General features: G+C 46.3%; 1 protein-coding gene across 1 annotated transcript; it reads right to left on the bottom strand.

Annotated features, from left to right (window-relative positions):
• Positions 1–24044: 24044 nt before the first annotated feature.
• LGI2 (leucine rich repeat LGI family member 2) lies at positions 24045–51416 on the bottom strand. Its single transcript, XM_027102809.1, has 8 exons — positions 51131–51416; positions 49138–49209; positions 48074–48145; positions 46026–46097; positions 40863–40934; positions 40013–40182; positions 33666–33830; positions 24045–25834 (listed from the first exon to the last, which is right to left on the bottom strand). Exons 1-8 carry the CDS (start codon positions 51325–51327, stop codon positions 25017–25019), a joined length of 1638 nt encoding a protein of 545 aa, XP_026958610.1. The 5' UTR covers positions 51328–51416; the 3' UTR covers positions 24045–25016.
• Between the last annotated feature and the right edge of the window lie 20673 nt (positions 51417–72089).

Here is a 72089-nt window from a genome sequence, read left to right as displayed (position 1 = left end):
CATGTCCCAGTCACCTCTCCACCTCCACACCAATGCCCGCACACAGTAGGTGCTCAGTAAACGTCTGCTGAACAAGCGTAGGACTGAATCGCGTCTTCCCGTATGCACTGCCTGGCCTCAGCTGGGGCAGTTCTGTGGGGCTCCAGGCACCCTGATTCTGAGGGTCTCTATTTCAACCGTCCACTCAAAGTCGGCGTGAAGCATCTCTGAATCTCCATTTGTGTTTGCTTCACTGAGGCCTGCATGGAGTCGAGGTTGAGGCCTCAGAACAGACACATCAAGAACCTCAGTCTGCAGGGCCTATGGATGTGACTCTGATCATACCACTTCCCTGTTTGGAACCTTCTGGTCGCTTTCACTGGCATTCAGAAAAAGCCCAAACTCCTCACATGATCACCAGAGCCATCGTGAACTTGCCTCATCTTGCAAACAGTGTGGTCCCCGTGCTCCAGCAGCGTTGTTCCTCAAACACACACAGAGTTTGCTCTGCTCTCGCCATTTCCTCAGTCTGGAATATTCCCTCCCTGGCTTTGTGTGAGGCTGGCTCCTTCCCTCATTCAGGGCTCAGCTCAGCTGCTGTCAGAGACGCCCCCTCATCCTCCCTGCCCAAGGGGACCCTCCTTCCATCTCTGTCTCACCTGCCTCAACAGCGCAACCTCTGAAATGATCTTGTTCCCTTGTGTGTGCTCCTTGTTTGTCTCTCTTTCCCAAATGCAAACGTTTGTCCATTTTGTTCAAATCTTAGGCCCAGTGCTTAGAATAGTGCTGGCATCCAATCAAGCTTAGTCATAGCTGCTGAATGAATGAATGAACCAATAGGAAGGTGACTGGAGGAAGCCCTTCAGACTTGGCACTGGTGTGGGCAGCCTGCTGGAAGGGCCCTGGCTTCCAGGGCTGGGGTGGGGACAGCGGGACCCAGCAGCAGGGGTCGGGTCTGACAGGGATCCTGACGGATGACTGCACACAGCTTCGGAGCGGAGCCTCCACAGCTGGGGAGAGAAGAGTCTGCGACGTAGGCATAGGAAGGACGTGGCTGGTTTTGCCTGCCCAGCCTCCATCCTCTCACTTTCCAGCAAATGATTCCTTGAGGAGCCAGCTCTCCTTCACTCCCAATCTATGTGGCCTCGAGAACCTTCCTCCTCCCCTCCCCCGCTCCATCCGGGTGACCATCGGACCCAGGACTGGCCATTCGGCTCATTCCACTCCCTGGCCACAGCGACTGGTTCAAGGATGGCCAAGCAAAGAGCACTCTGGGGCTTTTTTCTGCAGCAACTGAATAAGAGGCAAGCAGAGGAGAGCAGAACCAGGAGAGGCCAAGTGGGGAGGGAAGGGATGTGGCAGCAGTCACTTGAGTCCTCTCTGTTTAGCTGTGTCTACCTTGGATTTTTCAGTTGCATGAGTCAATAAATTACCTTTTTCCTTAAGTCAGTTTAGTTCTTTTGAAGAGTACCTTGTACTCAAAGGGATCCTGCTCATATATCTGGGCCCCGCAGAGTCAACCCAGGGCCCACTTGGCAAGAAAAGCAATGCGGGAGCAATGCAGTCCTGGCTGAGGCAGCCTGCAGTTGCCCCCCGTGCTTGGGCACGGTTTAGCCCTGGAAGCGCATCTGTGTGGGTAGAGGTGACTGGCTGGAGGGTAGAAGTGTAATCTAATAGGCGGCAGGGGAAGGTGGACATGAGAGGAGAGGTATCACCAGGACAGTTACCCACACGGAGCCATCCTCTAGCCCATGCTGGTTCCATGCCCTGGTCCGAAGGACGTCACCAGAAGCATCGTCAAGCGCTCTGTGCAGTTCATGCCGGCTGGGAGCCAAGGGGGGATCTGGAAGTGATGCTTGACTGAGGGGGACATCTGGCAGTGTCCATGGAGCACCCCAGAGCACAGTCACTGTACTTCCCAGTTTCTCCTTTCCAGGCTTGAGTTAACCCAGAGCACTGGTTAGAAAAGGCTCATCCCTAATGAGGCAAACCCTAGGCCAGACACTCAAGATCTGTGGGGGAAACATCAGTGGTTCCTGCTTGCCCGGTACCCATTATTCCCTTCTCCCTTAGGGACCCGCCCCCGACTCTGTCTTGCTTTCATGGCGCCAGAGGTGGACACTTGACTTAATCCTGGGATATAGTTATTGGGTCAGGGATGGGAACGGGCCCATGCCAGACCAATGAGATCCCTCTGCAGGCCTTTGCTGAAACTATTGGGAAAGAGGCTTCTTTTTTTTTTTTTTTTTTTTGCCATTGAGGATACCAAGCTGGCAGGATGGTGATCTTTGCTATCTTGCGGGGAGAGCCTTCCTGAGAATGAGAATGATACTAAGCATAGACAAAAGCAGAGTTTTCCTTTATAGGCAACATATTGATTCCTAACTTGTTTCTTTCTTAACTTTGTTCCCACAACTGAGAAGACTCCCTGTGGTTTCAAAATCAGGGTTGACGGGTAAGTCACGCCATTATTTCCTTCCTGAAACCAGAGTGCAATGGTAAGTGAATGAGGAGCTGCGGGAGGTGGGGGCCGAGTTCTTCTTGTGACCCAGCAGCCCTTCCAGTGAAGAGGACCTCACTGGGGAACCCACCCAGCTCTTTCTAAACACAGTCAGCTCCATGTTCCAAACTGAATCCCATGTCCAATGCATTAGTGTTTCTTCCAGAAAACTGAATTCACATCAAAAATCTTGCTTCTAAGCACAAAGGCTTAAAAGGTTTCTTTGATGCTTCAGGGATTCTTACAGAACAATAAATGGAAAATAACTAAGGAGTTATTTGTATACAATATAAAATACTTATTTCTGCAAATAATTTATGAAAAACAACTAAGGAAGAAGTTAGAAAAAGAAATTTCTCTTGAAATTCACATCATTTCACAAAGATTCAGGAGGACATCTGGGCTCTAGGAAGATTTAACATAACATCTGAGACTCCCTGAAAGCCTGCCTCTCCAGTATCCAATCCTGGATCCACCAACTTGGGGCAATTCCTCTTCTCAGTTTTGCTTTTGGGGGATGAGTGGGGAGGTGGGAAAAGAGATACAGTTCCATTCCTGATATGACCACAAGAGGGAGCTCCCAATGATTGGCTGTACCTGAAAGGAAATTATAGTCCAGTCCATGGAAACTGACAAAGAAAACTTGATTTAAAAGGTGTCTTCTGATAAACCTCAGCGTCTTCTTGCTAACATGCCAAGAACAATCGTTGAACACTTTTAGTCTGTTCAATGCATCCTCCTGGGATCTGAGAAGCATTGTCCTATTAAATCTAGGTCATTTGATTTTGGGCATCAGTTTATCTTGGGAGCTGCCCCTACATTTTACAAGGTGAATTCTGGAGCAACAAGATTAAATATTCAGGAAGGGTAAAGTTACCACTGAGCCCTTGGCCTGGTAAATTGACAATCGTGCCGGAATAACTATTTACCATTCTAAACCTCTGATCCTCATTTCGCAATTGTTTATGAAGAATGCCACCATCACCTCCCTTCCCCACACTTGCCTGGGTCTTGTCAACTCATATTCGAATTGATTTTCTCTCTCTCTCTCTCTTTATTATTATTATCATTTTGCCAGGGACTTTGGATCATTATAAGATTGCTGGTAATGACAGACTATAATTAAGCTTAAGACAGATTTTTCTTTTAGGAAAGAGGAGAATCAGCTCTAGCTGAGACTCCAGACGGCTGGGGCTATAATTTGCGGTGCTGTCACAAAGGGGTCCTTCTCGGCAACGGTGCACACAATGATGAGCAAGGAGCTGCGGTTGGGGGGTGCGTGCCTCTCCCCCCACTCTCTCTGGAGCGAGCAGAATGGACGCCTAAATAGCTGAGTATCGTTTGAGACTGATTACAGGCCAGAGCCTGCTATTGTGCCTCATCAGTTGTCATTGTCGGGGCTGCAATTGCGCTGGGATATTTCTCTGTTGCCTGCTCCAAGCTCGTTTCTAGGACAGTAGAGAAACTGTGTGGTGAGCCTGAGGCCAGGGTGAGGAGGACTGTTCTGGCTGTCGCCCAAGGAAGGGCTTGGCAGATCATTGGAAATGAAAGATGGACTGACTTCAGCCATGACGCCTGTAGCCTTGGTCTTGGTATGGCTCCCAGGTGTACGATTATGTCTCACAAAGACAGTTGAAGTCGTGGCTTTGCCCTCATCAGCTTAAGAAAGCAACTTGACTTCCCTGGCCTTAGTTTTCTCATCTGTACAATGGGATAAACAATACTTACTCTCCTATTCCCAAAGCAGATTTGAGGACCAATGGAAAGAAATTTGAAGAACCTACAGATAGCTAGATGTAGACAGATAGAGATGGAGATAGATAGATACACACACGTATAATTTGTACAGTAAATATAGCAACTACCCATATATATTATTATGAGTATTGTGTGTGCATGTGTGTGCATGTGTGTGTAGTTTCTAGGTAATAGGGATCAGATTATAGAGGGTTTTATATGCCGGGCGATGAAGTCCAGACTTGACTACCTAATAATAATAATGATAATGATAAACTTGCATTGAGTGCTTACTATGAGTCAGGCACTGCTCTGAGCACTTTTCATGCATTAATTAATTAATCCATCCATGCAGTGGGTCTCAGTAGAAGAACTCTCAGCACTTGGGCAGGACACTTCTTCATCCTCTTTGGGACCGTCCTGGGCATTGTGTGAATGTCAAGATTCTTGCAGGACCCTCAGTTTCTCTGCCCACCCAGCGCAGCGAGTGCATTTTCAGTCATATGACATTCCAACCCCCTGCACTTCTTAAAATATCCAGCTGAGTACCTGTCTGCTACAGTGTAGGCATGTACTGTCCAGTATGGAAGCTCCCAGCCACATGTGACTATGGGGCTGTTGAAATGAAGCTAGTTTGAATTGAGATGTGCCGTGAGTATAAAATAATACACACTGGATTTTGAAGACTTGGCATGGAAAAAACCCTGAAGCATCTCATGAATGTTTTGTAATATTGATTACATGATAAAATAATAATACCTTGGAAATATTGTATTAAATAAGATACATGAATTCAATTTCACCTGATTCTTTTTTACTTTTAAAAATGTGGCTATGAGATAATGTTAAAGTAGCCCATAACTTGCATTTGCGGTTCGTGTTATATTTTTACTGGGCATTGCCAATATGGACTGGGATGCTGTAGAGGGTTTTGGAGCCATAATGGTGCCCAGAGCTGCTGAGGCACACTGCTGGGCCAGCCCAGCAAATATCTGTATTCTGTTTCCTCTGTGCTAACAATATCCTAATTGAGTTTGGAATGGCCTTGTGTTAAAAATATTCTTTTCCTTAGCTTCCCATGTAACCTAGTTCTTGCCTAAAAGGTACAAATGGAAGTCTACTGGATGGGGCATCTGGGAAAGCTATCATTAACCTGAGCAAAGGGGGATTTGGCTGACACGTGACTTTTGACCGTTGCTCTTCACCCCTTTTCCAGCCTGGAATGCAGACACAATGTCTAGAGGTAAGGCAGCCTTCTTGGAACCATGAGGTTCACAGTCACACTCTAAGAATGGTGGGAGGAGGAAAGAGACTGGTTCCCTGTGCAGCATCACCAGCCCAGCACTCACCACCCCTGGACTCTTCGTGATGTAAGCAGAACAGACACCTCTTTTGGTTAGGCCCCTGAAGCTGGGTTTCTGTTCCATGAGCTGAATGTGAGACTCACCAATTATCATCTTTACCTTTTGGAGTCAATACAGTGGATATTTATCCCACTTTCAGTTTTTCCCAAACATTGGAGCATCCTCGGTATGTCTGGGGAAATTCTGACATTAAGACTTGGGCTTCCCCACAGCAGAACTCAGAAAACAAAAATGCTCAGGCCCCTCCCAGCATGAGACTCTGGCAATATGTGAGGGAGACTTCAATTCAGAGAAACTGGAGAAGGGGATCTATGGGTTATGCCCCAGTAGCCTTTTAGTAAGCTCCTTTTTGGCTTAGTCATCCCAAGTCAGCACCTACGACCTGCGACCTAGAGGCCCAATAAACGCAGCTGTGACTTGGTGAAAGCCCTGCTCCTCCAAAGTCTCTATTAAACTCCAATTCCTCAAGAAAGGACGCAAGAGCCCTGGGCTCCTCAGCAGGAATGGCCGATCTGAGATCAGGCACTTCCTTTGGACTTCTGTGACACAGACAAAATGCAAGACAGTTCTTAGTGTCTCCACCCATCTCATTCCCAGAGGCTACCACGATGCTGGGCTTTTTGAGTTGAAGTTACTGATGTGGAAACTAAGGCAAAAACCAGACCTTTGTAGGGAAACCTAACAAGTGAGGAGTTGCTCAAACCTCAGCCTTCTGACTCCAAATGAAGTGTACTTTTCAGCTCAGCCCTCTGCCTTCAACCTAAGGAAATGTATATAGAGTTAGACAGCATGGATTCAAATTGTTGCAGCAACACTTAAACCGCTGTGTGACTGTAGGCAGGACACGTAACCTCTCTGAGCTTTGGTTTCCTCTTCTACAGAACCATCTTCTGGGTCGTGCAAGCTGTGGTCACACAGGGCCCACTCTGCTTAGAAGGGTCCCCACTTTGTTTCCTGCTCTGTTATCACCATCTTGAAATTCTTAATTTTTGAACAAGGAGCCCAACCTTTTCATTTTGCACTGGGCCTTGCAAATGTTGTAGGTAGTCCTGCTACTTTATAAAATGTGAATGATATGTACCTCAAAAGTTTGCCATGAGAATTAAATGAGAAAACAGCTCTTATGTGCTTAGCCTGGTGCCTGGAAATAGCATCATCTCAGCAAATGATAACTGCCCCATGTTGGCGCAGGTTAATTTTCATGTGGCATCTTCCCTGGCAGGATAAGTCCCCACTCGCTTGCTAACCTCCGTATAGTCAGGGCCCATCTGGGGACAACTATGACACCCACTGCAGCATCAAGGAAGTGGGAAACCTTAGGCAACTCAAAATTCCCAGAGGTGAGATTTTATTTCAGTCCTTTCCCAATGTAAGGGCACATTGAACTTCTATGAGTTTGAGGCTACAGATGGAATTTCCTAGAGAACTCCACGATGAGAAACCCAGGCCATGTAATTAGCCGGAAACGCCACAGGTTCATAGTCACCTTCCTCTTCTGAACGCCGACATCCATCTGCGTGGGAAAGAACTGAGGTTTAGGGATCAGACCCCTCCTGAATGCTCCTTAAAACTCTCTGGGGGCTTCCCTGGTGGCACAGTGGTTGAGAGTCCGCCTGCCGATGCAGGGGACATGGGTTCGTGCCCCGGTCCGGGAAGATCCCACATGCCGCAGAGCGGCTGGGCCCGTGAGCCATGGCCGCTGAGCCTGCGCGTCGGAGCCTGTGCTCTGCAATGGGAGAGGCCACAACATTGAGAGGCCTGCATACCACAAAAAACGAAACAAAACAAAACAAAACAAAAGCTCTCTGGACCTTGCCTCTTGTTTCAGCTGCTTCTGCAGTGACCAGTTCCAGGCAGACCCTGACCAGCTTTGCCCAGGGGGCAACAGGAAACATCGTGTGGAATCCTCCTTGGGAGGACATATGCATCTTGATGCCATCGTACGGGGCACCCCCAGAGGCTGCCCAACCCAGAAGTGGGCAACAGTGAATGCCTGCAAGGCAACGCTTGGCCAATGGGGAGTGACAGCTGATGGATAAGTACTTCCATCCCCTCAGCAGGCAGCTCTGAAATTCAGGTCACACGGCCACTTAGATGTCCCTGGTAGGATCGGTTAGCAGCCCCGAGAGCACCGGCCAACCTGTCTCTTCCTCCTCCCGAGGGTCACAAAGCCCTTGCAACCAAAGCTTTTGTCTCTGGTCCTGCTTTCTGGGGACCTAGGCTGAGACGATCCCCATGGCTCTCCTGAAATGAAATTCATTCATCATAACCTACCTCCACACGTATTTTTTTTTTTTAAATCAATATGGAGTTCTAACTGGATTTCAATGGAGAAATAAAAGGAAGTAATAAAACAAATGTCTTTCAATTCGTACATGTTCAGACCAAACTCTACTAGAAGATCAGATGAGCAGGCTGAATACCAGCACCTTCTTGTGGAGTCACCTTGAACGTGACCTGGTGGGAAGAACCTGGAAGGAGGATCGGAGACCTGGCTTTAGGAGTCAGCTCTGCCGTTAACCTCCTGTGTCATTCGAGTCCTTTTCTCCGGGCATCCGTCTCCTCGAGGATAAAGTGTGGCATTGAACTGTGTGCTCATTAAGGACCAGTTCTGCTCTATTTCTATATGGTTTTCTGATCTTCTGACCTTTTCTGAACACTTGTTTACTTGCCTGGCCTTCCTCCAGCTGTTAGATCAGCCACTGAGAGTTGAAATAATAAAGTTTGCACTGAGCATACATACCTGCCAGGCTTTAACAGATGAGACAAAGTTTGCCATTATGAAATTTACATTTTGGGAGGAGCTAGGGGTGGGGGTGGGTGAATAGACAGCAAGAAAACAACTAAACATCGAGTGTGCCAGATAGTAAAGGGTTAAAGAATGTGGAGGTTAGGAGGCAAGGGAGGTTTGCCAAATAAATAAATTCCTTGTAATACTCATCCCAGAATCGTCTATGAGGGGCAGGTTCTCATTTGGAATGCCTGCTGTCCTAGTCACTAGTGCTACATAGAGAAAGGCCCCTAATTGTAGTGGCTTAAAACAATAATTATTTCATCATCTCGCATTGTTTCTGTTGTCTAGGAATTTGGGAAGTGCACAGCCAGGTGGTTTGGGCTCGGAGTCTCTCCTGCAGTGCAGTCAGATGGGGGCTGGAGCAGCTGGGAGCCTCCTGGACACCTGTCTCTCTTCATGGAAGCTTCGAGTTTCTCCAGAAGGTCTGTCTACGTGAGGTAGTTTGAGCTTCCTCACATCATGGAGGCCGCAGTGCAATCAGACCCCTCATATGATGCACAGAGTTCCAGGTGAGCATCCCAGCAAACCAGACGGACATTGTAACACCTTTTAGGGTGCACATGGTGGACATCCCCTACAGAGGCCCCCATGATTGTTGTGCCCTAATGTCTACACCCTGTGTAATCCCCATGCCTTGAAGTAGCAGGAATTGTGCCCTGATTCTAAGAATGTGGCCAAGGCAACAGACTGTCGCCCCCATGATTAGGTTATGTTATATGAAAAAAGTGTAAGGATTCTTCAGATGCAATTAAGGTTACTAATCAGTTGACTTTGAGTTAATAAAAAAGGAGAGGATCCTGAATGGGCCTGACCTAATCACATGTACCCTCTAAAAGAAGGCCTAGATCTTTCCAGAAGTGAGGGACTCCAAGAAGCAGAGACTGTCTCTGTCCATTGCTTGCTGTTATGGGCTGAACTGTGTTCTCTCTAAATTCATATGTTGAAGTCCTAACCCACCCCACCATATCTCTGAATGTGACTGTTTGTTTGGAGATAGGGCCTTTAAAGAGGTGATTAAGTTAAAATGAGACCATGAGAGCGGTCCCTCATCCAACCCAACTGGTGTCTTTATAAGAAAAGGAAGTTAGGACACACAAAGAGACACCCAGGATGCACACACACAGAGAAAGGACCATGTGAGGACCCAGCGAGAAGGCAACTACCCGCAAGCCAAAGAGAGGGAAACCTCAGAAGAATCCAAACTTGCCAACACCTTGATCTCAGACTTCCGGCCTCCAGAACTGGGAGGAAATAAATTTGCTTTCTTTAAGCCACCTGATGCTGTGGTGTTTCGTTATGGCAGCCCCAGCAAGCTAGGACCTTGCCTTGAACAAGTCAGCTGCCACGAATGGGACAGTCCCAAGGAAATAAATTCGGCCAGAATGCCAAGGGAGCTGGAAAGGGGCTCCTTCCCTAGTTGAGCTTCCAGACAAGAACACAGTCCAGCCAAATGCCTTGATTTCATCCTTGGGAGACCCTGAGCAGAGAATCCAGCTAAGCTGTGCCTGGACTTTTGACCCACAGGGAGTGTGCAATCATAATGAGCGTTGCGGTTAGCTGCTGTATTTGTGGTAATTGACTACACAGCATAGACACTGAACCCATCTTTTCTGATCCAGCCTTGGAAGTCACAGCATCATTTCTGCTGCACCTCACTGGGGACAAGTGAGCCATAAGGCCACCCAGATTCAAACACTGAAATGGGAGTTATTGCTGGGACCGAATTTGGAAACTACAGCCTGTAGCACCTGTATAATTAAACTTTAATTGGTGGCTCATGGTTGAAACGGTAGCCTGTTCTTTATCTACATCATCTTAGTTTACACTGCATGCTTTCTCCAAGCGGTCTTCACATGGGCCTCTACTGAGGCCTGTTTGAGCCCCTCTGGAGGATGTTTGTCTGTTCCTTTGAGGACACCCCCCCAACTTACATAATACCAGCATGGCTTGTAAAACAGGCTTTTCCAAACATACCACCCACATTTTATGACTCTTCAGTCAGACATTTTCTCATGGTGCCTTGATAGAAACATTGATTTATTTTCATAGATTTTTCTTCATCCCACCTTTGCTGTTTCCAGTGGCTGATTCCATCTGTCAAGGCTAGGAAAGCATGAGTGTGGTGAGTGATGGGAAGCGTGTGTCTCAACACCCTGTCAAGTGGCCCCTGACATAGGTTCTCGGGGGGTGGGAGGCGGTATCTGCTGTGAGAAGCCCCCAGTCTGGGCTTGCACGGTACCTGAGAGCGTAACGAAAAGCCTGGCTCAGGTGTCCCCAGCTAGGAAGGCCCCTGGAGACCTCTAGGCCAACCAGACATCTGGGCTCTGTTCCCTTCTACAACATCCCCATCTAGTGGGTCTGCTGGAGTGCTTCTCCAGTGGGGATAATAATAAACCCCAGTTGTCCCAGGGAAGGAAAAGAACAGGTTCTATCTGGAAGAAAGAGGCCATTCATCAGCTTGAGTCTCTAAGCTCCCTTCCTTGACCTCCTTGGCAAGTCAACAGTCTTCACGGCCAGGCACTGTCAAAAGGCACTGTCTAAATTCCTCTAGTTTGATTACATGTTAGAGCTTGGCTGACTAGAACAGAGAGTTTTACCTTAAGACAGAGGAGAAAGAAGCCATGGTATGAGACAGAGAAGATGGGCAGTCCATTTCTTCTACTTTGGGAGATTATGGAAAAGGGGAAAGATGCAGGGGAAGCCAAGGACCAGTCAAGGTCCTGGCTGTGCAGGATGTGTTGCAAAGGTCAAGGTGAGGGCCAACAACTCAGCAGAGCCAGTGACCCACTTCTCTACACGTCCCAGTGGTGGCTGCAGGGTCTAAGAGAAGCTCACCTAGTGGCTTCTTCCAATATGGCGCGAGGGGAGGGATGGTGACCCTGACGGAGAAGCTTCTGGCCCCGTGGGCTCTCAACGTCTATGCACCTTGGGGAGCAGAGTTGCAGAGGCTGAGAGGGCTGGCAGGGAGGCCTGCGAGGGGGACAAAGAAGCCACTGATCTTTTATTATGATCACAATTTTGTAGATGAGGGAATCTGTGCAAGGTCACTCAGAGAGAAGAGATGGGATCAGTCAGACCTTAGTGGTCCCAGGGCCAGGGACCAGACCAGGGCAGGGTAGAGGCCAGAAAATTCTACATGTACGTGAGGACCACTCCCTACCCCAATCCCACTGCCACGAGGACCTTGAAAGCTCTCCTGAAGGAGAAACCGAGAGGGTTGAAATCTGTAAAACTGTGTGTTTGACTCACCACAGCCTGAATGATCTAATGAGACTATTTAAATTGTTGGATGAGACTGAGTTTACTAGATTGGCCTGCACTTAGTTTACTCATTACCCCTGGGGTGGAATCCATTAAAAATATATTAAGTCAATTAGAGGAAAAATACAGAAGCTTAATTTTTTGCATGTTTAACTGGAGTGCAAGTCAACTTACGACTTAACATCAATGCTAGCCTGGCTTATCAAAGGCACTATTTGGTCTAAACTTGAGATTCAGACAGTTCTGGATTGGAATTGCAGCTGAGCTACTACTCACTAGCTTTTTGACTTTGAACAACTTATTTAACCCTCGAGGGCTTCAGTTTCTTCACATGTAAAATGATGATCACGAGTGTATGTTCTTTAGATCAGAGGCCAGCAAACATTTTCTATAAAGGTCCAGAGAGTAAATATTTTAGGCTTTGCTGGTCATGGAATCTCTGTCGCAACTATTCAGCTCTGTGGTTAAAGCACAAAAGCAGCCACAGGTGATACATAAATGGTGAGCCTGGCTGTGTTCTAATAAAACTTTATTTACAAAATCAGACAGAGCTGATCAGGGGAGTCCTTGCCGTGGTGAGGACTGGGGACAAGGATGACGTCTCCAGCTTTTCATGTTCCCCACGCAGCACTCTTTGTGTTCCTCCATCCAATACTACACACACAGGCTTTCCTTAGAATGGAGTCAAACACATGTGGACCAGCAGTCGGCACTTACAAAGCTACAGCCTTTTTTTGTATTTGTGAATTAAAGCGTGAATGTAGCACAGTGGATGAGAGTATGCTCTTTGATGCCAGATTTTCCTGGGTTCAAAGCCAGGCTCTTCCACCTGCTGGCTGTGTGACTCCAGACAAGTTCCTTAACCTCTCTGTGATGCTATTGCTCCATCTATGAAAAGGGTATAATGATTGGAACTGTCTTGCAGGACTTGTGAGGACTAAGTGAGAAAATAGGTATAAAGCTCTTAAAAGAGCACCAGCACTGGGCAAGTGCCATGTAAGGGACAGATGTAATTAGCATTTTCTGTGTGATTTTAAGGCAAAAGACATGAGCTCTTTGGGCCTCAGATTCCTCTTAGTATTGACCCTGCACATTGGTTATGAAGATGAGATGCAAAAATTTACATATGACATAAACTATCCAGACATACAAACTAAAATGACAGGGGGGATCCTTCTCCCCAGCTGCAGTGAAGCTGAGCATCTTGAAGACAGTGCAGTGCAGTGGTTAAAAGTGTGGGTTCTGGATTAGGGTTGCCAGATTTAGCAAATAAAAGTACAGGACAGGGCTTCCCTGGTGGCGTAGTGGTTGAGAGTCCGCCTGCCGATGCAGGGGACACGGGTTCGTGCCCCGGTCCAGGAAGATCCCACATGCCGCGGAGCGGCTGGGCCCGTGAGCCATGTCTGCTGAGCCTGCGCGTCCGGAGCCTGTGCTCCGCAACGGGAGAGGCCACAACAGTGAGAGGCCCGCATAGCGCAAAAAAAAAAAAAAAAAAACAGTACAGGACGCTGTACCTGTGAAATTTGAATTTCAGAAAACCAAAGAATAATTTTTAGCATAAGTATATCCCATGCAATATTTGGGATATCCTTATGCTTAAAAACACTGTTGCTATCTGAAAGTCAAATCTAACTGGGCATCCTGAATTTTTAACCCTAGTCTGGAGGTGAACTATGTAATTGTGTTCTCAACCCAGGTCTTAATCGCTGAACAAATGTGAACAAGTCACCTGACTTTGCCACTCTCTAACAGTGTGACCCAGAGAAGCCCTCAAACTCCTTGTGACTCCATTCTCTTGTCTGTGAAGTGGGGATACGAGAGTGTCTGCTTCACAGGCTCGTGACATACTGGGTGCTGGGGAAACAATGGTGACCCACAGACACAGCCCGTGGAATGAGAGCTTCCTCCTGCCATGGCCTCCTTCTCCACCCACGACTTTAATGGTTATAGAAGTTCCATGCCTTTCATTTCCTAACAGCCATTGAGCTTTTGTTTGAATTCACTTATTTTTCCTTTACAAATGTCCACTTATCCCTTCCTCTGGGCCATCACGACTATAAATCATTGTCTGTGATTCCATGCTTAGAAAGAGCCAGGACTAGAACCTACTCATTGGAGGGTTTTACTGGGTTATTTATTGTGACAGAAAATGCAAATGCATTGGCAGTAAACATCAGGGCAAAAAGCTACCTCAGCAGTACGCACAGAACGTAAATGCAGATGGAAACAGTGGGGAGAGATTGTCATTTTTAGTAAGTAGAGCAGATACTCCACTTTGCTGAAAATATGGAATGCCAGAAAATTCTCCTGAATTTCTATGTTACTGAAAGACAATTAAAGTTGACCTGCTTCTTCTTTCAGGACCCTGGAATGACATTATATTTCACTATATTTGGTGCTATGCAATGTGAAAAGCTGATAAAATAGCAAATAAAAATGAGAAAGGGATTATGGGGAGAACAGAGCTTTACTGAGTCATATCTACTCCCATCACCTGCAGGGAGGATCCTCCCTCAGTGCTGGCAAATTTCCCTTTTCTTCTGGTCTATCTTATACCAAAAGATCTTTTCCAAATGGTTAAGAATATGTTCCCCTGGTCTCTGTGGACGACTTGCAAACAGAGTTAAGGAACAGGGAGCTGAGCTCCCCAGATCCACTCAAGGATCAAGAAACATTGCCTTATCCTGAGCAGTTGATGGTGGCAGAGAAAAGGCTGCTTTCCTTCTCCTGAGGTTGCCCTCCACGTGGAGGAAGCCCAGGAGCATTTATTCCTGGCACCAGCGTGTTGGCTTTCTCTCTCCACCCTGGAAAGGGGGGTGAGATGTCTGAATGCAATTGGTGACTTAGGATGAGAAATTGGACGTGCTAAACCCAGTCATACCCTCTCCCTCCTGGTCTGCCTGCAGAGAGCAAGCGTGTCCCTTGCTCCTCCAAACTGTAAGTCTGTGACCAGGTATGGCAGTCTGTTTTGGGGGTCAGTGTTAAGAAGCCCACTTGCCCGCAGATAAGTCACAGTCTCTGAAGTGACCCTTATCAGTTATAGAGGTGCTATTCTGGCATTTTCCTATTTCTCAATGGGAACAGCTTTCAGACAGAGAACAGGGGCTTGTGTCTTAGTCTGTTCAGGCTGCTAGGACAGAATACCATAGACTGGGTGGCTTAAACCACATCTATTTCTTGCAGTTCTGGAGGCGGGAAGTCTATGATCAAGGTGCTGACAGATTTGTGTCTGGTGAGGACCCGCTTCCTGGCTTGCAGACGGCTGTCTTCTTGTTATATCCTCATGTGGCAGAGGGAGAGATCCCGTGTCTCCTCCTCTTTTATAAGGGCACTAATGCCATTTTTGTTGTTGTTGTTGTTTTGTTGGTTTTCTTTTTGCGGTACATGGGCCTTTCACTATTGTGGCCTATCCCATTGTGGAGCACAGGCTCCGGACGCACAGGCCCAGTGGCCATGGCTCACGGGCCCAGCCGCTCCGCGGCACGTGGGATCTTCCCGGAACGGGGCACGAACCCATGTCCCCTGCATTGGCAGGCGGACTCTCAGCCACTGCGCCACCAGGGAAGCCCACTAATGCCATTCTTAAGGGCTCCGCCCTCATGAGCTAATTACCCCCCAAAAGCCCCACCTCCAAATATCATCCCATTGGGGATTAGGCTTCAACATATGAATTTTAGGGGGAAACATTCAGTCCATAGCAGCTAGTGACAGGCTTACCTCAAAGCCCAAGAGTTGACAAAGATGTCTCTGAGGTATCCTGGATGGTCTTCAGAGCATCACTATCTTTCTCTAGGTCAACCACAACCCACAAGCCTCACTGTCACTAAGAATTCTTCTCGGGAGTGGTTAAGGATGTTAAGGCAATTGCATTCCTCTTCCACACTCAATTCACAGTCAAGATTCTGATCATATGTCTTCAGGTAACCTCTCTGATTTTTTTAGGTAAACTGAATATTTTCTCCTTTTAATTTTAATAAAGCTGTTTACTCAGGAGGCATATACCAACCTAGGAATGAACAATTTGTGGAAATGGCACCTGTCCCTTAAACAATGTGTGTGTGTGTGTGTGTGTGTCTGATGTGGCATGTTGTGTGGTGGAGTGTGGTATAGTGTGGTGTGTGTGCATGCAGTGTGTGTGTGATGTGGTATGCATGTGTGGGGCTGTGTGGCATGTGTATATGTTGGCTATTAAATTTCCTCAAATTAATGGACTCACTTGGCAACAATCTCATTCCTATAAGCCAATAAAAACATTATATAGTTATTCATTACTGCACAACAAATTACTCTCAAACTCAGCAGCTTAAAATAATAACACTTATTATCTCAGTTCTGTGAGTCAGAAATGCAGGAGTGGCTCAGTGGCACAGGAGTCAAGATGTTGGCCAGGTCTGCAGTCATCTGAAGTCTTGACTGAGGTCGACAGATCCACCTCCAAGGTGGTTCACTCACATGGTGCTGGTGTTGGCAGGAAGCCGCAGTTCCTCCCCCATGGGCCTCTCAACAGGCTCCTTAAGTGTCCTCACAACATGGCAGCTGGCTTCCCAGAGTGAGCAGTCCAAGAGAGAACAAGAAGGAAGCCACAGTGCCTTTTAAGACCTATTCTCAGAAGTTACACACTGACACTTCCACTACATTCTGTTCCTTAGAAGCGAGTCACTAACTACAACTTGCACTTAGAGAGTGAAATCAGGCTCCAGCTCCTGGGAGGGGGGAGGGAAATCTAAGAATTTGTACACATATTTTAAAACCACCGTAAATAACATGGTGCAGAAAGAGAGAAGCAAAGTAAGAAGAATCTTAAAATTTTCTGAATTTACTACAGCAGCAATAAAATATATTAATGTTTGAGCGTTAGTGATTCTTTCCCTCTACTGTTGTCCCAGAAGAACTGAGGTGAAGAAATGGGAAAGAGGACCAGGCAGCGGATGACAAGGTGATGGAGGGGAGGTTTTTGGAACAGTGGAGACTCAGGACTGGGGCTGCTGCTGGGGGTAAGCTGTTGGAGAGTGAAGGGCTTGAGGGAGACTGGATTTAGGAAGCAGTGTGTAGAAGGTTATGAACAGGCTTTCCACTCCTTTCAGGGACACAGTAGAGATCAGAGTCACTGGTGTTAACTCTTTGGTTTGGGGCTGTTTCATTAAGTGCTGCACTGTGGTGAGACTGGATCACATGGGCCTCATTATTTACTCGGGTTACATTCACACTTCCTGAGAATTTTCACCATGAACGTAAAATGGCAAGGAAATACTATTTTTAAAGCTTCTTAAATGCTTCTGCCTCTTACTAAAGACTTGTATTCTTGGTATCTAGCACAGCACTGTTCACATACTGGGTACTCAATATGATCGGAAAAGAATCAAGAGAAAAAGTTCATTTGGATTTTCACATAATTTATGAACCAAGATGCTATAATCCAAAGGAACAGAGGAACAAGGTAAACTTGAAATGAACATATTTTGGAGTTGCAACGTGTCCAGAATTCTTAGGTGGGTCAGCAAAAACAAAGGCAGGAGATCAGGAGCGAATCACCCCAGGGGTGAGCAGAGTTGCGCTTGGGGCCAGGCAAAATGTCAAGACTGCTATTTTTTCCCGAGGCCACCACCTTACTTTCAGATGCTCTTCAGGCCTACTGCCCTTGAGAGCAAATAGGGAGATGACAGAGCTAACTGGGCTGCCGACACAACCTGGAATCTCCCAGCCCTACTGCTGGAGATGCTGACTGGGGCTCTGGGTCATTTCTGGGGATGCTGGATGTGGGGAGGTGGGGTCTGGAGGGTGTGGCCGGTTTCTAGTAGACTTTCTGGAGCAGAACCTGGAGATGTATGTAGGAGAATGTTCTCCAGGGCTCACATATAATTTCAGAAAGGCCTGGGGATTCTGGCGTGGTTCCTCCATTACTGTGGACCTCTCTGCCTGTGTTGCTTTGGTTTGTTGTCTGGGTGAAGGAGAATCTCAGGTTTACCAACAGGCTGCCTGGAGCATAGACCAAGAGGTGGGGTTCGCCAAAGGCCTTCAGTCTCAACTCTGCTACCAATTTGTTGGAAGAAGTCATTTGTGCCAATTAGACACGGTTAGTAAAGGGCTGTAGTGTCTGGGAGATAGGTAGAGAAGCCAATTGCAAGAATAGGTGATCAATGCAAGTAACACATTACTTATGCCTCCAGTTCTTTTTAGAGAATTGGTCCCCCTCAATCAGCTCTCTGAGAAACAGAGAAAATAAGCGTGCTTGCCTTGCTAATGGGCACATGGTCAGGACCGGGCAACTTGCACAGAGCATTTTAGTTCCAAGATGAAATGCGCTGAGAGACTGGGATGAATGAGCTTCTGACTTGCAGGTGTGGAAAAATTCAGTCCTTTCCTCCACGTCTCCACTAACACAAAACAATCATGAAAAGGAACGAGGCCCTTCTCCCCTCTATCCTGGTCAAGAGCTCTTGCCCTGGCATGAAGTGACCTTTTCTCCTACAAATTTATTATCTGTATTTATAGCTCATGTTCCACTGGAATGCACTGGTCAAGGTTGTTCATGACTAGTATCTACTCTGATCAGCAGGGCATCCATTCTATTTGGCTGATGCCTGTTTTGGACACAGTCTAAGGTGATCTGTCTCCAGGAGTCATGCTCTTTATAATTCCCTCCCTATGAGTGAGGGTGGGACCTGTTTCAAATCAATAACAGGGCAAAGGTGATGGAATGTCATGCCCAAGACTCCTGATGATCATGAAGAAACCAACAGTTCATGTTGTGAACACAGCTATGGTGAAGGTCAGTGGCATGGAGCCATGAGGGGCCTCGAGGAGCTGGAAGTGTCCCCCCAACCACAGCCAGCAAGAAATGGGCCCTCAGTCCCATAATCACAAGGAAATGAATTCTGCCAACCATCAGAATGAGCTTGAAATCAGATCTTTTCCTAGCTGAGCCTCCAAATGAGAATGTGGTCTGGCTGACACCTGATTGTAGCCTCGTGATGCCCTGAGCAGAGGACCTGGTGAGACAGGCCAGGACTCCTGACCCACGGGAACTGGAAGCTGATGACTGTGCTTCTGTTTTAGCCACTACATGTGTGGTCATTTATTAAACTAATTCAGGGCACACGCCATACCAATAGTTAAATATTTGGTTGTCACCCTTACTTGTCCCATTCATTGCACAGTTAGTCACACACTGTTTTGCAGAATATTCCTTAAACCTCATATTGTAACTATAGCTTCATGCAATTATGACTTTTCCTCTTCACTGGATTGTAAATCCAATGAGGGCAAGAACTCTGGTCTTGTATTTTTTAAAAAGCCCCACAGCGTATCAAAGTACCTGACACACAGTAGGGACACAGTCATACGTGATTTGAGGTTTTGACCCTTCATTTGTTCAACTAAACCAAATGGGTCTTAGATTAAAGGCAGGTGGCCGACTTTGACTGCATGACTACTGGGTACCCGGTTAGACCTCAGACATGCAGAGAACAAATCAGAAGTCCTGACCTGAAGTTGATCATGGCTCAACACAGCCAATGGGATCTTATAATCTCATCTCCTTCTCACCAACAGAATCAGAAAATACCCAAAGATCCCTAGAGTTGTCAATCTGTCAAGATTACGATTCTGCTGATCCGGCCAAGGTATAACCGTAAAAGTTCTTCAGTGACTTTTTAGTTTGCAAGTAGAAGCAAGAGGCACCTGCCATGCCCATCTTCCACGTAAACGGGGAGGAAGCCACCACGAGAAATGGGCACGCACTGCCCTTCCCCAGTAGCCCATTGTGGGCAGCCCTTCAACTCCACGACTCAAGGGGCTCTATCCAGATTCAAGCAGACCAGAAATCAAAGCCATATTAGGCACAGGTTACTTTTTATTCACAGGCTTACAGAATATATTGAATTAAGAGGCAAGTCATTCGTTAAGTCTATTTACCAACAAGAGCTAAATATATATTCAGCCTTAAAATTCATCCATGGTAGCTTGCATTGTATTGTAGATTGCAAAATCTGCTTTCATATACATATCAACTATTCTTATTTGGCCTAAGTTATGCATTTAAAATACATAGAAATGGTACCAAATGGCATATTGGCCAGTTTGTCCCAGGTCTTATACATTCCTGATAGTCAAAGAGATTGATAGGGAATGCATAGTTTCCTACTAGAAAAAAGGCAGATTCTGATACAAGCAATGGAATGATGTCAGGATAGGAGTGCCTCCGTGTAGATCTCAGTAGCTTTACAATATAATTCTTATTTTAAATTGCATTACGCTTGGTTCTCTTCATTAACGATTGGGATGCTGTTAAATTTGCCTGGTCTTTCCACGCTCTACTAGCTCGGTTGAGGCAAAGGAAACCATTAATACTTTTTCTTTACTTCCACTTTATTTCTACTTTCCCAAGAGAGTTTCCTCCACAGCCATCTGCCCCGCTTTTCTGCCCATTCCATTATCCCCCAAGTCTGGGCCACCTTGCTCACTGCATCAACTTCTAGATTATAGCATTCCACTCCAGAATGCTGTTTAACAGATTCTTTGACTACGGCCTAATTAAAGAATTCTCTTCCAAAACCACGAGCGAAGGCCTGATACCTCTGCAGAAGAATCAGGAAGCTGCCTAAGGACATTTCCTTTAGATGGCATGCAAATAGACTCCCCTCCTGCAGACCTTCATCTCTCTTTCATTATACCCAGGTCGGAGAAATTTCCATCGTGAGTGTTCCTGGCAGCCAAACCTCCAGCATCCCACGCTGATTTCTTGCCTAAAAATACACAGCCTCTCACTCCATGGGGAAGAAAAATGCAACACTGCCATTTCCAGCACGCTCCCCAAAGGCTGATTACGGCCCGGGAGCAATTCATCATCACTCGTGCATTGGAGGTTTTAGTTTTTCCCTCATGGAACTCTTCTTGTTTATCTTGTGGACATTGTGACAAGAACCAGATGTGTCTCAACTTTAACATCCCTCCCATAGCTATCTGGGGAAGGGGTTGGGGAGAAACGATCATGCTAGCTAAAAACCCTCCTTAGAACAGAAAATTATCTATAACTTCTGGCAGACTTTTAAGAGGGTCTTGCTTGTAAGAGCAGTTCTGTACTGTTTAATTGTTAAATGGACCGGTTGATGGAATGGTGTCTGTTCAGCACGATTTTCCCTCTGTCTATGCACATTTTGTTGCATTTTTTATTTTATCTCAAAGTGCTGCTATATTCAAAATTGGGATAAAAAGTCTTTACTGGGAGGGCATGGCAGTGTCACAGAAAGAAAATACAAAGCCTGCTGTTCAGAGGGAACGCTCTAGCTCTGCCACTCACAACTGGATAACCTTGAGCGATTGACTTAAGGTTTTCTGTGTCTATTTCCTTCTCTCTGAAATTAGAATAACGTCTGCCCTCCAATATGCCTTCAAAAACTGAAGAACTATTTATGAACAACTGAGATGAACACAAATGTACATTGAAAAATATAAAGTTTTGCCAAAATGCAGGGTGGTCTTATTATCCATTGCCTGAGAACACAGTGATACTCACACCTAAGGCTTGTTTTTAGAGTGTTCGTGAGAGATGTATTCCTGACCCCGTGGAGTTTGGGGACAAGTCCTCAATTTAAGGCTGTGTGGCTTGGCCACATGGCCATGTGGAGGGACTCGATCTGGGAGCCTAGACGCTGAGATTATAAAGAAGAAGCAAACTGAGAAGATGTGGGTAATGGGGAGGAATGGAGACGCAAAGGCAGACTCTCCTAAGGCCAGCTCCACAGGGGATGGGCCCACGCGTCTCTCTGCTTTGGGTTTCTGTTGCTGCTCTTTGGGGTTTTTTTGTTTGTTAGTCTTCCATTATTACTGGAAGAAAGCTTCTTGCAGAAATTCTTTCTTGGGGTTCTTGGGACGGAGCAGTAAAATTAACAAAGCAAAGCTTCCGCAGCCTCCCGTCAAGAACATCTATGCTGTTTCGGTAAGTTGGCCAGAACAAATACCTCCTCCCTTAGCACAGGGACTGTACATTGCAGCCTCCGATGTTGTCTGCAACTTTTAAAAAAGAAAAACTGATTGTAGCCGAGTGGGTTTCCCACCCTCTCATCCCCACACCCCTCCCCATTCCCAGTTGCTTTAGATCTTCCTTTCACTCTCCAGTTTCTCATCTGGACTTAGCAAGTCCCCCCACTCCCAGTCCCGCCCCCTTTGCTCCCTGGTTTTCCAGATTCCAGGCCACGGTTCCCAGCATGGTGAGTGCAGAGGGCGGCCCCTAACTCCGCCCTCAGAGGTAAAGGCTGGGAAGGTGGTCACTGCTGCATGGAGGCAGCACTGAGAAAAGATGCTCCTGCTGTCTCCTCTACGTTTCAACCCGGCACGAGTGCTAGGACAATCTAAATGTCTCTTACACTCCTTGCCAAGTGCGCATTTTTCCACCCAGGCTTGTTGCCTGAGGGGCTCCATGCGCCAGAAAGCATAGCTTGCCCGTCTTGACAGTCAGAGGAAAGGCAGATCAGCCTCCGATGTGAGGATCTGGGTATTTCTAGTCAATGCAAATAAACCAGGAAGGCAAAAGAACATGGAAGAAAGAGTGATTTGTGCTTAAAAATGAAAACAAACCACTTTTTTCTTGTTTGCTCCATGGTTAGTAGGAAAGTTTCAAGCAGCAGTGCTACTATGTGTGGGTGAATTAGTTCGGCTGGAAGCCCTGAGCCTGCAGTCCCACAATGTTCCCAAGAGCGCTGCTGTGACATGGCCACATCGTTCTCTAAGTGCTGTTTATTGCTTCCATCTGCACTGCTCAAAGTCTGGAAACAGCAAACACATCCATATTTGTGACAAAATATCTACCTACTCATGACTCGGCAAACAATCATTAAAAAACAGCAATACAGGGCTTCCCTCGTGGCGCAGTGGATAAGAATCCGCCTGCCAATGCAGGGGACACGGGTTCAAGCCCTGGTCCGGGAAGATCCCACATGCCACGGAGCAACTAAGCCCGTGCGCCACAACTACTGAGCCTGCGCTCTAGAGTCCACGAGCTACAACTACTGCAGCCCGTGCACCTAGAGCCCGTGCTCCACAACAAGAGAAGCCACCGCAGTGAGAAGCCCATGCACCACAACGAAGAGTAGCCCCCGCTCGCCGCAACTAGAGAAAGCCCGTGTGCACAGCAACGAAGACCCAACACAGCCAAAGATAAATAAACAAAACAAAACAAACAAACAAACAAAAAGAGCAACACAATACAAGGTGACTGTGCTACTTTCACAGCCACAAGAGAACTTGTTGGGTTTCTCTTTGAGAACCACTCTTGAAAGCACTCATTTCATATTCTCTGAAGAGAACCAGCTAACCAGGCAGACTATCTACCTGGAAACTTCCACAAAACCAGACCCCATGAGCTTCCTAAATGGGCCACACCAGAGAGGCCATCTTGTCCCCTGCGTGTGGACTGGGGTTCAGTATGTCTGGCTCCAAATCTGGTCCCTCTGGATCAACCTGAGACCCTTCCCACCCCCAGCCCCAGCCTGTACCGGATGAGCCCCTGCCAGCACGTCACCCTGTGTAAGGGCATGGGTTTCCTCTGCAAACGTGCTGGGAGAGGAAGGGGCATTGCCATCACGAATACCCGGGGTTCTGCAATTTGGTGCCACAGCACCTTCAGAAGGACTGGAGTGGCAGCAGCAATATAAGCAAGTCGACAAAGCAGGACTGTGACTTGAGTAGGCGGGTAGGCAGATGGGCAGGTAGGTAGGCTGGTATTCAGTTACTTGAAATATTAAGTTGCCCAGAGGACAAAGACATGCATCCATCACAGAATCATCCTCTAGGCAAGAAACACAAGAGAAGGAAAAGACCTACAATAACAAACCCAAAACAATTAAGAAAATGGGAATAGGAACATACATATCGATAATTACCTTAAATGTAAACGGACTAATGCTCCCACCAAAAGACACAGACTGGCTGAATAGATACAAAAACAAGACCCATATATTTGCTGTCTACAAGAGGCCCACTTCAGACCTAGAGACACATACAGACTGAAAGTGAGGGGATGGAAAAAGATATCCATGCAAATGGAAACCAAAAGAAAGCTGGAGTAGCAATTCTCATATCAGACAAAATAGACTTTAAAATAAAGACTATTAGAAGAGACAGAGAAGGACACTACATAATGATCAAGGGATCGATCCAAGAAGAAGATATAACAATTGTAAATATTTATGCACCCAACGTAGGAGCACCTCAATACATAAGGCAAATGCTAACAGCCATAAAAGGGGAAATCGACAGCAACACAATCATAGTAGGGGACTTTCACACCCCACTTTCACCAACGGACAGATCATCCAAAATGAAAATAAATAAGGAGACACAAGCTTTAAATGATACATTAAACAAGATGAACTTAATTGATATTTATAGGACATTCCATCCATCACAGAATCATCTCTAGGTTTCAAAGAACATCAAGACTTGTATAAAAAAGCCCTCTCTGACTCCACAAAGCCTTACTTCAAAAATTCTACCAAATGCTCAACAGATGAAAATACCTGTTCTACTGCTCTAAAGGACAGAATAAAAAGCACCATTCAGTCTTTGGCCTGTCTGCTGGTTACCCACAAACTCGAAGGATGGGTCCAGAGAAGCAGATGAGTCATGGAGAGCATCAAACAAGCACAATTGCTCTGGCCACCATGCGGGTCATCTCTGAACCCCAAGAAGAGGGGGAAACTTCTTTGTCTCACTCCTGGGTCCACAGCCTGTGATGGACCAATACACGTGTCAGCAGAATTTTTTTTCTGTAGCAGAGGAAGCAATGCTAAACGTTATTTTGTTAACACACCCGTGATGAACATCCATCTATATGAGCCAATGAAACAGTCAAGGCTCTGCTATTAGGGGGGATTCAGGAAACAGGGAAGGCTCAAAATAGCATTGCTGAGTGTTATCAGATTTTTAAACTAATCATCAGCAAATCTTTTCAGCTGACTTTGGTTTTGAGAGTTCTTACCCACTAGATTGCTAAAATGGAACGAGAAGGGCCCATAGTGTGTTTGGTCTTTTTTTGTTTTTATTTCATTATAAGAGCTGTCCCATCTTATCCAATTTTCTCCTTCCTCATTAAAAAGAAAAAAAGGCGCATTGTTTCCTTAGATGGTAAGACTTAACGTTGTACTGTTTTCTCAGTAATTACAGGCTTTCAGATGTGTTTTTAAGTGGGAGAATGGACATGTCATGCAGTTAGCCAATAAATGCAATCCCTGATTAAAATATGAGTTCTAAAAGTTTGACAACTTCTAACTATTTCCCCAGTGCATTTGTAATTTCAGACCTGTGAACCTGGATTCTTTTTTCCCCTTGGTCCTCTCCTGTGACAGCTAAAGCTACACGTCTTTTAAGTTCACCAATCACACCTTCACAAACTTAAGTCAACAACTATGTGTTCAAAAATCTTTGTTTTCCCTTTGAAACTGGATGCAAAAAAGAAATCTCTCCTGTCAGTGGAGACGGCTGTGAAGGAACGAGGCGCCTGCACATATATCTCCTTAAATTTTTTGAAGAGCTGCTTCTCTTTATCCCACTGGTATATCTGGGAGAACGTATAGTCACTCCCCAGGGCCAGGTAGTGATTCTCTTTAAAAGAAAAGGGCTGCAGGGTCATGGCCCCCCGGGATGGGAGAGCCTGAACCTCCACAAACTGCTTACTATTCCACCTCATGACCCTCGAGTCCCCGATGAAGCGGGTGAGGGAAAGGTAGAGGGCGTTCTGCATCCTGAAGCTCTTCACGGCCAGCACATCCTCCATGTTGGGGATGTCGCTGTGGGGGACAAACTTCTTAGAGCTTTTATTCCACTGGAGGATGATGGGGACCTGGGAGCGGCTGGAGAGGATCAGGTGTGATTTGCCGTCTATTTCAACAAACTCGGCATCCGTGTCCCTGAACCACTCGTGCAGAGACTGGTACGAGTAGAATCCTTTGCTGTTCCATTTATACACGGTTGACAGACCGGCTTTGGAGCTGTCTGCGATGACAAAGAACGTCTCGTCCTCGATCTGAAACAGCTCGATGTCGTTGGGCTTGGAAATGCGAGAGACTTCTATGTCCTGGAATTTGACAAACTTGGTCCAGCTCTCGTCGTATCTGTAAATGTGGGAGCCGCCGAAGAGCTGGGCCACCACCACAAAGACCTGGTCGTCGATGAGGATGGCCTTACAGCCCACGATGGACTGACCTGCGTTCCAGAAGAGGGAAGATGGGGTTAGGGCAGCCACCGTGAGAAACACTCGTCCAGAGTCAGAGAAAGACAAATATTATATGATACCACTTATATGTGGAATCTAAAAATAAAACAAGTGAACTTATTTATAAAACAGAAACAGACTTACAGACATAGAAAGTAAACTTATGGTTACCAAAGGGGAAAGGGGGTGGATAAATCAGGAGTATGGGGTTAACAGATACACACTACCACATATAAAACAGATAAACAACAAGGACCTACTGCATGGCACAGGGAACTATATCCAATACCTTGTAATAATCTATAATGGAAAATAATCTGAAATATATATACACACACACACACACATATATATATATAACAGAATCACTTTGCTGTACACCTGAGACTAACACAATATTGTAAATCAACTATAGTTCATTTTTTTTGAAAAAAGAAATAACAAAGAACAATGAACAGAGTAAATATTTATTTATGTAAATCTAAACTATATATAACAAAAATTTCTTTAGGTAAATTAACTGTATTGAATAATAATATATTAAACAATTAAGAATATTTTTGCGTTTAATCAAGAGAATGAAAAGGATAAATCTTTATGTAAATCTAATTGGTACAAAACAATAATAAAATCTTTAGGTAAATAAAAAAAAAATGCCCGTCCACAGTGAAACTGGAAGCCTTATGAACTGCTGGTGAGAAATATAACATGTTCAGCCACTGTGGAAAACAGTATGGCGATTCATCAGAAAATTTAACAAAGAATTCCCATATGATCCAGCAATTCCACTTCTGGGTCTGTACCCAAAGAATGGAAAGCAGGGTTTTGAAGAGATATGTGTACGCCGTGTTCATAGCAGCATTATTCACAATAACCAAAAGGTGGAAACAACCCAAGTGTCCACTGATGGATGAATGGATAAACAAAATGTGGTTTATACACACAATGGATTATTGTTACACCTTAAAAAGGAAGGAAATTCCGACACATGCTGTGTCATGGATGAATGTTGAAGACATTATGTTAAGTGATATAAACAGTCACAAAAAGACACATAGCATATGATTCTACTCATATGAGGTACCTAGAGGTGTCAGATTCATAGAGATAGAAAGCAGAAGGGTGGTTGCCAGGGTCTGAGAGGAGGGGAGAATGGGGAATTACAGTTTAATGGGTACCGAGTTTCAGTTTTTCAAGATGAAGAGTTCTGGGGATTGATGCATTTATTGAACCACCCACAAACACAGTTAAGACGGTAAATGTTATGTTATGTATATTTCCCCACAATTAAAACAAATAGTTTTAAAAGTACCTCCATCGAAATAGGTAAGTGTTGGTAACCTAGGCCTCTGGCATCTTTGGAGGCAGGTGTATAATTCAGGAAATTCACTAAGACACCAAGCAAATTGTCTGCATGCTATTCCCGACTCCACAGGGGAGAATGAGGCATTTAAACGGGTTTCTTCTCTTGGGGGGTAAAAAGCTAGGAGTCAGGACTTAGAGGCAGGAAAAAAAAAAAATGTAATGAGAGCTCTTGAGGACGTTTGACCTTTTCTGATTTCTGAAGCTGAGCGGAGGCAGAACAGACCAGTGTTAAACCTTGTGACTCTAGACCACACGGCCCAGCACCTCATAAGCTTTCTGACCCTGTGGCAGTTCCCTCAACTCCCTGTGCTCAGGCTCCTCCCCTACCAGATGAGACTAAGGATGCTGCCAGCCCTGACCTTACACAGCCGCTGTAAAGACTACCTGAGAAAGTTCACGGTCAGGGTTTTTAGTACAGAGCTTGCACACACAGGAAGTGATCAATAACTAGTTGCTCTCATTATTGGATCATTGAGGCAATTGAGATCACAAGCCATGATCTGAATGATCTAGCTCAGGCGGCACCAAACCAGAACTTTGCAGGAAAAGGGGAACATTTTCAGTCGTGACTGCCCTGTCTGGGTCACCTCCCATCACCTTCTCCCTATCTGCACCCAGACACCCCACCCACACCGTTCCAGCCAGACAGCAATAAGACCACCCACATCTCAAAGAGTATTATTGGCCCGTCATCTAGGTCATTCAATTAAAAGTTATTTCTTTCCCCTAATTTTCTAGGCAGTTTGGACCAAAGTGAATTTGGTCTGTAAATTACAAGGATAATTACCCAATTTCTGTCCTCAGTATTAACATTGGGGGCAGACGGTTGGTGGATTTTAGGGTGGTATTTACTTTTCTCTTCCACTGCTTTAGCTTTCCTGCAAGAATCTGGTCCCTTTCCTTTGTTTAAAACTAATTATTGCATTTTTTCTGAGTATAAAGGTTTTTAATGTTCATCAAAGCAAATTCTGAAAATAATAATAGGTAACACATAAAGGCACTATACTAAGCACTTTACATGCTTATTATATACTTAGCATACACTTAATTTTGTACCCTGTCTTATAAAGGCACAGAGAAGTTAAGTAACTTATACAAGGTCACACAGCTACAATGTGATGGAGCCTGGGATCCAAATCCAGGTAGTCTGGCTCCAGTCTACACTCCACCACCAATGTACCAAAAAGTACAAAGAAGAAAATCAAAATCACTTGAACTGCAAATGCTGAAATAACACTTAATATCTTGATATATTTCTTTAATTGCCAATCTCTGCACATATCCAAATGTGCCTTTTAAAAATAGATCTGGGCTTTTAGTGTACATGGATTTTTTATAACCTGCTTTTTTCCCTTGACCACTATGTTGTGAACATTTTCCCATGTTATTGCGTCTTCTACAACTTGATTTTTTAACACTACATGGTATTCCATTGCATGGAGGCACCATATTTTATTTAATCCCCTACTGCTGGACATTGCACTTATTTCCAGTTTTTCATTATTGTAAGTAATAGGCTTCCCTATAGAGAAATCTGTGTTTGAAAACCATCTGGCAGTGCTCTTAAATGGAGAGATTGCGGGGTAGACATTGTGCACATTGTTAAGGCTTCTGGGTTTCAACTACCAAACTGCTCCTCAGAAACTGCACTGACTCCCCCCTGACAGCACTAACTGAGGTGCATGCTCCTCCTGAGTCCCTGGCTACGGAGGTCCCTTCTACCCAGAAGCATCCTGCAGCTATCCTGGTCTCAGCCGAGGGGCCGTGTGAGAAAGAATTCCTTTCTTGGAGATGCTCCCTAAAGCGTCCTCTTTCCAGGTGTAGCCTGTGGAGTTGTAGCTTATGGAGGTGTCAGCAGCAATCCTCGTGTGTGTGTGTGTGTGTGTGTGTGTGTGTGTGTGTGAATATGTGTTTTAATCTAGGAGGAGAGATGCTGCAACATACTTAGTGCGCAGAAATCAAAAGGCAAACAAAATTAACCCAAAGCAGGAGAGCTGAGAAGAGATGTAGAGAGAAAAAGGAGCAAAACCTGGCGGTGGCGGGGGGCGGCTCATGACCCTGGGTCTCCCTCTCTCACTAGAGGATGGATGTCCCTTTTGCACAATGCCCAGCAGGGCCACAGAGGGGGAAGCATGTGTCCCGCCCATTCCTCGGAGCCCCAGACTTGCCGGCCATGGATGGAGAAAATCCTGCCCAGCTCTTGCTGACTCTGGGATCACCCTGGGATCAAACGAGATGATAAATGAGGCACGCACAGCCCCACGAGGAGAGAACGGTCCACGTTTACCTTGGTCTTGTTCGAGGCAAGTGGTTCTGGGGCTGTGCCCTTGCTCATCCATTTGTCATCTGCCCAGCCCATGTGAGCTGCAGGGCCTTCCTTCACACCAGGCTGAATTCCAGCAAGCCACACTCTTTCCTCCACAGAGCGAGCAAGGCCCCTACTTCTGTAACCACCCTCTTTCCCAGCCTCCCTCAGGCCATGCTCTGCTGGCCCTGGCACTCCTATGCTTTTGAAAGTTGTGGAGACAATTTTATTGAAGTCAAAGAATTAGGGTCTATGGGAGAAGGAGGGCTGCTCCTATTTTTTTTTTTCACTATAAAATAGAGACAATAAGTACACATTGTGAGGTTGTGTAGCTGACGAAAGAAACAGCTTATAAATCACTGAGTATGTAAATGTGAGTTGCCTTCCTCTAAGTGAAAAATTATGTGATGAGATTTGTGTTTAATGGAAATTCATGCAATAAGGGAGCAGAGAAGGCAGACTTCATTCCAATCCGGTCATCAAGAAATGCTTCCTGTAGGAGGCTGCATTTGAGCCTGGAAACCCAGGTGAAGGGAGAAACAAAAGAGAGGTGGTTGAATTGTAAGATGTGATCAGAAATCAATGTGACAGGAATTTGGCAATATGTATTCGGAAATGTGTGTTGGGACCCTGATGTATGAAATCTGTGTGCTTTCATGAATTAAGAAGAGTAAGAGATCCAAACCTGGTGGATTTGCCTAGCGGTGGTAGCAAGGAATAATAATCAAATATCTATTTTTTATCCGCAACTGATATCCCAACACTTGTTGAGAACTTACTATATGCCAGGCCCCATGCTAAGTGTTATATAAGCTACCCAGTTAAATTCCCATGGGCCCAATACTATGATGATACCATTTTACAGATGGAATTCCCACTTTGCAGATGAAAGGGGCTCATGGAAATTAAAACTTGGCCAAGGTCACCAGCTAGAAAGATCTAGAGACAGATTTATGAAAAACCAGTGTGACGTTGGAGTTCATAAACTTAACGAACACAATTTTGTAGCTCACTTCTTGCGCTTGGCTGTGAAGAGGATCCCAGTGGGCTGCATGTCCAGCTGCCCACCTCTCAGAAGATTCAGACTTCAACACTCAGAGGCCAAGGGATCCCTGGAAACCAGTAAGCTCCAGCCCTGGCTCTGGCCACACACACTCTGCTCTCACTGACCACTTCCTACCCGCAGCTCTGCGGCCTCTGCTGGGTCCAGGCCATTAGCACTTGCCTGAATCCTTGCAATAGCCTCTCAACTACTTGCTCTGATTCCACTTTGGTCCCCTCCCCACACACGGACTACTCTCAGCCCAGCAGCTGGACACAACCCAGCATTCTGTAGCAGGCACCTGCATCTTCTATGCAGCCTGGCTGACCTCTGCACAAAGGCAAAAGTCCAAGTCCTTCGTAGGACCTGCAAGGCCCCCACGATCAGCCCTCTTACCTCTCTGACTTCGTCTCCTACAACTGCCCCTGGATCATTCTGTCCAAGCCAAACCAGCCACCTGCCTGTTCATCCAACAGGAAAAATACCCTCCTGCCTCTGGACTGCTGCACTCACTCTTCCCTGTCTGGAATGTTCTCCCCGCTGTTCCCACCCTCCATGTGCATCAAGCCCTCATGTCCCACAAGTTTTATTCAAACACCTTCTTAATGAGGCTCTACCAGACACTCTATCTAAAATTTCAGTCCTCTCACGCCAACACTTCAAATCTTTCCTCCCTGCCACCTTTTCCCTTCTTAGCATGCTGCCATCTAATGTGTTGTACGTATTACAATTATTTGTCTTATTTGATTGTCTCTCTCTCTCCCATTATAACACAGCCTCCTTGAGGGTGGAGGTTTTCTTGTGACTTGTTCAATGCTACGGCCCCAGCACCTAGACTGGGCCTGGCTCAGAGGAAGCACTCAAGAAATCTTTGGGAACAAGTGAAAAAAAATGAATGAATGACTTGATGAACCTAGGGGTGTGACCAGCTGCTGTATGTAGGAAGGGCAGGTGGAGGGCAATGCTGTCCCCTCCTACCAAGGTCAACCTGGGAGAAGGAAAGGGTGGGATGCAGCAGTGACAGGTTCCGGGCTCTGCCTTGGAAGTAACAGTGGAGTAATTCAACATGCCTGAGCCTACATCTCTTCTTTCGGAAAGGTAAGGAGGAAGCCAGCATTAAGAACTGCCTGCTTGGGACTTCCCTGGTGGTGCAGTGGTTAAGAATCTGCTTGCCAATGCAGGAGACATGGGTTCGAGCCCTGGTCTGGGAAGATCCCACATGCCACAGAGCAATTAAACCCATGTGCCAAAACTACTGAGCCTGTTCTCTAGAACCCGTGCTCCGCAACAAGAGAAGCCACCGCAATGAGAAGCCCACGCACAGCAACAAAGAGTAGCCCCAGCTCTCCGCAACTAGAGAATGCCCACGCGCAGCAATGAAGACTGAACGCAGCCTAAAATAAATAAATTTAAAAAAAAAAAAAAAAAGAGAAAGAGGAAACACTTAAAAAAAAAAAAAAAAGAACTGCCTTCTCTGTGCCTGGCACTCACCCAATTCTCACAACATCCATGGGAGGTACATCTCCTGCCCATTTCACTGATGAGAAAACAGAGGCTCAAAGGCCACAACTACTTCCTAGCACATGGCAGAGTCAGGAGTAGAATCCATGTTCGTAGGTTTTCAAAACCTGAGCTCTTTATAGTTCATATGCCTCCTCTCTCTTGAAGAGAGGTCACTTGTCCTCTACCTACGGGCAGGGAACCTGCAATAACACCTCAAACAGCTGTTATGAGCCCCAACGAGACTAACCCGAACCTGGCCCTCTGCAAGCCCACAACCAGCACCGGCAACAAGCACTGGCCTCAGAACTCCCTGCACGAGAGCACGGCTTCACTCTGCTCCCACCTCCTCGTGTGACAGGGAGGAGAGAAGGCAGAGGGGCCTGCTCATTAAGCCCTCACCGACCTTCCAGGTCAGAGAAAAGATGGAAGCAAAAAACCATGCGGGTGGTGAGTTCCTCTCTCGCCTCGTTTCCTCTAACATGGACCGGCTTTAGGGTCCTGAGGCCTGGGCTCCCCTCCATAGGCTCACCTGCACTGCTCTGTGCTGAGTCTGTGCTCGGAGCGAGCGGGGCTGCTCCCAGGAATGTGGGCTTAGCACTGGGAGGCCAGATGGCATGTCGGAGCGTCAGGATCTACGTCTCATAGACCTCTCCGGGCTGCCAGATCAGTCTCATTAGCAGCTCTGCTCCCTGAGGGTGAACGATGCTCTCCCTGCATCCCTGCACCTGCTGCAAGGCCAGAACCTCCGTATCTGGAAATGCTACCTGGATACGCTTCTCTCCGCCCCAGCCAGACGCTGCTCGAACCAGAGAAGGAATCACTGAAGGAAACCCTCACATGGGGCAAGAGTTAGGCCACGTGGTGCTGTCTGTAGAGTCAGTATTAGTATCAGATTGCACTTTGATAAATGAGAAGTCTTTGAAAGATTATTTTGACTTTATCCACTGATTTAAAAAGCAAGTAGACAGTCCATTTTCAGTAGCGCTAAGACACTGGGATTCAATCATGGCCCCAAACGAAGCTCTAAGTCTTATCCCAAAGGCTTGAATTAGGAAGCCATTTATGCTTATTTTGTATGTACTTATTAAAAGGAAGTCGTGATCACCAGAACTTCGCAAGGGGGCGATAGAAACAGCTACAGTGTGTGTGTGTTCGTGAGTGTGTGCATACGTGTACGTGAGCACGTGTGTGTGTGCGTGTGCATTAGCATATTCGTTAAGAGCTTACAAAAGTCAAAAGATTCATTTAGCTGCTAAAACGCTCCTGCAGGCTGAGGCTGGCATAACTGCTCAAATCGAGGGATTCTGGGAGTGACTTCTCACCATTTCAGGAAAATGCTTCCCACCACAGGCCCCCATCACCCTCTCCCTTTACAAAAGGATCACCAACAATAAACAGAATCACCACCTAAGGTTTCTGCTCTCACCAATAACTGACCACGTCCAGAAAAAGGTAGAGGGAAGAGGGTGGGCTGGAATGCGTTCCCAAATTAAACCAAGCCCGAGAGCCAAGCTCCCTCTCGGGATAACAGAGAACATTTCTCCTCTCCCGGGCCTCAGGCCACGCTGAAATGAGGGCAGTACATCCAGTCAAAGCCATAACACACCTGTAATATTGTCATAGCTCCGGAAATTCATTTCGATGTGGTCCCACTCCAGCACCATGCAGTTCTCCATGCTGGGCTGAGCGATGGCCACGTACACATCATTCTTGGAGTTGAACGTATCCACTGAAACCGACTGGTAGGGCAGAGTCTGATGAACAACAAAATCTGGGAAGGGGTGTTTAAAAAAAAAGTCTCCGTGAGCTCTCCTGTGGGCATTATGGACCGCCATTCCCCTTCTATCCTTTCTCTCATCAGTTCCAAAGAGGACGGGGGAGGGGGGAGGGCAGGAGAGAAGCAACACACATCATGGCATGTTTCACTCTGGATGAGTCCAGAGAGTTCTGGCTTGTGCAGAAATAGCAGACTGAACGCACAGCTTCTAATACAGCTTCCTTGAGATAAATAGCTCATGAGTCTGGCTAGAGGATCTCAAAGTTTTAAACAAATTTGGTGAGACCTGGCTTTCAGAAAGACGGGACAGAAAGGATACTGCAGGGCAACATTCCTGAAACTATGGTGAAATTTACTCTATGAAGAAGGGCTGCTGTGGTCAAATTCCTTTGGGGAATGCTGTTCTTTTTAGCTCTCTCAGAATAGTCCAGGTAGTAAAGACAACTAAAAGTAGATTCCCCAAAGGGCACACTGCAGTTTTGGAAACCAAACCAAACACTTTGACGAGGTCTTGGAGGTTGATAAAGCCCACTGTGCGGGGAAGTTAACCTAGGTGTGTTTACTGGATTGGTAGCAGTGCTAAGTACGGCTGTGCCTGGGATCTGGGTACTGCTCTGCAGCTCAGGGAGCAGTTACAGGAGATCTATTCGATTTTCCAGCAATATAGACGCCATCCTATTTAAGCACGCATTCTGCTCTTACACTTAGTGGCAAGTCAATACCCATCATCTGTGTCGCTCCCTGAGCTACAATGACTCACTCTGTGAAATCTTGGTACGGAATGTACAGTCTTACCAAGAAACAGGGTTAGCATGCCCTCGGATGCAAGAACGGTTAGTGTGTGCAGTAGCTAGAGAAACAATGAAGAAAGAAGTTTTTTTTAAAAAACAAAATACTAATAAAGTTTAAGTTATTTCTTTGGCCAGAGATCTTTCAGGGTGCACTGCTTCTTAGCAGGCTAAAAGTGCCCAGGGTAAACTGAGGGTGGACGTCTGGCTTAGGAAAGTAGTTCCTATGAGAAAATCCTGGCTTTGCCCACCTCTTCCCCCACCTAATCCTTATCCATGCCCACTGAAGTCCCATCTCCTCTTGCAAAGCTGCCCTGACCAGTCCAATCAGGGACCCTTCCTAACTTGCTGGACTCATAACCAGGCAATGTTGTTTACATATTATTATTTACTAGGATTTAGTCTCCAACATAGAGACATCAGGGTCTGATTTGAAGAAATGGGAGAGATCTTAGAGCCAGAAGCTGAAGCTCAGAGAGGGTGTATGCCCGGCCATGGACACACAGCCAGCGTGGTGTGTCTGCTGAACCAAGGGCTTCCTAAGGAAGGTCCTACACTTCTCAGAGCTCCAATGACACAAGCCCACAGCAGCCACTCAAGAAATGATTGACTCAGAAGCCTCATGAAAGATGTCAACTGAGGGCTTCCCTGGTGGCGCAGTGGTTGAGAGTCCGCCTGCCGATGCAGGGGACGCGGGTTCGTGCCCCGGTCCGGGAAGATCCCACATGCCGTGGAGCGGCTGGGCCCGTGAGCCATGGCTGCTGAGCCTGCGTGTCCGGAGCCTGTGCTCTGCAACGGGAGAGGCCACAACAGCGAGAGGCCCGCGTACCGCAAAAAAAAAAAAAGAGAAAAAAGTCAACTGAGAAAGGCATTAAAAGGGCAGGTACCAGGTAGTGAGTACGGAAGGCCCGTGCAAAAGGACTAGAGGCAGGTAAGGGGGCAGAGCAGCTGAGCGAGTGTTAAGGTGGGAAGCGTGGAGCCGGGGCCGGAAGAGCAGGTGCCTGTCAGTGGGCAGAAGGTAAAGCTGAGGAGTAAGGGCGGCGTGAGGCACTGGAAAGAGCGCTGTGCCTGGAGTCAGACCACCTGAAACCACTCCCTGTGTTTGAATCCCTGGGCTGCGTGCGCACCTCCCCTTACAAGGCCTCGGTTTACTCATCTGCAGTATGGGGGCAACGATCCAGGCTCGATGGCAGGAACAGACTAGGTAATGTGGTGGACATGCCAACCTCAGGCTCAGCACACGGTAGGCGACTGATAAATATGGAATTGAGATCCAAGCAAGGACAGTCCCGCTCCACTGTCCTGGTCACCACTGGGCCATCTCTTGGGGACAGTGTTCATTTTAACGGCATCTAAGATAAAATGCCGGAGCGCTGACTCTGCCTTTTTGCTGAGTGACCTTAGGGAAGTTACCCAACCTCTCTCTGCCTCAGTTTCTTCATCGTCTGTTGAATCCATACTCACGTAGAACAGTGCTTTGCACAAGGTGCGTGCTCAATACACGCTACCTTTTGGAGGGGCCCCTCTCGTTCTCAGTGGACAGGAGCTGCTGAGTAAATGCTTGCTGGCTTGGCGAGTGTGGGAGGGCCGGCCTCGCCCCTGACCGTGGTGGGAGAGGACGGGGCTGAATGAAGGACGTTTGCAGGTACAGGGAGAAGAGGGAGAAGCAAAGAGGAGGCTGCCTCTGCACCCGACAGCAAGAGGTGGCCGAGGGACAGTGGGGACAGTCGGCAAGAGTGGAGGAGGTACCCCCCCTTCTGGAACATTCGGAAGAGCTGGGGCAGGTGAGACAGACTGGTTTCTACCCCGCCTGCACTTGCAGCTCCAGGAGCTCGGGCAAGAGCCTCAGGTTCCCCAGGAGTAAAATGAGGGCAACGTCTATTTCACAAGGTTGCTGTAGAGGCCGAATAGGAGAGTGAGGATTAAGTGTTAGCGCCCAGCCTGGGCTGCGGTGATCCCTCAGGAGTTCTACACGCGTAACAGTGACAGTGTGAAGCTGCCTGCGTGAAGACTTAGGGGAGAGTCACCATGGATCCTAGTTCCCCCTCCTCTACCAAGTCCCCCAAAACACCAGCGTTGCTTGGTCAAAGACTAAAACCTGAAAAACCCCTGGTTCGTTCCTGTGGGCCCTGGTGGCCCCAGGATAGAAGTCGGAAAACGCTGCAAAAGGCTTCCGTGTTCACAGGCTGGTAAATGGGAAAAGGAAAATGGAAGCAGTCACGGTCTGCTTTCTTTCCTGGAGGTAGAAGAGGACTCAGAGAATACAGCTGCGTTCTTCTAATTACCACCAAGACGTCTATAACCTCCTCCAGCATCTCCGGTTGCCTTGCCTCATCCCAGTCTGCCCAAGGTTCCCAACACTCCTGATGCTTTATAACCCCCTCTGCTTGCGTTCAGAGCTTCCTGACTACACTCTGAATTCTCAGAAACACGAGCACTTGTGAGCTTAAAAATGCAGGCCGTTTAAAGTGCAGACCCAAAAGTTTCAGTTTTTTATTTTAAAAAAATTCCAGAATTTTAATTTTATTTTTAAAAAAATATAGAGAGCATTTTACAAATCTAGCCTTTCATGGTTCTATTTTCATTGATTTCCCCCAAACATTGGTTTCATAATATTTTCTATAGACTGGCTATCTGGCACAGCACAGACTGTTAAATCATTCGAGCTATAAATCTAATTCTTAATAGGACACTCCTTCTCCCCCTTCGCCGCTCCTGTCCAAAAAAAAAGGAGGAGAAGAGAAAGAAGGAAGAAGGGAAAAAACCGGTGAAACAATACGATTGATGAATGTGTGTTTGTGTGAATGGGGGAGAGGACTCGGGGAATTTAAACATCTTCCCCATCACCATCGTAAGTTATTTCTCACAAACGGCAAAAGCACATTCATTGTGGAAAGATCTCAAACAATCCACATGCTGATATGACATCAATTTACTGGTGTTAAAGTATTAATGGCCTTCTCTGCAAAAAGCACTTCCACTTCCATTCACATTGGATTAAGTTCATGATGTCAGTGGGACTCTTACAATTTAGGCCTTGCTCCCACTGGAATCAACAGATTTTTACATACCTATTTATAGCACTTGCAGAAAATAAATTATACATGATGCTGATCCTATTGGGAGAGAAACTGCACATTAATGCATTATTTCTCTCTGCATTTTCATCAGCCCTGAAATAGGGAAACTAACGGGACAATTAGGATGCAAAATTCACACCCTCTGAGGAATTTAGTGAATTATCCACCTAACATGGGGAATTATGAGTAGGAAACAGGGATTTTTGAGGTGGTTAAAAATAGACTTGAAGCAGAGGGTTATGGAGGGACTGATGAAGCTGCAGAGCTGAAACCGGCCAGGGGTGGCTTTGTGGTGTTAATTACACCCCTGTGCTGAGGAACAGGATGGTAATGTACCCTCCTCTCCCTGGGAAGAACAAGGTGAGACATCTGCCGGAAGAATTTACTCCTTTGCTAAAACCCCGAGCTAAGAGGAAAACAGTGCACTCAGAAAATGTGCTTCTTCCCCAAACTCGAGTGAGGATGTGGTCATGGTACCATGAGTCTTAGACTTGGCTTTCCAACTTCCATCCATCCTCACCTATCTCCTCCCTGGCCTTAAATAGAGCACCAGCGTGTGAGGCTTGATCTGAGCCAGAAGATAGGAACCCCCAAAACTCATACTTTATCGACCTAGTTCTTACAAGGCAGGGACTATATTTGGGGGGAGGGGGTCACAACTTGGCACGATTTTTTTGTGATGGAAGACACCGTGGGTGAGAGCTCATCTGTTCGTGAGCCTTAAAGGGATAAAACAAGAGCAAAGACAGAATCATCTTCTCCCTGTTTCCAGGCGGGGGTGGGGGGGGCAGACTTCCTAAATTTTAGCAAAAAGCTTGTTAGCAAAGATAAATATGTATAAGAGAATGCCCCCAAATGTGTTAAGGGACTCATGCTGCCCCAGAGATTCTGGGTTTAGGACAGATTCCTAGTTTCCAAGGCCCTCTATAGTCCAAGCCATTTCTCTCTGAGATTGGCAACGGTGTCACACACTAGGGCCGGGAGTGATGAGAACAATGGAAAAGCTGCTCACTTCAGCATGGGGTTTAGAGAACTCTCCAGAAAAATGAGAAGAGGCAGAGAGGCACCCCAGCGAGCTGGGGTTTCACATTTCATACGGCACGGCCTTGAATGCCACCTTTTGGTGCAAACGTCACTGACTGTGACCTCTGATAGACTGCACTGCTCTACAATACAATAAATAACCCCCCAGTGGCCTCAGCTGGCTAAAGGGCACCTGCCAATTACACAGCTGAATAAGTCCCTGTTCAGTGATGAAAGACAAGGGCATTTCCATAAGACTTCAGGTTTCCTCTCAGCAAAGAACAGAACTTGTCAGGTCCCTTATTTACAAAGATATCTAGAAGTAATTTTTACTTTTGAGTTTGTTTATTAGATCGGGGGATAGCAGTAGGACTAGCCTAAATGTGATATTTTGTTCTTAGAGTTTTTTTGTCTTTTGAGTTTCCATAACTATTCTCTGAGTTCTCTTTTCTGCTGCTCCTACTGACATGACTTGAGGCTTTGTAGATACCAACTTTCAGCCTAAGTGTTTATTTTTATAAGTCCGGTAAGCAGGTTTCAGACTGTGGACTGATCCACTCTCCTTTAAAATCTGGCTTTTAGAAGCTATAGAAACTCCATCTAAGCCTTTCATATGGAGATATTCTTGGGCTCTCTACAAGATATGACAGTTGAGGCAGTTAGTATTTTAGTTTTATCTTATAACCTGAAAACATATAAACTGAAACCCTGAGGCAGACTCAGGAAAACAAAATCAAACTTTCTTGACATTTTTTTCCTCAATGTGAATTTTTCCTTTTGATAACTACTTGTTAACTTATATTCCTACTTTGCCATTGATTAAGATGCCTAGCTATCTCATTTTACATGGAACTACAAAAGCAATTTTAAAGTCTGGTATTTATTAGTTAAATGTCCTATAAATTTCATAGTATTCAATCAAGAGAACAGTGACTTAGGTCTCTCTGTACTGTCTTTATATGAAACCTAGACTGCTTTGAAAATGTTCTCATGCCAAACTCACCTTTGAGCTTAAAAACAAAAAATCTTTAGACAAATTTGAATTTTGTAAAGAATCAAAAAGAATCAAAAGTAAAGCCAGTGCAGTTAACAAAAATCCTTCCAAACTGTTGAGATATTTTCCTTGCCACATCAAATCATTTCTTTGAGAATGCTTAAATTTCCCCTAAAATAATTTTGATAGAAAACTTTTACCCCCATGTTTCCCCACTCCCTGTTGACAGTCTAAAAGAAAAACAAAGGGTTATTCTAAATATCAGACTTGGATGATAGAGGTTCTGAATACCTGTAGTTGTGCATTCGTAGTCAAAGCTGGTCACGTCATTCAGCTTCTTTTCCTGATATTCTGGTGGACCGATACACAGGACATCAGAAACAGTGGAATTTGTCATCTTCAACCACAGATACAACCACTTGGCTTTGCAGTCACATTCAAACTTATTGCCCCTTAAATCTCTAAAAAACAAAACAAACACAGACACAGAGAAACAGACATGTCGGAAATATTTTGGCCCTAACATGAAACTCCAGAAATCCTGATATCCTGACATATTTAATAACTCCCCCAAATGGAATTTTTAAAAAATTTTGTATTTAATACATCCGATGTCTTTTACGTACCACTGACTTTATTTAACACTCTTCAGTGCCCATGATTTTAACCGTATAGCACGCAGCGAGTGCTCAGAGTTGACACAGCACCATTTTTCCAGATCCTCTTGAAACTGTCACCACGCCATGGTGGAAATGGGGGAGAGGTGACAGAAGAACACCACCCAGCACAGGTTCTCACAAGCAAAAACAGGACATTACAGGAAGATAGTTTTGACAAACACAATTGAAACTTTAAGATCTTGTTAAACTTTGCCCAGCAAGGAGTGACAAGCACTAGGAGACAACGCAGATGGATACGCTACTGCTCTCTGGGAGAAAGGAAGCCCCCGGACCCAGCACGCCAAATTACCATTGGCCTAATGCTACTAAGTATACGGCAAGCTAACACAATACAAACTATATGCCGTTTCCCAGTATTTGCTACTTTGTCATAGATTTTTAGGTACAACATTAAAAAAATGCAGTATAGGGGGAGAGGGGATTTCAAGACAAGCAACATCAACTTAATTTTCATTACTTACAGTTCAATCAGAGAGTCTAAATCACTGAAGACATCCCTCGGGAGTGCTTTTATGTGATTATTGGCCAAAGAACTAGAACAAAAAAGTCACATTTTAATGTGGTTATTATCTTCATGTCCTATCCCTCTAAAGTCCCTTAAATAAAGCAAGTGACTTAAAACAGAGTTCTAAACCTCTTTAGCAAAAGGTAGTTCAATTTCTGGCTTTGGTCATTGATACTGAGATAAAGAAATGAGTTTAGTTATACAAAGATAACATTATAGATGCTGAAGCATACAATGTCCGTTGTTTGTTTTGTTTTTAAAACAAGCATTGATTAAGCTCTTGATACACGTTAATCATCCTCAGATGGCATCTCACGTTTCGCAGAATAAAAGTCAAAGTCCCTTTGATGGCACCCAAGGCCCTCCATTGTCTAGTTACCTCCGTTCCCACTTACCTGTGGGACTGAGTCTCTGAGGATTCAGATCACCCACACCGGCTCCTTTGCTATTGCTCACACAGGCTAGTCACACTCCCAGCTCAAGTTCTCTGAACTCGGTGTTCATCTGCCTGACGCTCTCGCCCTAGGTGTGGTTCATCCATCGCCTCCTTTAGGTGTGTCCTCCACTTTCACCACCTTCCCTGATCTCTACACAACTCCCTTCCATGCCCTGTTGATCTCCACTGCACTACTGTCACTTAGCATACAATATATATTAATTATCCATCTATTTGTTTACTGACTCTGCATTCTCCCTATACATAAGCAACACGAGGACAGAGATTTTTGTCTGTCCATATCTGTATCCCTTTCATCTAGAACAGTGCCTGGCACATAGTGGGTACTCAGTAAAGTCTTTCTGAATGGATGACTTAAGCACTAAAATGAGAATGATAAAAAGATAGATGTACAGTCTTATCCTAAGAAGTTCCCTCATGGGGCATCTAAGTGAATTTTATTACTTGTGACTATTAAAAAATAGTATCTACTTTACGTAAATATTCTTTTACATAAAGAATCTCAGCTCTAACACTAATGATAATAGAAAATCTCAGTGAACCACAATGTTTAGGGAATGACTGATTGTGATCAATTTCATTTTCTCATTAATTAAGGTTGACCAGAAACCATATTTTGTATTTTTGCTCTTAGTGTTGGAGATCTTTCTAACATGTCTTAATCTACCCCCCATCTCCAGGAAGCAGACTTGAACAAACATCATCAATGCTTTCTCTGATGATTCAGGATTATGCAGTGCCCTGTCATCATCCTGCTGAAGACGAATGTACATGGTGCTGGGCTGCTGACGTAGAAAGATGAGAGGTGTTGAAATGACGTACATCAAGTCTGATTTCTCCCAGGCATCATGCCCTAATGTGAGTCAGCGAAAAAACTGATGCTGACTTTTGTTTTCTTTTATACATTTGAGTATACAAACAGCAAAACATATAAATGATGATCCCCATGTAGGTAATTCAGCACCAACCTCTTTAAAAATATATAGGAAATTAATCTTTTGTAGCATCATAATGACCCATCCCAGAAGTAGGAACGAAAGGGTGCTCCTCCTTAGAGTCAACTAGGGTAGAAAGTTTGTGCCCATTTTAAATCCAAACATTCTTGCTGAGTGAGAGCAATGGAATACAGGGAGACCTATAGTTTCTAAATTATGTCTTTTCCCATCCAGTTAACCACGAATGGATTAAAATACAATTTCATGTATTATTTTACCTTCCTTTCCTAAATGATTTATTGGTACAATTTTAAACATGTTGGAAAACAGGCCGAACAGATTGAAATCGTAACTACAGACTGTAGATTATAGACTACAGACTGTAATCAGACTGAACGTTCTCTAGAAGTAGTTTCTTGAAATTTAAAAAGGAGACAGTTTTGATTTTTTTTTTCTGGCTGCTAGTCACTTTTTCTGGAAAGTAAAGTACAATATTTTTAGCTAATTAAAGGTTACTAGTTTAGCTAAACATTTTTAGTGAATTGAAACGCATTGGATTGAAGTGCTAAGCATATACGGAATGGTCAAGGCCAAAAGAAAAAAAGCTGAATGTTTAGTAACTGTTCCAAGTGTTCAATTTAGATTTCGGAAAGCTGAATTATTTAGATGGACTGCCCACCCCTACCCCGCCCAGACTCCGTGCATAACATCTCACTTTCCACTTCATTTTGTGTACAAGTTCATGGTACTTCATTTCTAAAACTACTTAACAGCAACTGGCCCCTTGGGCTTTGTGGGACTGCTGGAAAACAAATGTCCTAGATTTTAGTTACAGATTGGCACTGCTCCTTCAATGCTTTGAAACCTGATCTATGTTTCTTTACCTATGGATGTGAGTCTGCAGGTGTTGGAAAAGTTCATAAAGGTAAAAAAGCAGATACTTAAAACAAGCAACTTCCAGATAGTCACTTCCTTAAGCACAGGAGTGAACTTTAGAGAGCTGATGTGTTCTCCTTGCTTAGAAGTTTACAAAAAGAAGGGGATGGGGTGGGCTGGGAGGATCAGTTCATTCTTTCAACAGTGTATTAAATGTTTTTATTACTATGTACATCTCCAGCCCAGAGGAGTCAACTTTAAAAGTCATAAGACTTGCCCTGCAGTAGAGCACATATGGAAAACCCAGCTTAGTAACTCATTGGTCAGTCAGTGAATCAGAAAGAATGTCCTGCTGGCTTAGCCCTGTGTGAGGCCCTGGGGGAAGAGCAGAGCTAATGGAAGATCAGCAGGGGCCCTGCCCTCAGGGAGCTTTCAACACAGCTGGGGAGATGAAACTAACATCTGTGAAATGGCACCAACCAATATGGCCAGTGTCTACAGCAAAGTGCCCATTGTGTGGAAACAGCTAGGAGGGCTGCAAGAGGTGTGGAGGGGAGATCAGTAATGACTCCAAGGAAAAGACAGAACTTAATCTGGGCTGTGAAGGAAAAGGTGGATTCCAGGAGATCATGGGCAGAAGAAACCGTATCCTGAGCAAGGGAAAGGATGTAAGGGAAAGGCCCAATAATGGGGTGAATTGGGTGTGCACAGGGCGCCCTGAGAGCCCAGTGTTGTGGGCACATTCAGGGAAATGAGCTGGAGAGCTGGGGGGAGGCGGGCCCCATAGGCTTGACTGTGGGATGGGAACACACGCTGGATGGGCTTAATCTCCTCTAATGCATCAGATGCGCTCTGGACCCAAACAAAGGACTCCTTTGTTCCCTCTGTGTGTGCCCCCTGCATGTCACACAGACAAGGAGGTGCCTCTTGCACACATATGGGTGATACACAGCATATGGTTGTATGTGCAGATGTGCAAGCATATACACACAGTTATGTGCACACATGAATAGAAGTCCATGTGCCCAAGGGCCCACATGCACAAAGATATGCAAATACATATGCACAATACCTGCATATTTACATCTGTTTTCAGACCAAGGACCCAGAGCCAACTGGTCCGATGAAAGTTGACATCTGGGCGAACTCAACCAGTCACACGGGCTTTACTTTAGGCGTATAATCTGCCCAGAGCCTTTGCTCAAAAACAAAGCCCTTCATTCCTGACTTCTGGGAACTGGATTTGTCTTGCCACAGCTGTTCTTCTCCAGACCCCCCCAGTTGTCTTCCTAGCAGACCCTGTCTAGCCACCCAAACTGCCAAGGCTACTCAGCAGCCCCTGGAAAAAACTGAGGCTTCTTCATTAGCGGAGGGAGGGAATGATGCTATTGTTGTGAACGATGACGATGATGAGGATAACAACGCCAACCAGACGTTGAACATTTACCGTGGATAATGGGTCGGATGACTTGCAAGCAAGCACTAACCCACTACGTGCGGCAATCTTATGAGGTCTGTATAATCATCCCCATTTTTAAGGATGAGAAAAGTGAGGCTCGGAAAAGGCTAAGTAATACTAACAAATGGTGGCCTTGAGATTTGCACTCGAGTCTATTCTGACTCAAAGCCCATTGTCTTCGCCCCTACAAGAACATGGGGATTTGGCATCTAGGTTGAATCTGAAAACACAGTCAAGACTTTTATAGCAAGGAAAGAAAACATGGAGGAAGGATGCCAATAAGAGTCTGATGTTGTCCAGGATCGGCTGTGCTGCTCCAGATGTTTAGAGACTCCCATTTCCACTCCCTCATCTCCTTACTCTACAAGCTGTAACTTAGGCAGGACTTCCGATCGGTAGCATTCCAGAATCAAGTGCTTACTGAGCCTACTGACAGACACCTTTGCCTCTATCAGGGTCTGATGGGAATGATTATCTCCTCAGATACTGTATCGGTTTCGGTTACACACCCTGGAGGTATTGCCACCCTGCCTAATACCCCTACTCAAAGCCCTCTAACTTCCCCAATTGTCTTTTTACCACAGATAAGCTGACTATGGAGACGGGATATGTTACCCTATGTTATCCTACTCAAACACAAAGTTTCTAGCGTGCAAACGGTTAATAAATTGCTCCTGCCAAGACAATGACGATGTTCACATTTTCATAAGCACAGGCACTATTCTTCCAGTTTTCTAAATTTGCTAAGTGTGTGTGCTTGCTTTATTTGATATGCCGATTCAAATCAATTTAATTTTTTCCTCCAGAAAGCTATTAAAGAACCCAGAGAGCTTAGCTTAAACCACAGATTAATCCAACATAAAAAAAAAGAAAAGCTATTTGCATCCAAATTAAAGGAACCACAAAAATGTCTCTATTCTACTTCACCCTAATGTTGATCCTCCATTCGACAAACATTCTTCAATGAGTCAGGTAAGCCTCAGTTCCCAAATCTGTACAATGGGGACTCACAGATTATGGTGAAATATAAAGAAGAGAAGGCTTAGTGAGCACTCAGCCCAGGGCCTGGCACAGAGTAGGTATACGATACATGTTCCATTCCTTCCCACCTCGTCCATCACTCCCAGCTCAGAGCGCTCCTGTCACATGCAGTCATATGGACCATAACGGCAATTCGGAAGGACGGAGAAGATAAGAAAGCCGAGTGTGTGAGTGATCACAATGGGCTGGTGTCTGATCGACAATACAGAAACTGCTCGGGCAATCTGGCAATGAGTTTCCTTCAGAAGCTATCACAATATGTAGAAAACAGTCAAGAAAGAGAGAGGCACTGGGAAGTGACCCTCACTCCACACATTAAATAGGGCTTACAACACTTTTCACAGGACTTACAGGTGAGTCAGGTCACGAAGGCCACGGAAGGCGTTTCTTGAAATGGTTTCTATTTTGTTCCCTTCAATGAACCTAAGGAGAACAGCCATATAATTAAACTGAATTTTCTCTGCTTAATATCTCGAAAAAACGATACTGGGATGCTTTCAGAATGAAATCTAAAAGCATTTATAAATTTCAGAAATTCATCTCCAAAGGCTCGGTCAGCTATACCAGATTCCAAGTGGGAGCTGGGTGTGTGTGCAAGAGTGCCTCCACACAAGCGTGCTTTTTGCACTCCTTCCAGAAGCAGCCTGGAAGTCTTCAAAGTCAGGATTGGCAGCATGGGTAAAAACATCTTGGGGGGAAAAGGAGAAGAAAGCCCTACACAAAGGCAAGATATTCTCAAATTCCGCAAGACTGGAACACTTCCAGACATCTTCCCCCCTCCAACCTTCACATTTCACAGTGCCTGGCTATAATACTTCTGTTAACATCATTGCCCCTTGAGGGGAGCCCATTGTTTTACCTCTTCATATTAAAGTCCTTGCCCAGGGAGAATTCCATTAAGCTTGGCTTCTGGCAAGCTTGAGTTCATCATGTCCTACACAGTGTCATCTCTGAACAAGTGGGTGACAAGGCAAGGATATTCTCAAGATCTCTAGGCTACTTGGAAATAGAAAGTATAAGGAAGTTGAGCATGGGCCACACTTCTTTCTCTGTGCTAAGATGTCTTAGGGCTTGCACACAGGACCTTGCAGTAATAACTCCAGCCATGCTTTAAAATGGGAAATACATGAAGTGAATGCACTAGGACTATTCCCTAGGGCCACAGAGAACTAAATTTTCGTTTACGGCATCACATTTCTTCAAATGTAAGAAAGTCTCTGATGAGATGGTCCAAGGGAGACTTTGCAACATGATGTTTTTCGTTAGTGAAACAGTTCTTGATTCATAGACTGAGAATGATCCGGTGCCTGTTTTTTTTTTTTTTTTTTTTAAATCGGGGTCTATTCAGTAATAGACTTCAGTATAAGCTGAGAAGCGAACTTCCTCCTCACAGTAACCTTGACAGGAAGATGTACTGCTTGAAAGAGAGAATGGATGGTTCTTTGTTCACCGCCTCCATCGGCTGTTGATGTGCTCTGATAGAACCTAGTTGGCCTAGCACTTCAGCTGACCACTCTTCCCAGGTTACATAGACTATCAAGTATTATGAGAGTACCCGTATTATGTATCCTCTGAAGAAAGACTTTCTCCAGAGACATCTTTCCTGAGGACAGAAAATCAGCAGAGAGCTTTCTTAGACCCAGGATGTACTTAGAATTCCAACATCTACCTGTTAACCTCAGATAAGAAAGCAGAGACGCGGATTTAAAAAATGCCCCTGAATGCTAGGTAAGGAAATCCCATCTGATAGCAGGATTAATATTATTACAAAGTGACAGAAGACAAGGGTGGAAGAACTTAAGGGGAAAAGAGATGACCTGAAAGTGTGAAGAGGCAGAAATCAGAGCCAGGCATTGCTGCGGGGGAAAAATGCACAACTGAAAAGGGAAAAATAACCTTTATTTTAAAGGAGAAAAAACAAAATTAGACCCTCAGCTGCAGCTCACAGGAGACACTGCAAACGGGATATAGGACAGGTAAACTAAAAACGTGAAGCTGTATCCCCAAACAGGGAGACTTTCTTAAAAGTATGTAACCCTCAGAATCGTTCAGCTTCATTTCTGGCTGATCAGCAAATCCATGTCTAGCTTTGAGAGGTAAAAATATCCAATATAATTTCCAATTGTGCTTATGACATGACAAATTAAATGTCAGCAGAGAATGAGTGAATATCTTTCCTTCTTTGTTTTCTTTCCCCCTCTTTGTCTCCAACCTCCTCCTGTCTCAGCATGTTTATACACAAGTAAACTATAAAAGGTCAGCGCTGAAAACAGAATGGGGTTTTCTGAATTTTCTCCACCCTTAAGCTCTCTAAGAGATGCTGTCCCAGCTTGGAAAGCAATACAGCCATTCCACTGACATACCAAACGCTCAGCAAATAGACAAAGCACAAAACTTACAGGTATTCAAGATGAAAAAGTCCAGCAAAAGCATCATCCCGGATGACTGTGAATGAGTTAGAATTCAGCAATCTGAAAATAAGAGACATTAGGTTTCAATGCAGAAGTGTAAAATTTGAGTCACAGAGTGAAGCCATTTCTGTTTCTTTTGTTATGTTCTGATCTGTGGGCAAACACGGGCTCTTCTCAGTGTAAAACTGGCCCATTCGGTGTGCAACCTGACTCAGACACTGATGGACAATGGCAAGTGGATTCTCTTTGGCCAGATTTTCTGGTCACCCCCATTATTTCACCTTTCTTCCCTACAGGTCTCAGTAAATATGACCTGAGAGCTCCTATTTCCATAACATTTAGAGGTTAAAAATGGAGGTTCTCTTTTAAAGTGAGGTGTTTGGGAAATGGTACGTTTAGGTGAAATTCAGGTCATAATTCAATGTAATCATGTCCCCAGTTGCTGGATATGGGCGATGGCATCTACAGTAAAGTCCTTGACAGGAATAAAGATGCAGATGTAGAGAATGGACTTGAGGACACGGGGAAGTGAGTGAGAAGAGGGAAGGACACGGGGAAGAAGTGAGAGAGTGGCATTGACATATATACACTACCAAATGTAAAATAGATGGCTAGTGGGAAACAGCAAATAGCACAGGGAGATCAGCTTGGTGCTTTGTGTCCACCTAGAGGGGTGAGATAGGGAGGGTAGGAGGGAGACGCAAGAGGGAGGGGATATGGGGATATATGTATACATATAGCTGATTCATTTTGTTATAAAGCAGAAACTAACACAACAATGTAAAGCAATTATACGCCAATAAAGATGTTAAAATAAATAAATAAATAAAGTCCTTGAGGAAAACATGTGCTGAAAGAAGGAAAGGACACTGCGCACTGGGGACTCAGCTCAGTGGGGACACAACAGGGCAAGTAAACACTAAGAGCCAGCCACAGTTTACTTGTGGAGCTTGGGTATCTTGGGAAGGACTGATACCCAAGAGACAGAGACGGCTCTTCCCAGGACCGCACCTCCAGGACTGCCATTTCCAGAGAGGACTTCCCATACTCACAGCAGCTGCAGGGAAGGCAGATGAGAAAACATTCGGTCCTTGATTTCCGAGAACGTTCCATTTACCAGGCTCCTACGGGCAAGAGAGGAACAAAACAAGGACTAGGTTGCTTTGAGGAAGTGCCGGGCAAGATGGACGAGAAGCCTTATCCTCTACCTGTGCTTTAAACTCCTCCACTCAGGGATGAGGCTTCAAATGGTTGGCCAGGTTCTTCTCAGGAGTAAGAACAAGATGAGTCCAGCCATTTTCCAATGAACTGGATCAATAGGAAAACTGGACTGAATAACAGAAACCGTTACTATCAGTCTAGCTCCTTGCATAGACATCATCTCAGCCGGTTTATATCAATAACCCCTCACTTCCTTTTCTTAACTACAGGAGGCCCTAGCTGAAGATGGATAATTCCTTCACCTCTGCCCATGATTGTTTGTGTAGACACAGCATTAGTGTTGGCCGACGAAACTCAAGGGTAGGATTAAGTGTTCCCCTTGGGAGCACATCTCTGAAAGTCGCTCAGAGCACTTCTGATTAAATGCACCGTGAAAGCCTTGGGAAACAACCCAGAGACACCTGAACTTGAATGTGTGGTGGGAGGCCACGCCATCTGCCAGAGTTAACGGCCAATCAGAACAAGGAACCTGACTATCTTAGCCACCAGGGCCCCTATCCTTTCTGGCCGCAGTAGGACCTCAATACATCATTTCAGAATTATTTCAGTTAATATGCAGATCCGTTAAGCAGCTGCTGGTCTAAGGGATTTAACCAGGGGAATTCTCATTTCTGGAATGCTCCATGTCACCCGACTTAGCAATATTAGGCATCAAACAGGCCCTCTGTTTCTGCTCAGCCAGACTGTCCTGACTGCCTATAAATGCAAACAGGAAGCCCTTCACTCCTGGGTCCAGGCCCCAGCGCCTTGCCTGGGGTGGAGACATGGAAGTGGAGCACAAGAGCAAGTGAGAGCAACCCCCTGCTGCCCCATGGGAATCCCTGCCTCTACGATGGAGTGGGCATCACCCAGCACCTTGGCCTGGATGTGGGAGTCATTTCAGCAGGAAACATTTCCCGGCAGTGAAGATATTGCCCAGTAGCCCCTTCCCCAGCCATTATGAGAGCTGGCCATGTGGTTTGAGTGGCTGTGTGAGGCCAGGCTGAAAGCCCCTGAGCAGGTGGACCAATAATGGGAAGCCCTTTCCTGTCCGTTCCTCCAGCACTGAATAAGCAGCCAGCACAACACGCGGTGAGGAGGGGGGCAAGAAGCCCTTATAAGCTCAGGGCAAGGAGTCCGGCTGACTCCCAGCACTTGCCCTCTGGGCTGGATGCCCACATTCCCCAATGCTCCGCCAGGTCCTCTGTGCTTCCCTCTTCCGGGCCACATGCGGCGGCATCTCCACTTCTAGAGGTGACATGCCTTCTCCCAGGTACTGCCCCACCTGCAGTGTGGACAGGTCCAGAGGAGGGCACCGTGTAAACCACAGCCCCAGACCTCAGGAGGGACGGTGAGGCCTCATTCCTCTGCAAGCGCTCCAGTCATGCTCGGCTGCATACACAAGCCCCCCACACAACCTTCCCACCCCCAACACACATCCTCTCAAACTTTAATGCACCTCAGAATCACCTGGGGAGGCCAAACGCAGACTCCAAGGCTCCTCTCTCGGACCCTGCATCATTCGGTGCGGGCCCCGGAATCTGCATTGGCACAAGCCCCCCCAGGTGGATCTGATGCAGGTGGCCCGCGGGCCAGACTTTGAGAAACACTGCCCCAGGGACTTGTCTGGCTTCCCAGACTCTGGATCTCGGGTTCCCCTCATACTCCCCGGGGCCCGAGACTCCAACCCACGTCCCACCGCGCGCCCCAACCCAAACGCAAAGGAAGGGGCCGGGAAGTGGGGTCAGGGTCGCGCTGTCCCGGCGCCAGAGGCAACTCCCGGGCGACGGCGGGCGCCGGGTGGGGCAGGACGGGGCAGGGGCTGACGGGGTCCCACTCACTCACAGGGAGCTGATGTCGCCCGGCACGATCCTGGGCACCCAGGAGGAGCCCACGCAGATGATGGACTCCTTGGTACAGCTGCAAGTGGCGGGGCAGCGCGCCAGCCGCCTCACCTGCGCGCTCGGCGGGATCAGGCACGCGGCTCCCAGCAGCAAGAGCAGCCGTCCCGGCGCCCCGCCGCCGCCCCGCCGCAGCGCCATGCCGCGTCCCCGGTCCCCGCCCCGGCCGCGAACCCCGCTGCCGCGCCGCGCGCTCGGACTCCGCGCCGCTGCAGACGCGGGCGCCGCTCGCTGCTTCGCCGCCGCCGCCGCCGCCGCTGCTGGCTAGGACTAGGGCGCCGCGGGTGTGGGAGGCCGAGCCGCAGCCGAGCAGCATGCTGGCCGTCACCCCCACTCGGCGCCCCCCCACCAGCGCCCGGGCCTCGCCCGCGCCCGCCTGACATCAGCACCCGAGCCCGCAGCCAGCTCTGGCCAATGAATAATGCGGGGCGGGCGCCCGCCCGCGGGGGAGGGGGCCTCGCGCCGCCCCCCGCCGCGCCCCGCCGGCCCCTCCCGGCCCCTTCCCAGGAGCTGCGGAGAGAGGAGAAAGTTGGGTGACCTTAGGGGAGGAGCCGGCCTGGACGGAGACCCTCTGTGGACCTGGCCGAGCGGTTGGGGATCAGAAGCCCGCAGTCCCTCCACCGGCTCGAAATAATTTGGGGGAGACACTGGGCTCCTTTTAGCCGGGCCAAAACGTGAGAGGCTGGCGGCGGAAAGAGTAGAGCCTGGGGAACTGGCTTGATGACTGGGAAGGGAGACTTTGTCCCGGGTCTTTGAAGAGTACGGAATTTTGAGCAGCCTTTATTAATGTTTAAAAGACGTGAATGCTGCCATTGAGTTCAGCGGGCATGGCTTTGCTTGTCTTTTGGGGTGCGCGATGGGGCTGGCTCCCTGCCCACAGCGCCCTGGGCTCACTGAAGCCGGCCCCCTTTCCCTCTTGAAGGCATGTAGGCAAGCAAAGCTGCTACGGCAGTGCGCGCCCGGCTGCTCTGGGGCCTGCCGCCTGCTTGCCGCAGAGCTCAAACGGCCGTACCAGTTCTCCCTCCCTCGGCGGCTCACTAGGCTCCGCACTCACCCCAGTTAAAGGACAGGGGGCAATTGTTAATAGAGATCAATGGTGTGATACGTTCTAGGCTCTGTACATTTAATCTTCTAACCCTTTGAGGCAGGTCCTAATCTACGAATTAGGAAACTGAGGCACCGAAAGCATCAGTAACTGGCCGGTGATCAAGGAGGAAATGGCTGGGGAGAGATGGGGATGAGAGCCTGGGCTGGGGATGGGTAACCAGGCCCAACTGGGCCCCTCTTCTCTCCGCACCTTTGGTGCAGGGAGCTTGAATCTTACCACAAGGTAGTGTGAACTGGAGAAATCAAAGAAAATGGCCAAAGCAGAATCAAAATTGCTAAAAACCAGGGCTGCTCAGAGTGGGGAATCAAGGGCCCATCATCAGGCTACTAACCAAGGAAAACCATTTCATATGTTAAGCTATACCCCGAAAAGGCAGTGACCGATGCAAAAGGTTATTATTACTGTAGGAATCACCAATACTAGACTCCTTCAGCAGTCATTTGGAGCACGTATGGCTGGCCACTGGTTGGAGGGGGCAGGGGAACAAAGGGACAGGTCCTATTCTCAGGGAGCTTGAAGTCTAGCTGGGCAGACAGCCCTGAAGAAGTAACCCCACGTGGCTACATGGGGGGTCACACATTGACCAAAAGGGGTTCAGGAATCGAAAATCAAGTTTGTTGCAGGTAACTTCATGGAGGGAGTTGACATTCGTTGCAGGTCACCATTTAGCCAGCACCTAGCATCCGTGGGAACCAGTGTACATTTATCATCACACAATTCACATCTGCCCTGAGAAATGGGTCTTCCCATCTTATAGATGGGAAAACTCAGCTCAGAGATGTTTTTTCTCTTGCCCAGGGTCGCACAGGACACAGCCAGGAGAATCCTACGCCAGAGCTGGCTGCTGTGCGTAGCCTTCACTGCTGTGTGGACATGCATTGCCCACATGCCTTACTCAGCAAGGCCCAGTGCTGGCACTGAGGACGCAAACCACGGTCTGGAGAGGGTGATAGGCACATGAACCCACAATCATGGGTGTGTGTCCTGCACATCCTGAAAGATGTTTGCCGTAAGTGAGATGGGCTACTGCTTTATGGAGAGGAGGGTGCGGGGATTCTCAAACACAGTGCCTTCCTGCTGACCCAGGCAAAGGTTCTCAGCTGTGTTGAAGAGGAGCAAGGAGAAAAGGGTGGGTAAGGTAAACTCTCTGTCCCCAGAGCTGTGGGTTTGCAGCCCAGACTGCCACTTACTAACTGTATAATTGTGGGCAAGTTATGACCTCTCAATGCCTCAGTCTCCTCACCTGTAAAATGGGATAGTTGTATGCACCTTTGGGAGCTAAATGTGATCAAGACTATAAAGGATCCAATGCCACACAAGAGGTACTAGGTATTTGTTCAGAGATCTGTGTGATATTGTGGGCAGGGCAAATCTCAGATAAACCCTGGGACTGGAGGGAACGGGTGGGGTGTGGGGTGTGAGAGGCAGTGAAAGGGGATGAATTTTCCTAACCTTTGTGCCTCCATTTTAATCAAGGACAAGGGCACAGTCTAGCACGGTGGTTCTCAAGCAGGGGTGACACTTGACAATGTCTGGGGAAAGTTTTGGTTGTCACAGTGGGGTGGGTGATACTGACATCTAATAAGTAGAGGCCAGAGATGCTGTTAAACATCCTGCAATGCACAACAAAGCATGATCCAGCCCAAAATACCACCAGTGCCAAAGTGGAGAGATCCTAATCTAGTATCCTAGAAAGACCCTTGGCATGAAGAATTCCAGAGGTGCAGATTCTAGGCCTGGCTCCATCACTCATAAGCAAACCTTCTTGGTCATGTCACTCCTATCTCCAGCCTATATTTTATCATCTATAAAATGGGTATAATGAGACCTTGCTCTTTCTTCCCTAAATAAATGTGACATATCATTATTACTTCTATCCTTACCCTCCCCAAGCTAGGTCTAGCTCCAACCCATTCCCTCCAACCTGAAAAACTAGAAAGTTCCTGATAGGAAGGGTGCAGAGAGAAGACTTGGGTGGTATAGTTGGCACAGTTGGTATTTGTTTCGGCTCTGTTAGAGACACTAAGTGAATGCTTGTAAATTATAAGGTGCAGTTTATAAATTAAGATATAAAAATGGAAATGCAGATTACTTTGGTTTGATTCCAAGATCTTCAGTGGTTAAAAAAAAAAAAACTTAATAGACAATCAGAGAGACACAATCTGTTTCCAGGAAATAGCAAGTTTTTCAAAATGTAAAAATCCTTGTTCATATGTACGGTTACTCAAGCTGCATCTCCATGGCAGGAGCACACATTCCTATGGGAGATGAAATGGCACAGGCTGGAGGAGCATGTGTAGGCAGCTCAAAGCGTTGTTCATTCATTCACTCTCATTCAACCACCTGTCATTAAGTCTGTATTGATTCAGAGCCTACTAGGTGCTGGGTTGGATTTAGGCATGAAGTTGAAGGAAAAGTCAAAAATGCCTCCTCCCAGGTTTTGACTGGAGCCAGTGGGTAGATGGAGACACCATCCCTTTAGATGAGAAAGCCTAGGAGAGGAGAAGGTTTGGCTGGGAGACAGGTATCAACGGTTTGGTATCGGAAGTGTTGACTCCGAAATGCCCATGAGCCATCCACATGCCGATGCTGAGTTGGCAGCTAGAGGACCAGTGGAAATGGTAAGGAAGAGATGGGGGGTGGTGGGTAGAACATCTTCAAGATGAAACCTTGATTCTCCCTCAGTGAGCCCTCAATGTAATGTTGGTTGATTGAATGAATGAATGAGGGGATGAATGAATGACATTTTGTACATAAGAACATTAAAGACATTCAAGAGAAAATATCTCTCAGGTGCAGTCAGCAAGGAATCACAGAAATCTTGCAGAAAACTGCAAATCTAAGAATACTGCAGTTTGGGGATCTATTTTTAAACCAAGCATAATCTTCAAATTCTAAACCAAACTGTAAATCTTGTAAGAATCTCAGAGACTTCTTCATGCTTCTTAGCCCCCTCCCCCATTTTCCAAATAACCCCCTCTCCCACCTTGCTGGTGTTCTCACCAGAGCGCTAAGCTTTGGAAAGCGTTCACTAACATCTAACTGGCTCTGATGCTTGCTGTAACAACCGAAGAAAACGTATTCATCCAAACCTCAAAGGCACTTGGTTTGAATGGCTACAAATTGGATTCTCTGGGGAAAAAACCCCAAATAACACAAAACAGAGTCTTGTCTCTCTCTTGTTTTTTAATCAAAGAGTTTGCCAATCCCTCTTTGACCACATCACCCTAATAAGCCACTCTTGTGGTTGGCTGCTGGTCAAATGTAGATGCCGTTTCTGGCTTCCCATCATTTCCTTGCTTCATAAACTCAGTGGGTGTCACAAGTCCGGAATTCGTTCTGAATCTGCTCCAGGCTGGCCTCTTGAATTCAGTCATGTTCTTGAAGAGCCGCCTGTGGATATTTCATGCAGTTTCCCGAATCAGCTGAAAGGCCCTCAAGACGCTGGCCCTACCACCAGTGGGACGGACACCTGTGGGAAACTTATAGCCCAGCGTGAGCCACCCCTTCTCATGACAACAGGACACAATTTTGCTTTGGAGGGAATCATTCCTTCCCAACATTCAATCCATGTGGCTCACTTGATGAATACTTCCATTTCCCATGGCACATGGCTCTAGACTAGAGCATTCCAGAACATTCCACTCGCCCAGCCACAGTGACTGGTTCTGTGGTGACTACCTCATCCAACTGGAGCAATCAGGGCTAACAAAACTGCTTGACAAAAAAAAAAAAAAAAAAAAAAAAAAAACTGCTTGACAGGACCTATGCTTGACATATTGGAAAGCAGTCTCACTCTTCCACTGGCCGAGGAGTTGTGGTGGTGTGAGCCTGGAAACCCACACAGGTTCCTGAGAAGGTGTCCCCCCCCACACCCAGGAGAGGAATCCTGACGGTATCATTTGGGTCTCAGATCAAGTCACCCATTAAATTCTGCAGTTTTCTGAGATAATAACTTCCCTTTTTTGTTTAACTAGCCGGAGTATGGGTTTTGGTTTATTGCAACAAGATGAATCCTGCCTCGTCCATCCAGACATCACTAGTTCATTCAGACATCATTAGTGCATGCAGACATCAGAGACAATACATAGCGCCTTCAAGATGAAACTGAGAAGCAGGTGAAACTCAGTAAGTGTCCCCAGCTTTGCCTCTCAAAGCTCTTTCTTCTCTTTCCCCAATTTTGTGATGTCCTTTCCCTCCCCTTTGTCAGGGAAATTTTGAAATTCTATACTGTTTTTGTCATTTTTCTTCTTCTCTTGGTCAATACTGCCAGAATTTCATCTATTTTATTAGTTTTCTCAAGGAATCAAGTTATGCCTTTGTTGATTTTTTTCTATTTGATCTTTGTTCTCTATGTCATTACTATATTTTAATCTTTATCATCTGTTTTCTACTACTTATTCTGAAATTTCGCACCTTTTTAAAAAAAGTTAATCAGAGTAACGTTAGTTTACAAGTCACTTTATTTTACAAGAGTCACTTGTGATGGTTAATTTTATGTGTCAACTTGGCTGGACCATGGGTTGCCCAGCTAGCTGGTAAAACATGACTTCTGGGTGTGTCTGTGAGGAGATTTCAGGAAGAAGTAAGCTTTTGAATTGGTGGACTGAGGAAAGAAGATCGCCCTCACCAGCCTCACCCGTGCAAGCAGACGCCATCCAATCCACTGAGGGCCTGAATAGGACAAAAAGGCGGATCAACGGTGCATTTGCTGTCGCTGCTTGAGCTAAGACATCTGTCTTCTCCTGCCCTCAGACATTGGTGCTCTTGTTTCTCAGGTTAGAACAGTCAAACCAGGACTTACAGCATCACGTACACGCCCTACCCATCCACCCCTCCCCAGTTCTCAGGCTTTTGGATGAAACTAAAGTACACTGTCAGTGTTTCTGGGTCTCCAGTCTACAGACAGCAGATCATGGAACTTCTCAGCCTCCCTAACTGCAACCAGCCAATTCCTATAATAAATCCCCTCATCTATATCTTATTGGTTCTGTTTTTCTGGAGAACCTTGATGAATACATCACTTTATTTATATTTATATCAGAAGGCCTTTAACGATGTTCCTAGTTCTAGGAGAACGTCCCCGATCTTCGAGTTGGGTTGAGTTGATTTGAAGTACATCTGTGAGTCCCAGACAGTGGGTCTGTGAGTAAAGTCAATCTCCTCGGACAAGGACGGTTTTCTGTATAACCAACTTTCACAGTCTCAAATTTACAAGTCAATATAATAATTTTATGAGAAACTGCTTCACTCTTCTTGGCAAACAGACTTAGAAATTCTACTTTAGGGGAACAAGTTACAAAATGAGTACAGATTTAACTTCAATGTATAATAATGGGTCTTTAAATATCGTCTAAGCTCTTCTCTAATCCATAAACCATGGCTAATTCAAAGCTTTGCATTCTCTAAGGATATATAGCCTCTTAAGTTTCTTGCTGTTGAAGCCTGTGGCCTCTGGTCTCAACTTAATTTTAAATAAGACTAAATTAAAGACATTTGGGGCTTATTTTTTCTTTCATTCAATAGCATCTGAGTTATTCTGTGATCTTATGCCCTCTGCTCAAACCGCCCCAGCCCTCGTCAAAATATATTCTGAGGGAAGCATCTGAAATGCATCCACATTTAATCCCAACGGCTATTAATTCACTGGACTGCCCTTCCCAGGGATGTTTGTGTTCGAACATAGCTTTCAGGAGTAAGCTCAACACCAAGAGAAGAATTTCAGACAGATTCCCTGAAATCAGAAAACGGACTAAGTCTTCCACTGCTACCTGCAGACCTGACTATGAGTCTCCCCTCTTCAACCCACCCACGTCTTATAGGAAGAGCTTATCTTCAGAGTCCTCCCTCGACACTTCCTGCCTGAGCTCTTCAGAATCTAGTACTAGGACCCACGGGTGGAGTGGGAGGCATCATGGAATGTGTTGTCAGGGGTCCCGATACGGATCCCAGTTTCACCATTTATCACCACTGCAACCTGGGCAGGTCTCATCTTCAAAGGGCCTTGATTTCCTCTTCAGCAAATGGGAGAGGACGATGCACATCACCCTGGATTGCTTGAAGGATGAAATCAGTTGAAGAATATGAAAATTCTTCATAGTTGAAGTTAGTTCATTACGTGATTAATTACATGGTTAGCTAGCTGGGCTCTACCTGTTCATTGAGAGCCACAAATCACAATAGATAAAGATATAGCTTTAGATATGAATAAAAATTGATATAGATATGGATAGATATAGATTTAAATATAAATAGATTCTCCTCAGGGAGCTTAAAATATACCCAAGGAGGGTTTCCCTGGTGGCGCAGTGGTTGAGAGTCCGCCTGCCGATGCAGGGGACACGGGTTCGTGCCCCGGTCCGGGAAGATCCCACGTGCCGCGGAGCGGCTGGGCCCGTGAGCCATGGCCGCTGAGCCTGCGCGTCTGGAGCCTGTGCTCCGCCACGGGAGAGGCCACAACAGTGAGAGGCCCGCGTACCGCAAAAAAAAAAAAAAAAAAAGTACCCAAGGAAATAAGACTTTTCTATGTCAAAAAAGCCTGCTGGTACTCAGAAGGGTCTTAGTTCTTCCCCACCACTTTCTTTCCACATCCCAAGAGACAGAATCTGTGCGTTTATCTGAAAGCTGGAAAAATTAGTTTAATTGGCCAATAAATATTTATTGAGAAGAAACTGCTAGACTCTGGGAATACAGTGGTGGACAAGACAGATGTGGTCCAGCTGTGGATTCCCACTGCCCTCGGCCAGCCCTGCACATGCAGTAAATCAGGGAGGATGTCCTGCGTGCCTGGGTTAGCAGCCCCCAGGCAACTGGGCAGAATCTCAGGAGCCTGGCCAAAGGGCAAGATGGCGGTGACTCCAGCACGCTGTTCCCCTCCCCAACACACACACTCACATTACACTAGGGCGAGACCAGGGTAAGACCAGACCTGCCCCTGCACTGAAATAAATTCACATCCTTTAAACAAACCTCATGACTCCTTGTTCTCGATCGTTAGGATGACATTGGAGCTTAGAATTTATGTGGCTCCTGAAGACGGCTAATTCGGTAGGAGAGCAGGGGATCCATCATTTAAGGAAGGCAAGGGGGTGTATCCACTGGCACGAATGCTGACCCGCAGGGGCAGTCATTTCGGGCAGAGGGCAGTAGTAAATCCCAAGTTTGTCCTCAGCAGGCCATCTTAGCTCATGTCAGACAAAGGCTTGCCCTCTGTTGAAAAAAAGATCTGCAAGTGTTTCTAACTCAAGCATCTCTGTGTAGGGATATTTACCTTCCCAGGCAGGAGAAGTCAAGTATCTCTTAAGGGTGCAGTGATAGGGGACTTCTCTGGCCGTCCAGCGGTTAAGACTTCGCCTTCCAATGCAAGGGGTGCAGGTTGGATCCTTGATTGGGGAGCTAAGATCCCACAGGCCTCCCTGCCAAAACACCAAAGCATAAAACGATAGCAATATCGTAACAAATTCAATAAAAGACTTTTAAAAAAAAAGAGGGTGCAGTGATGGGATCTGACATTCACACAGCAGTTTCATAGCTTACAAAGCCTTTTTACACTCCATGATCTCAATTGCAGCCTCATGAACAGAAGGCATTTTCAGAGGAAGAAACTGTGGCGTGGACAGGTTAAGTGTCCTGACCAAGATCAGGCAGCCAACGTCACGGTGTCAAAGAGTGCAGTGGACAGAGTTGTCCTATCCCATCACAATACTGCTGGAGGGTATTGGGGAGAGTGTTAGGGACAGCTTGGGAAAAAAATACATATCGGGCTTCCCTGGTGGCGCAGTGGTTGAGAGTCCGCCTGCCGATGCAGGGGACACGGGTTCGTGCCCCGGTCTGGGAAGATCCCACATGCTGCGGAGCGGCTGGGCCCATGAGCCATGGCCGCTGAGCCTGCGCGTCCGGAACCTGTGCTCCACAACGGGAGAGGCCACAACACTGAGAGGCCCGTGCACCGCAAAAAAAAAAAAAAAAAATCAATGCCTTTCACGGTATTCTAGAGTAACCCTGGCATTCCTTTCTCCATCTTGTCCCCCCGTTATTTGAAAGCATATCTTCTCCACCCCGCCCCGCCACCCCATGTACTGTTGATGGGAATATAAATTGGTGCAGTCATTATGGAAAACGGTGTGGAGGTTCCTTGAAAACTTAAAATAGAGCTACCATATGATCCAGCAGTCCCACTATTGGGTATATACCCAAAGGAAAATGAGCTCAGGATCTTGAAGGGATATCTGCAATCCCATGTTCATTGCAGCATTATTCATAATAGCCAAGATACGCAAACCATCTAAGTATCCGATGAGGAAGGCACACCTCTCTGTTGGACTATTGTCCAAAAGCAATGTTAAATATTACCGTTCCTCAAGCCCTCAGAGGGTGGGTCTTGATGATTTTTAGGCATACGTGACCTACAAGAATGAAGGCAGAATGAAGGCCCTCTACAAATTTCCCCTTGATGCACATGAGGCCTGGCTTAAGGCAAAAATCCCCAGGAACCAAGAGAGAGTCGCTGAAGGGTGACAAGGGCAGAGAGAGAAAAAGGCATAGTCACCCTTGTAGATCATGAATAATCCTGGAGCCTCCGGACCAAAAAAGGGCCAGCTGAGAAAACTACCCCCAGCAACCCTCCACACTCTTCTCCATCCCAGTACAAGCTGAGGCAGTTCCCTGGAGTGTACAGTCCAGGCAGTGCTCTTTATTTTTATCTTTTGTCCTCTGAGAGGAATAATAGAATTCATCAATAATGTCTTATTTTTAGACTCGTTTGGGAAATCAGAAAATGTGCCATGAGGATGCATTCTTTCTGATCGATTTCACTATAATATTTTGGACAATGTAATTTTATAGTTGGATTTCCCCATAAAAACCAAAGATCCCTTGGCGTCCTTTGTGGTATCTGGGCAGGCCACTGGAAAAGGCTTCCAATGGTCAGAGCATGGCCAAAGTGGGTGCTGTCAGATCAGCTCAATATTCTGTATTTCCTCACCTGCCGTAAGTGTGCATCTCTCCTGGAAGATGAGGTCAGTCTTCCTTCCGGCTCTTTCTAGGCTCTTTGGGGACACTGGTCTACAGTGGTGTGCTATTTGGGATCTGGAGGAAGCAGAGGCTAAGCTGAAGCTGAAATTGCAAAAGCTCTGTTAGGGAGGAATGCCTATAAAAGAAACCAGGGAGAAGCAGGTCGGGGCGGGGCAGCCATCAGACTGCAACGCAGACCCCACCAAGCTCAGCCGACCTTGCTGCCTGGTAAAGGGGTCCAACTTCCAGCAGAAATGGCCAGCCCTTGTACCACCGCTCTGCTCAGTCATAGTGCAGAGTTTCCCTGAGAGAAGAGTGAGCTCGGCTTGCAAGCTGAGAAGGATCTAGAAGGAGCTGGAGACTGTCAGCTAAGCCCACTCCTGGCCGCTGGAGAGCCAGGCCTTTCACAACGAGACATCTGAGTTGTGATTCTCTGGGACTGCTATAAATGGTGAAAAAGACATTTGGACTTTGCCAGTTGACATGAACTGAGAGGAACTTGGTAAAAGCTGTTACAGAAGATCTCTAGGCCTTTCTGAACCCAAGAGAAAATTAGCAGTGATTTCTTCTGAGAAATGTACTGCTTAAGAAGAGCTGATAACTGTTGTTCATTGAATTCCGCCCTTTCATATTTCACTGGTTGATTCAATAAGCATCTATTGAGCACTTTCAATATTTATCTATTGAGGTCCTTGAATATGGCAACTGGAGTGAAGGACTGAGGCCACAAAGATTCCTGAGGCTTAAGCCCTGTGCTCAAAGACCTGGCACTTAAGCAGCAGATAAATAACTAAAGAAATGCAAGAGATCATACAATCTCTATTGAAAAGAAAAGCTTCTGGGGCTTGATCAGTTGACAAAAACTGAGAGGAACTCGATAAAAGTTGTTACAGGAGATCTTCAGGTCTTTCTGGACCCAAGAGACTATTAGCAGTGATTTCTTCTTCTAAATTCACTGCTTAACAGGAGTTAATAACACAGAGTGCCATAAATGTACAGAAAAGGGAGTGATTTCTTCTCATTTGTAAGCCTTCCCAGGCCTGCTCTCATTGGGCCCTGACGGATGGGTAGGATCTGAGAAGACAGATACAGAGAGGGACATTCTGCATGGAGGGAATAAAAGGAGCAAAGCCACTGATTAATAACGACAGCAAGGATAGTAGCTAACACTTTTCTAATGCCTATTTGTGTTAGGCACTTTGTATACGTTTATTTTACTTAGGACTTGAAACATCTCTGCCAAGGGGGTGCTTATATCCCCAACATACAGGAGAAGAGCCTGAGTCTCAGGAAGGTTAAGTCATTTGTCCAAGGTTGCGTAGGCAGTAGCTGATTCAGGAGTCTAAGTCGGGTCCTCTGACCTGCAAGTCAATTCCCAACCCTACGCTGTCCCCTAACATGGGTAAATTGGAGACCCATGACACCAGTGGCCACCAGGGAGGGCACATAGCCGGATGAGGAGGGGAACGAGGGAGGATTCTAGGGAAGAATAGTGGGTCCAGCCCTGGGGTGTCTGTGGAACGTCCAGATGGACATGCCGAAGAGCCAGGTGGAAATTTGCATCTGAAATGCAGACAAGAGACTGGCGTTGGGAAAGGGTCTGGGAGAGACATGGGGAGAGGATATTGCTGTGTTAGGAGGTGGAGACCTGTTTATTTACCAAGGGAAGCAGTGGGTCTGAGGTTGGCTAAGTGCCTTGTTTGCAGAGAAAGAGGAGCAGGGTATGTTTTGCTGGGGGTGAGAGTGGGCTAGAGAGACAGGGAGAGAGCAGGAAGGACAGACACAGAGACAGGAGGAAGGCTCTGCTAGCTATGAGCCCTTCCTCGCCACTGCCCAGTCTTTGGGAAAACTGCCGAAAGCACACATGCTCACAATGAGTGATTTTGTGTGTGTGCGTGTGTGTGTGTGTGTGTGTGTGTAAGCCAGCAAACGAGCCTTTCATCTCAGACCCACACTGAGCCCAGCAGAGTCTGTCTGCCTGCAGCAGAGGCCCAAGGAGGAGGGACCCTGACAACCCAGGAATTCATAGAAACCATGGGTGGGGCTCCGGCCTTTCACAGGCTGGAGATTCAAGTCAAATCTGTCAAGTTCTCCACAGAGCAAGGGGGCCATGGCCAAGAGAAAACACGCTGAGGATGGAACTTCAGCCATTGAAGAAGCTGCAGCGGAGATCAAATCCAGTGAAGGGGAAGTCAAAGGGCAGACTAGAGAAAGGCTGGCGTGACATTGAGTGGACAGGGCATGGGGTCTGGCTCTGCCCTGAGGCAACTGTTGGGCGCTGGATAAATCAGCAGAGCACCCCTGGGTCTCCTGTCCTCATATGCGAGCACCAGACCCCAGGACCCCAGAGCTTTTCAACTGATGATGCCTGTGGGCTTTCAGGAAGGTTGGCAGAAGGTAGGAACACCACAAAGAGCTGCATGTCCTGTGTGCAAAGAGGGGAGTTACAGGGAGGCAACTGCCTGTGCCGTCAGGTGTGGAGACGGAGAAGGTTGTGGACTTAGAGTTGCTGTGGGTGCGGTGAGGGGCAGTGCCTCTGGGGAGGGTAAGTGCCCTCCTTCTGTCTGGGAGATTGTGTCCACAATTCCGTTTTGTAAAAGGAGCTGAGCCTAAGTGTGTTCCATTGGGAAAGTTTCCCTGTACCGAAGCTGTGTCCTGATGTGCGTGTTGGCAAGGCTGCCCACTTGGTGAGGGTGGCACAGTCTGTCCTGGCTGCTGACCCATTTCCCAAAGCCAGGTGACAAAAACCCCACTGCTCAAACTCATGGCTCCAGGGATAATTAGGTTCTGATCAAGCAGTTCTGGGAAATGATGCCTTCCCCTCTCCTGAGCGGATGAAAAATTCCCAGGAGGCAGGAGGCATGCGATTTCGTGCGGTGTGTCTCCTTTGTGCCCCTCTGACATTGACTATCCCAGCTGACTCTCCACAGTCCCCTGGCTTCGCTGTCATTGGGCAACTTCAGACACAAATTCATGAGCCCGCTGTGGGTGGGGCAGACCAAGGGACGCTGGGAAGACCCCCTCCCCCGCTCAGAGGCCACAGAGACTGAGCCCACATGGGCTCCCTTCATTGTCGGTTATGCCGTGGGAAGAATAATAACCCATCACTCATCTCCACTCGGCAGAGGCTCACCCCTCACTTCATTCGGATCTTTTCTCAGGTGTCTCGTCTTCAGCAAGGCCACCCCTGCCCCCAGCCCGCCGAAAACGGACCCTCCATCACCCTCCGTCAGTTCATGTAGCTTTTTCTTTGTAAGCAGTTCCCATTGCCTGACAGAGTGTATATTCACTGGCTGGTTTGTTTGTTTAATACTGTTTTTCTCATTAGGATGTGGCCTCCATGAAGGCAGAGGCCTTGCCTGGCCTGTTCTCTGCTGTCTCTGGAAGGCCTAGAAGAGCCCCCCCGCAGTGAATAGTCTCTTGATAAATACTGGAGAATGGGTGGATGAGGGGATGGCATTGAGGCGATACGTTTCTGGGGGAGCCCGAGGGCAGGGAGCATCTCGTTTGGTTTACCTTTCTAATCGCATTGCCTAGTGCAATCTCTGACACATCACAGACTTGTAAATATTTGTTGGATGAGTAAGTGAAAGAAGGAAGGAAGGACCAATGTCCATCCCAGCATCCCCGTAGGGTAACTGAGGAAGTGTCTTGAACGGCATTGGAATTTGGAACACCTGGAGTGGAACTAATGAACAGGAAACACTGTACGAAGGGAAGTCAGGCACCAAAGGTGCTCTAGACCCCTGGAGTCATTTGGACGTCTGGTGTAAGATGGGGAGGTTCCTGTCATATAGTGTGAAGGCTGGCTTCTCAAATTCTATGCTCGTGAGAGGAGTGACGCTTCAGCCAAAAGTGACAGGTTCTGTCACTGACTGGCTCTGTGACTTTCATTGCCTAACTCCTCTGGGCTCCATAAATGGTTATTTGAATGAATGAATGAATGAATGGTAACATGATGCTGTAGGAACTTTCAGTGGAGCATGGAGGTGGAAGGGGATCAGATCGCGTGCAAAATCAGATTGCCTCAAAGATGTGCTTCGAGTACTCACCATCTACATTCCCATTTTTCAAAGTGTAAAGGAAATTTCTTCACAAGTTAAGAAATAGATATGTTTAAAGGCAGCGGGGCTTGGCCTGGAAATCAATATGTGAATCTGCTTCTCTCTCCCCTTCCTTTCTTTCTGTCATCTTCTTGGGTAAAGTTCTCACCTCATCCGTGTTCTCAGCTCAGGGTGTTGGGTTCACCTCATCTGACTGGATGGAGGACAGACACCACTTCCGGGCACAGAGATTAGAACCTAGTGGTTCTTGCTTGGCTTCTACTCAAAGAAATCCGTGTGGAGTTGTTGCGATTGTTATCTCTGATAACCCACTAAAAACTGGTCCCATTGCCTGCTGTGAAGAGTTTCAAGGGGTACAGTGGAGCTGTTTCATTTGAGTGGTGACTAGGGAAAGTTTTAGTAACTTGAAATCATTAAATTTGGTAACAGGCTCATCTCACCTTCCAAGTGTGCCTGAATTGTTTACGTCCGTGTTTATTAGACGAATTATTTATTCTATGCTTTCATTGGTAGGCAGTGTTCCCCCCTAAACTGCTGACTTTTTTTTTGATTCTTCTTTACTATTCCATGTCCATGATTTTGTTCGACATCGTCCATCAGCCCCCAAGGATGGGATTGCAGGGAGTAATTTACTCCATAGGAGTTGAATGACTTTCACCAGAAGAGTGTTTCATTTGGACAACTTCTGGCATATTGTGACTGCGGAGGGTTCACGCAAGAGCTGTGCTTTTTTCTGCCTGAACGTCTGCAAAAACTATTCCCTCTGCCTGGAGCTGTCTGCCCTTCCACCTCCCACTCGCCCACTCCCTCACTTAATTAAGCCCTAATCATCCTCTATTTCGTAGCCCAAACATGGCTTCTTCAGGGAAGATTTTCCTGAACTCCCTCGGTAGGTCAGGACTCACCCCACCCCCGTCTTATATGAAATTACACCTGTAATTTTCTTCTAGGAAGAGCTGCCCAATAGAAAGATTATGCAAATTACTGATGTAATTTTTAACTCTCTAGTAACCACATTTTTAAAAACTAAAAAACAGGGCTTCCCTGGTGGCGCAGTGGTTAAGAGTCTGCCTGCCGATGCAGGGGACACGGGTTCGTGCCCCGGTCCGGGAGGATCCCACATGCCGCGGAGCGGCTGGGCCCGTGAGCCATGGCCGCTGAGCCTGCTCGTCCGGGGCCTGTGCTCCGCAACGGGAGAGGCCACAACAGTGAGAGGCCCGCGTACCGCAAAAAAAAAAACACATACACTGGGGTTCAGTGGGGTTCGTCCACCACCCAGTGGATCATTTGGGACATACCAAGATTCAGAGTGAAGTGGAGGAACCCTGGGGAAAGAAACCATGTGTCCTGGAGGATGGCAGGCAGGGCATGGAGATATATCTCTTTCTCCAGCAGAGACTGGGAGGCCGTCCTCATAGAAGATCTCACGAGTCCTCACACTCTTCTCCTGGATGGGGAAAGTGAGGCTCAGAGAGGTTAAGTAACTTGCCCAGCTCACACAGCACACAGGGGACAGAGCTGGGTTTCACTGCCCTTCATAGGCTCAGAAATCTGTGAAGCCTAATGGTTTTTCTTTTTGCATTTCTTTCTTGCTTTCCTTTCCAGCTCCCCTGAGTGCTTTGTTCTGTCAGTCTAACTCCTCCAGGCCTCACCATCTTGTGTTCTCATAGGAATACCCGTGAACACTGATGACATAAGTGTTAATTCTCAGGTGTGTTTACAAACTAGTCCCTGATGAAAGGCTCCGGAGCCCTTGAGACATCAGAGAGCTTCCTGATGGGAAGCGGGAAGGACCCCCAGCTCCCAGGTTTGCTTCCTGCTCTGTTAACAGAGTATTCCAGTAGCACTGAGTGAACCTAAGCACCTTCTAGGCTTTTTAGGAGAAATATATTTTTTCTGGAACAACATCGCACTTTGGAGCTTCCTGTCTCTGCTTCCCCATTTACAGTAGGGTGAACCTGAGCTCACCATTCACTCTATCCGAGAACCAGTGTCTTCATCTCTAAATGGTCTAAAGAGTCCTAACCTCACAGGGGTTGTTAGGTGAATTACATGTAACATTTAGACAGTTTTTTTCCTAATCACCCCTCACCGTGAAATGTGTATTTATATCCGTGCTTTATACATAAAAATGCTACGATTTTTTTTATCATCCAAGAACCGATGTTCACATTGAGAATGCATGATCTGCACCATCCCATATCATCTTTCTCTATCATCCATTGAATCAAAGTTTCAGAGGCAAGCAAACCATCAGTGCTAAGAACCCACTGAACAAGCCACTTTTCTCCCAAGTCACTTCTTCAAGGGTCCAGGAAACATGGGGGCAGATTTGAAGACAGCTGAGCCACGTCCTTGTGTATGTGGAATATGACACATCCTGTACGTCTTTTAAAAGTTATAGAAGCTGCCCTTTCTGGCTTGGAATTTTATTTCCTTGGTGCTGGCGCTCTTCCTGGTTTGTTCTGACCTCCTGGACTTTTCACAGGCAGTCATGGGCCTTAAGGACACGCTCTCCTCATTGGTGTATTGGGAATGTTGTCCATAAACATGTATCTTCCTGCTACTCTGTCCAGTGTGGCCCAAAGGGCAATGGGAGGGAAGAATTATAAGTATCTATTACTTTTGTTGTTGTTCAGTGGTCATGACTCAAGCATGCACAATAGAAAAATTAGATAGTAATCATTTGTTATTGAATTACAAAAGTGTGTTTTCCCTTGGGCTTCCCTGGTGGCGCAGTGGTTGAGAGTCCGCCTGCCAATGCAGGGGACGCGGGTTTGTGTCCCGGTCCAGGAGGATCCCGCATGCCGTGGAGCGGCTGGGTCCACGGGCCATGGCCGCTGGGCCTGCGCGTCCGGAGCCTGTGCTCCACAACGGGAGAGGTCACAACAGTGAGAGGCCCGCGTACCGCAAAAAAAAAAAAAAAAGTGTGTTTTCCCAAATTGGAAAAGTCACTCTCGTGAGAGGTTTAATCATTCATGCAACAGATATTTATTGAACACTTGCTACATGCCAGCCTGTGTCTTAGGCCGGGGGGACGCAGCGGTAAGTGAGGCAAACTGTGTTCTTGGAGCTTCCCTTCCTGTGGAGAAGGCAGACGATAAACAAGAAAGAACCCGGGGATGAGAGCCAGGAAGGACATACAGCCAGGCAAGGGCTGGAGAGTTAGGGAGGGAGCGCTGCCTTTGAGGAGGTGGCATTTAATACGGCAGGGTCAGCTGAGGGACGGTTGCGAAGGTCATTCTGAGTAGCGGGGACAGAAGGCCAAAAGCTTTGGAACAGGGAAGGGCTTCATGTGTTGAGGAGCAGAAGGGAGGTTGGGTGACCAGCACAGAGGGATCAAAGCGGGAACGGGCTGGCTTGAAGGCAGAGGAGTCAGTAGGGGCCTCCAGCCCACGGTGGGAAGCTTGGGTTCATTTTAAGTGCAATGGGCACTCACTGGAAGGCAGGGAGCGCCCAGATCTAGCATGTAAAGAAGAGACTGGACATAGCAAGTGAGAGAGGCAGCAGACTGTAGAAGTGTCCCTGCAAGATGTGACGGGGGCTTGGATGAGTCGTGGTACCAGGAGGTTTGAGGTCTCGAATCTCTATATATTTTTTTTGAAATTTTAGACTTTTAATTTTTATTTTATTTATTTTTTTGTTGAAGTATAGTTGATTCACAATATTATGTTAGTTTCAGTTGTACAGAAAAGTGATGCCATTATACATATGTATATATATTCTTTTTCAGATTCTTTTCCCTTATAGGTTATTACAGAATATTGAGTAGATTTCCCTGTGCTATACAGTAGGTCCTTGCTGGTTATCTATTTTATATATAGTAGTGTGTATACGCTCCAAACTCCTAATTTATCCCTCCCCCTCTTTTTCCTTTGGTAACCATAAGTTTGTTTTCTATGTCTGTGGGTCTATTTCTGTTTTGTACATAAGTTCCTCTCTATTTTAAATAGTTACCAAAATATTCAGTCTCATCACTTTATATTCACACGTTGTTTAACCAATCTGGGAGGCATGTGCCGTATAGATAAGCAGATATGACACACAGACATTAAATATTCAATAATGGAGGAGGCAGTGCATACCGACTCAAAGCATGGCAGAGACAGTGACATATAAACACGTACTGAGCGCTTCCTATGGGGAAATCGTGAGCTAAGCACTGGATATCATCTCATATGAACTTCAGCTCAACCCTCTGGGGTGTGTACAGCTGGCCCTCTGTATCTGTGGGTTCTGCACCCACAGTTTCAACCAACTGCAGATAGAAATTTTTTTTTTTAATTCCAGAAAGTTCCAAAAAGTGAAACTTGAATTTGCCATGCACTGGCAAAGATTTACCTAGCATTTACATTGTGTTAGGTATTATAAGTAATCAAGAGGTGATTCAAAGTATATGGGAGGATGTGCATAGGTTATATGCAAATACTATGCCATTTTATATAAGAGACTTGAGCACCCTGGGATTTTGGTATTCTCAGGAAGTTCTGGAACAAACTCCCCGGGAGATATACTAATATACCCACGTGGGCAAGCGCAGCTAATGAGGTCTAGCTGGTCAGTAACTGACCCAGGATATGAACCCAGACCTATCTGACCCTCAGCTACAGTCCAGCTGGTCAGCTGATTCCTCTTTCACATGAAGATGCCTTCCACATTTCCTTTCGGGTCTAGGCTTCGTGAGTCAGTGGTGTCCAAGTTATCAGAGTGGGCAGAGGTTCCTGGCGCTAAGAAGAGGCCACGGAACATCCCTAAGAGAAGAAACTGTCTTCTTCACCCGTAACTCCCACCAGCCAGCATAGTACTTGGTTTGGGTAAGTCTTCAGTGATGTCTGTTCAATGGGGCAAAGAATGAATGAATGAATGAATGAACAAACTCAAGCCATTCACTCTTTTCTCAACCAGAAGCAGCCTTGACTCTTTTTTAACACATTGCTCAGGCATAAGATTAGCATATAGCTTGCCTGGAGGTGTGCAGTGTCTGGGTGGACAATTTTCATTCATTTATTCATATATGAATGTGATAAATATTTAACAAATGCATGCCATGTATAAATTACTGTTGAGCTGAGGCATTCTCCCCTTTCCAAATAACAGAAAGCTAAGGTGGGGGAAAAAATTAAAAACCTGAATATATCCCTTAAAAAGTTTGACTTAGGAGTTCCAGTTTGGATGCTGAACTATCTGGATGACCTTGATCTACCAAGACTCAACTGCTTCAGCTGTGAAGTGTGGTTAATCATACTCCTTTTATTAGGTCGTGAGAGCTAAATTAAATGAGCATGCAGGGCTTCCCTGGTGGTGCAGCGGTTAGGAATCCACCTGCCAATGCAGGGGACACGGGTTCGATCCCTGGGCCGGGAGGATCCCACATGCCACGGAGCGGCTAGGCCCGTGAGCCACAACTGCTGAGCTTGTGCTCCAGAGCCTGCGAGCCACAGCTGCTGAAACCCATGTGCCTAGAGCCCGTATTCCATAGCAAGAGAGGCCACCCGAATGAGAGGACCTCGCACCGCAGTGAAGAGTAGCCCCCGCTCGCCGCAACTGGAGAAAGCCCGTGGGCAGCAATGAAGACCCAACGCAGCCAAAGATAAATAAATAAATAAATTGATTTTTTTAAAAAAAGAACCTCTAAATTAAATAAATAAATAAAGGGTATGCAAAATCACTCCTTCATAGATCCTATATAGTTAAATTGAATTATTATTGCTATTGCTACGTCATTATTAGTCTGTCACTTGGTCTGAAAAGAATCTTGCTCCTTATTATTCCCTTTTTCTTTCTCTGTTTCCCCCTAGAATGGAGAAAGAAGAAAGGAAATAATGTTGGTGGCATGGGCTCTCCCATTAACTAGGTTGTAAAAACTCTTGGAAATGCATGAGCTATTATTTTAGAAAATATCCTTTCCCACTTAATTTATCTGGATCAAGCCTGCTTAATTGAATGAAGACACTAAAGTGATAGCAGAAGACATTTTATAGCTTTAATAAATATCACCAAGCAATGCTAACCAACGACCAAAGTAAAGGGGTTATGCCCAAGTGTTGAAAAAGGGCATTTGTCAGAATGCAACGTAATTACCTGTTGAGTACAGGTATTGAATTAAATACCACCCTATAGATGTAAATCCAACTTTGACACAAAATAATTGTAACATCATTTACTAGAAAAACTATGGTTTGTAATCCTTTGGATTGCATGAAATCACTGCAATTATTCTCTTGGCCTTTTGACTTTACACTGAACTTTCCTGGTGAAGAGGTACATTGAGAAGTGAGTGGAAAAAGTAAGGTGTGACAGCTGGAGAGATAATAACGTTGTATGTTTTCATCTTACTATTTGAAGTAGAAGGTTAAAAAGCTTAATTTTTCTTTGCTTCAGTAAGAAATGACCATAACTCAGTGGCTTAAGAGAGCATACATTTAGTATCTTACAGTTCTGGAGTTCAGAAGCCTATAGTCAGTCTCACGGGCTAAGATGAGGTGTTGGCAGGGCTCCATTCCTTTCTGGAGGACCTCGAGGAGAATCCTTTCCCTTGCCTCCTCCAGCTTCTAGAGGCTGCCTGCATCCCGCAGCTGGTGGCCTCTGCCTCCATCTTCAAAGCACATCACTCCAACCTCTGCTTCCATCATCACATCTCCTTTTTAGGCTCTGACCCTCCTTTCTTCCTCGTGTAAGGTCCCTTGTGATGACATTGGGCCAGCCCGGGTAATCCAGCA

This window comes from Aethalodelphis obliquidens, unplaced genomic scaffold, assembly GCF_003676395.1.
Source record: "Aethalodelphis obliquidens isolate GAN/ISIS:26980383/991018 unplaced genomic scaffold, ASM367639v1 scaffold6, whole genome shotgun sequence".
Taxonomy (NCBI): Eukaryota; Metazoa; Chordata; class Mammalia; order Artiodactyla; family Delphinidae; genus Aethalodelphis; species Aethalodelphis obliquidens.
This window is presented reverse-complemented; position numbering and strand designations above follow the sequence as displayed.

Coding starts and splice junctions, on each gene's coding strand:
- LGI2 (XM_027102809.1), bottom strand. CDS start 51,327: ATGGCGCTGCGGCGGGGCGGCGGCGGGGCGCCGGGACGGCTGCTCTTG. Junction 48,146..49,137: donor CTGCCTTCCCTGCAGCTGCT/GTGAGTATGGGA, acceptor TCTTATTTTCAG/ATTGCTGAATTCTAACTCAT. Junction 33,831..40,012: donor CTACGAATGCACAACTACAG/GTATTCAGAACC, acceptor ACCCCTTCCCAG/ATTTTGTTGTTCATCAGACT.